Source organism: Heloderma suspectum, chromosome 2, assembly GCF_057233095.1.
Source record: "Heloderma suspectum isolate Gila_16-S chromosome 2, 16-S_ref, whole genome shotgun sequence".
In the NCBI taxonomy this organism is placed as follows: Eukaryota; Metazoa; Chordata; class Lepidosauria; order Squamata; family Helodermatidae; genus Heloderma; species Heloderma suspectum.
The window spans coordinates 381,719,462-381,782,402 of NC_139459.1; the positions used below are offsets into that span (position 1 = coordinate 381,719,462).

The 62,941-nt window shown below is 46.2% G+C and overlaps 1 protein-coding gene and 1 long non-coding RNA gene across 3 annotated transcripts; one reads left to right on the forward strand and one right to left on the reverse strand.

The window, feature by feature from the left end:
* Positions 1 to 31,808: 31,808 nt before the first annotated feature.
* On the forward strand, positions 31,809 to 46,306 carry LOC146356369 (vomeronasal type-2 receptor 26-like). 2 transcript variants are annotated; one of them, XM_084832605.1, is made up of 4 exons: positions 31,809 to 32,010; positions 36,845 to 37,072; positions 42,522 to 42,648; positions 44,515 to 46,306. In XM_084832605.1, the coding sequence occupies exons 2-4, from the start codon at positions 36,887 to 36,889 to the stop codon at positions 45,420 to 45,422; spliced, it is 1,221 nt and encodes a 406-aa protein (XP_084688731.1). In that variant the 5' UTR covers positions 31,809 to 32,010; positions 36,845 to 36,886; the 3' UTR covers positions 45,423 to 46,306. The 2 variants fall into 2 exon arrangements, with proteins under 2 accessions (XP_084688731.1, XP_084688733.1); XM_084832607.1 differs by having other exon boundaries at positions 31,863 to 32,010; positions 36,845 to 36,949; positions 44,515 to 46,044.
* On the reverse strand, positions 43,248 to 58,534 carry LOC146356370 (uncharacterized). The gene is made up of 3 exons (XR_014787455.1): positions 58,407 to 58,534; positions 45,736 to 45,871; positions 43,248 to 45,638 (listed from the first exon to the last, which is right to left on the reverse strand). It is a non-coding gene; the product is annotated as an uncharacterized LOC146356370 (long non-coding RNA).
* Between the last annotated feature and the right edge of the window lie 4,407 nt (positions 58,535 to 62,941).

Genomic DNA, 62,941 nt, shown 5'->3' on the forward strand with positions numbered 1-62,941 from the left:
TTTTGCCCCGCTCCATGCTGCTCTTATGAGCATGGAGCATGGGTACGATCCACGCTGCCTACGAGGCAGCTGTGGCAGGGGTGGGGAGGCAGTTATCTGGGAACCGACCTCAAAGCACGGGATCTGAGGTCGGTTCCTGGTGTCACGTTTCCCTTGAGCCCCCTGTTTCCCGATGCACTCTCCCACACAAATAGAGAGGCTTCAGTCTCAGGCCTTTAATTCATTATCAACAGGTTCATTACAGATGCAAATCGTCAAAGACTCTCAGGCTACAAAGGAATGCCTTCAGGGGATTCAAATGGGAACTCCAACATCACCTGTACTTTGAAGTGAGACTTGCTGGCTAGACTAACTTAGGGAGGGATGTCCCACCTTTGCAGTGATGCTTCCCTTCGTCACCTTTCACGCATCGCTAACCGGGTCGGCTGTCCGAGCTCCGCCGCTGACTTTTCCCTCTTAGCTCTGCACCATGGTCTAGCATCTCTTAGGTCACAGCCCCCACTCTCCTCCTCCTCCTCCTCCTCCCGGCTTCTCACAGAGGGGACAAGGGGGTAGCTTCAGGCCCAGCCATCTGGTTGTTAGTAACCTGAGAAGCACGCCTACCCATATCTGAACTGGCTTGGGAAAATGCATCCCCAGTTCTAGTTGTTCCTCTTCTGAATCTGAGCTGCTAACTATCTCCCTGAGCTCAGAATCAATCCTTACACCCAGAAACCAACCTATCCTATGGCCATCTAGCTGCTGTCTAGCGGCCATAGGATGGCACCCTTAATTTCCAAAGTCCAAGCATTCAATTTCTATAAAGGAGCACCCACCCACAACTTTTTAAAGCAGCCAAGACCACCAAAGCTACTGCAGGTTTGTCAGCCACTTCTCAACCTTTCATGAACCTAAATATATATCTTCGATTTTGTTCTTTGAAGGCTGACAATTTCCCCTCTCAAGAAATCAGGCACAGTCTCTCCATCTTTGTTTTTAAGCGGCAAATGAATATTTATTTACCTTGCTATGAGGGTCTATTCACTGCCCCCAGCAAATATAAAAACCATAGTGTGAAGTTCAGCTCTTCTGAGATTTATATTGCCTGAAACTGGCTATAGATTTTTTAAAAGAGAGATCTTTTGTTTTCATTGAATGGAGGATTAAAGTGTGACACATCTATCTTCACTTTCATTTATTGTTTTGCAGAAAGGTAGCTATGAGATACTTTCACATCCTGTCCTTCCTGTTTGCCATTCAGGAGATCAATCAGAATCCCACGATCTTACCTAACATCACTTTGGGTTACAACATCTATGAGGCCCAGTATTATGGAAGAACGACTTCCTATGCCATGCTACACCTGCTTGCTGGTGGGGAAAGCAATCTTCCAAATTACAACTGTGGGAGAAAGATAAAGAAGAATTTCCTGGCTGTTCTTGAAGGGGTTGAATCTGACCTCTCCATCCACATTTCAACCATGTCACACATCTACAAAATCCCACAGGTATGAATTGGGGAGGGAAAGGAGGCCCTTGTGTGTATATATGTCATTTTTTCTATATATTTTCATATACCTCTTTATATACTAGACCACTGGAGAAACACATTTGGTTATTTCAGGTATTGAATGACATTGTACAATTTGATTTTACTCTCTTCTGTTGTGACTGTATAAGTGTAGCTTGTATATATCAAGTAACATTCTCAGACTTTCTGAATATTGTCTATCTTCATCCAGTTGGTTTATTGCTTCAGGGAGCAGGAATAACCCATATCTTGTAGTGTCCTCAAGTGTACTGCTCTCCTGTATTTTGAATAAGTGAAAAGTTAGTATTCACTCTTATGGGGAAAGGAAAAGGTCTGCCATTGGGATGCTGTTGTTTTGACACTCGGTAGAGTGGCATATGTGCCCTGGCCCACCATGGACAAAGACCCCAGTGCATATAATTTAACAAATCACACAAAGAATGGTGCACCACAGAGGACCCTTGAGATATTTTGACTCTTCATCTCAGCATATACCCCACACCTATCATAGTGACAGGCATTTTGTTAAGTATTTATAATTTTGAGTTAATAGATACTTGACCTTTCTCCTGAAAAGAAAACAGTGCAAAACACTAATCTCTTTCTTTCTAAACTAGGTCAGTTATGCTGTTGTTTCCCGTGGTCATAATGATAAAACTCAGTTCCCTTTCATCTACCGGATGGCCCCAAAGGAAGAAACCCAGTACCTGGGGATTGTCCAACTGCTCCTGTTTTTCAGATGGACCTGGATTGGTCTCTTTGCTCCAGACAATAACAGTGGAGACAGGTTCATGAGTGCCTTGACACCTCTGTTGACTAAGAGTCAAATTTGTGTTGCTTTCACAAAAAGAATGCAAACATATAGTTTGAGTGTACCATCTGATGTGTGGGGCCAAGTCAATGTAGCTGTATTCTATGCAGATGTTATCTATGGTTTTCTTCCAGTTATCTATGCACAAAGAACATTTGAAAAGAAAAAAACTCGAGGGAAAATCTGGATCACAACAACTTTTCCTGATATTGATGTCACCTTGACTTTTCCACATAATGACTTCCTGCTCATCCATGGTTCTTGGACCTTCAAAGTAAAGACACAAAAAAAGACAAAAAATGACTACTACTATCCATATAGCTCTGTTCTGGATCAATTTTGGGATGGAGCCTTTCATTGCTTCTGTTCAAAGCATGTGTTGTCCAAGATAAACTGGAAAAGTTGCACAGAGAAAGAGAAACTGGTAATGCAGCCCCAAGAAGAGATAGAGAGACCCCTGTCTCAAGACAGTTACAGTACGTACAACAGTGTCCAAGCCATTGCTCATGCCTTAGATGCTGCATATTCATCTAGATCCAAGCAGATGTTGATGGTGGGTAGAGGAGAGAGGCTGGAATATCAAAGGCTGCAGCCATGGCAGGTACAGTCACCTTGAAAGTTTCAAAATCCACTACCTCATCCACTGGAAAGCTCTTATAGATCTCAGACAGGTCTCCTTTAATCAAACTAGGAATACATCTCATATACTCATTTAGAGATATATTCCACTTTTAAGCAGCCTTTTCAAATGTGGTGAAAAACATTTGTGGATCCCCACCAACCTCATAAGGAGTGAAATCCTTAGGGGATAATTTAGGAGGTCTGGCTTCTTCCTCAGTTCTCCTTCTATCCTCCCTCAACATTCCCTCTTTCTCCAGTTTAAGCCTTTCCATCTCTACCTCCCGGCCCTTCTCTTTTTGTTGAATCTCTCTCTGTTTTTCTCTCTGTGTGTATGCCTCAACTCTGCTTCTTTTAGCTGCCCTCAGATTCTTTCCTTCAAATTCAAAGTATGGAGGCAACATTTCTATATGCTATGTCAAGAGGAGTTACCTCAGCCTCTCCAGCACCCCTGCCTCTGAGGTGATCATTAATATCATCTTTAACTCATCCTCATAAGGGAGATTCAAACTCTTACATTTATCTAAGCATCCTTTTCTCATGCTTAACAACTCCATTTTCTCCACAGAGTTTTCTTTCCCTAAACATTGTTACTACTTGGGTTTTCTCGAGATAGATTTAAGGATCACTATTTTGTTTCCTCAGTGCACTTTCCCCTTCCATGTCACATCCTGTGACTAAAAATTCTCAGTCACTTTATTATTCTGTGGTTTATGAGGAAATAAAGCCTCTTTATTTCAGATCCCACCACTACTTGTGACCACTTGTGATGTAATAAAACACACTTTTTCATATCCCAATTCTACCACCACTTCTGATGTTCCTGCCCAAGGCTCCACCTTTCCTCAGCCTGAACCAAACCCTGCAGTTATGCCTGCCTTCATTTTGGGTCAGCTGTACCCACTGTTGGGGGTCAAGATGAGTAAGAAGTAGGGATGTCAGAGAATTCTGCAACGGATCTTGGTGAGGCCGAATGCCAGTGCATTTGGCCCCCCGAAATCCGTCGCGGGATGAAGTCCCTGCCTCCCCCACCCCACGAAAGGTGTGTGAAATGGAGCACTTACCTGCTCCCGTCCATGCTGCTTTGCGAATGGCAGCTGTCCTGTGGCTGCTATTCACTTTGTCTTCATAGCTGTGATAGGCTACATAAATACTTACGTAGCCTATCACGACTAATGCAGGGATGCCATTTGCGTTTTCCCCCCTGCCGTGATAGGCTACGTAAGTATTTACATAGCCTATCATGGCGGGGGGGGGGAACCCAGCGTACGCAAATGGTGGCAGCTACCGCCAATTGTGTATGCTGGGGTTTTTCCCCCTGCCGTGATAGGCTACGCAAATATTTACGTAGCCTATCATGGCTCAATACAGGGACACAAATGGTGATGGCTATGACAGTCACCATTTACGTCCCTGCTGGGCTGCCCACTGGCCGGCTGTCCGGCTGTGGGCAGCCAGAGCCAGCCGGTGGCTCCGCGGCTTGGCCGTGGAGCAGAGCTGGCTAGGCAGGATTCCGGGGGGAGGGACGGAGCGCCTCCCCCCCACCATGGATGCCCCTGCGCAGAACCAGGTAAGGGATTCGTACATCCCTAGTAAGAGGCCTGTGGCAGGGAAAAGAGGACCAGACATTAGGTCCAAAGCCTCTACAACAAAGAAATCTACAACAAAGGCTCAAAGCAAAACCAAAGCTAAAGAAACTGTTACAGTACAATTGCCACTTATTGTCCAAACCTTATCCTGCAGGAGTCAGCTTTGAGCCTAAAAAGGGAGGCTGTCATCCATGTTCCTGGTGCAGGAGTCCCAGAGGACACATGAACTACTCTTGTGGTAGCAGTTAACACTCCAAACACAACAAAGTCATTGAAGGCTAACATGAAAGAGAAGTCAGCTAAAAACCAGAAACTGACAGCTGGAGAAGCTGGCATAAAAGAACCAAAAGAGAAAAAGCTTTGAGTGCAAAGTGGCCTAGAGAAGCTGACAAAAGCAAAGAAGAAATCCAAGTCTCTGAGCAGCATCAAAATGCCAAAGGAGAAAATTGACAAAGAAAAGAAATCCGAGAAGCAGACAACAAAGAACTACAACAAATTGTTGTAGCACTGGTTGCAGAAACTTCAAGAATATCGAGCCGAGGTCCAAGAGGTGGCGGGTTGAGAGAACGCAGTCAATGATGGACTGTCCAGGAGAGAGAGTTTTTATTCTGCAATGAAGTGAAGATCTTCAGTCAACCAAACTCAGTATTGTTCTTTTGAACTGAGTATTCAGAATGATACTTTTCTTTTCCTGACTTGGGGGAAAGGGGTGGAGTTTGATTTATTGGTTGTTGTTCTTGTTGTTGCTGTTACTGTGGGTTTTGTTATTGTTTTTTTACAGGTGAAATGGTGCATTCAGCTGATGGACAATTTTATTGAAAGAACTCCTTTACCACTTTTCCTGCTTAAACCTCCAAAATGAACTTTCGGGGGGCGGGGGAAGTGGTCAAGTTTTTTCCCTCTGGTTTGTAATGAGGGGGAGAGTTGTAGTATATGCCCATTACATTAATGTTTGTGTTTATATTGTTAAATTTAACCCAAGTAAGATAGGGTTAATAGTATGGAAATGAGTGAGTGAAAGGTGGGAGAGGCCTGAGTGTGTGTGAGGAATTTAGGGATGTACAAAAGGGACTTACCTTGTCCCGCAGCTTTTTTCATGGTGGGGGGAGGTGCTTCGCTTCTCCCCCCGAAGTTCATGCAAGGGGGGGGAGGCTTCCCGCCTTGCCTGGCCAAAATTCAGGCCGGGCGGGAGGCGCCCCATCCCTCGCCAGCGAAAGTCAGGCCGGGTAGAAGCGCCCTGTCTACCCGGCCGCGAAAAAAAAAAACTACCCCCGTGATAGGCTACGTAACAATTAACGTAGCCTATGATGGCTAGATTTGCAAAGTCAGCGTGATAAGCTACGTTAATCGTCACATAGCCTATCACGGATGACTTTGAAAAAAAAAAAAGCGCGTACGCAAATGGCGGCCTCCATAGGGAGCCGCCATTTGCGTTCCTTATTTGGTCCCTCTAGTCTACGTAAAGATTTACGTAGACTACGGAGAAAATAAGGACAACTCTATTTGTGTTGTCCTTATTTTCGCCGTAGTCTACGTAAATCTTTACGTAGACTACAGGGACCAAATAAGGAACGCGAATGGCATTTGCGTACACGCTTTTTTTTTTCAAAGTCACCCGTGATAGGCTACGTGACGATTAACGTAGCCTATCACTGCTGACTTTGCAAATCCAGCCGTGATAGGCCACATTAATCGTTACGTAGCCTATCACAGGGGTGTGTTGTTTTTTTTTTAACTTTCCTTGTAATGGCGGTGGCGGCAGCCGGTTGAAAGACCGGCTGCCACCCCCACCCCTGACGAAGACCCGACGAACCGCCGCTGGGACCCGCCGCCGGGAGGGACATTCGTGAAAGGTAAGTCCCATCTCGGGGGGGTGGCAGGGGGGTGGCGGAGAATTTCACCGCCGATTTCGGGGGGCCAAATGCGTTGGTGCTCGGCCCCCCGAAGTTTCGGGGAGAAATTCTCCCCCATCCCTAGTGAGGATTCTGAGGTCATATAAGGAATGAGCTGAGAGTTACTTACTCCGATAGGGGTCAGGGATTGAAGAAGCAACATCTACGTAGTGGGGTTTGTGTGTGGGATTTTAGGAGGACTAGAGTAGGTAGGGAAGTTAGGAACAAGCATTGCTTAAAAATAATAACTTCTAACTTTTCATGTTTTAAACATATCTTTATTTATTTTTAAAAATCCAAACTCCTACTTGTTGGCTGATTTTACGCTGCCTATTATATCTATTTCCTGGTTACTTCTTCTTAGGGATGGCAGAGAATTCTGCTACGGATCTCGGTGAGGCCGAATGCCAGTGCATTTGGCCCTCCAAAATCTGTGGCAGAATGGCCTGCCACACCCCAGCCCCCCCACGGATTCCCCATGGGACGAGACTTACCTGGGGCGGATCTTCCAGGCGGCGGCAGCTCCGGTGGCGGCTTCGGCGGTGGCGGCTTCGGCAGCGGCTGGTCTTCCGACTGGCTGCTGCCGCCGCCATTTGCAATTTTTTTTTTTTACACAGACGTGATATGCTATATAAGTTTTTAAATAGCCTAAAAGGTCTGGGTAAAAAAAAAAAAAAAAGGCATACGCAAATGGCGGTGGCTACAGCCGCCGCCATTTGCGTTCCTTATTTTGGGCAGTATCAGTCCACGTAAATAATTACGTAGACTAAGACAGCGAAAATAAGGGGAACGCAAATAGCGTCTGCTACGCTTTTTGTGTTCCCCTTATTTTCGCCATCTTAGTCTACATAAATATTTACGTAGATTAAGACTTCAAAAATAAGGAACGCAAATGGCAGCAGCCGTAGCCGCCGCCATTTGTGTACGCTGTTTGTTTTGTTTTTTACCCAGAGCCCTCTGCGGATGGAAATCTGGCTCTGGCCTGGCTGGGCCTGGCCAGCTGCTCCACAGAGCTGCCGCGGAGCACAGCCGGCTGCGGAGGATTCTCGGGGGGAGGAACGGAGTGCCTCCCCCCCACCATCAACATAATCCGCGAAAGGTAAGTGACTTTCGTACATCCCTACTTCTTCTGCAGTGGGTTGAGAGAACCAATTGAGCATACTGAGTTTCTCTGGAAGACAAAGAGAGTAAAGGGGCTGAAACTTGTGGAACAGTGAGTACATCTGTCCCAAAGTGAAAGCAGGTGTTCCTGCAGGGTTTGGTTCTCAGATTCTGAGGAGGAGGCTGGGGAAAGGTGGAACTTTTGGCAGGAATGTCACACATTTCTTTCAAGATATCAAATCTGAGTGTGTTGCAAATATATTGAGTCAAACAGTGTGACCTTTTGAGTCCACTTGTTGTTCAGTCGTTCAGTCGTGTCCGACTCTTCGTGACCCCATGGACCATAGCACGCCAGGTCTTCCTGTCCTGTGCTCTCTCCCGGCGTGTGCTCAAGTCCATATTCATTGCATCAGTGATGCTATTTAGCCATCTCGTCCTCTGCCGTCCCCTTCTCCTTTTGCCTTCAGTCTTTCCCAGCATCAGGGGCTTTTCCAGTGAGATTTCTCTTCGCATTAGGTGGCCAAAATATTTGAGCTTCAGTTTCAGTATCTGTCCTTCCAATGTGCACTCAGGGTTGATTTCCTTTAGGATGGACTGATTTGACCTCCTTGCAGTCCAGGGGACTCGTAAGAGTCTTCTCCAGCACCACAGTTCGAAAGCATCAATTCTTCGGCGCTCAGCCTTCCTTATAGTCCATCTCTCACAGCCATACATTACTACTGGGAAAACCGTAACTTTGATTAGATGGTCCTTTGTCGGCAAGGTGATGTCTCTGCTTCTTACTATGCTGTCTAGGTTTGCCATAGCTTTCCTCCCAAGGAGTAGGGATGGCGGAGAATTTCTCCCCGAAACTTCGGGGGGCCGAGCGCCAACGTGTTCGGCCCCCCGAACAAGTTTCGGGGAGAAATCCTCCGCCCCCCCGCCCCCCCCCCGGGATGGGACTTACCTTCCCTGAATGTCCCTCCCGGCGGCGGGTCCGGCTGGCGGTTCGTCCGGTGTTCGAGCGGGGCGGGAGTGGCAGCCGGTCTTTCGACCGGCTGCCGCCCCCGCCATTGCAATGAAAGAAAAAAAAAACACGTCCCCTGATAGGCTACGTGACGATTCACGTAGCCTATCACGGCAAGATTTGCAAAATCAGCCATGATAGGCTACGTGAATCGTCACGTAGCCTATCATGGTGTTTTTTAAAAATCTAGCCGTGATAGGCTACGTAAATCTTTATGTAGCCTATCACATTTGTTTGTTTTTGTTTTTTTTAACTTGGAAATGGCGGCGGCGGCAGCTGCTCGGAAGACCTGCCGCTGCCTCCGAACCGCTGCCGAACCACTGCCAGAGCCGCCGCCCCCAGGGACATTCGCACAAGTTAAGTCCCGTCCCGGGGGGGCGGGGGGGCAGATCATTTCTCCACCAATTTCGGGGGGCCGAATGTGCTGGCATTTGGCCTCCCCGAGATTCGTGGAAAAATTCTCTGACATCCCTAGTTTTTTTTAATGTTGAGTTTCAAACCAGCTTTTGCACTCTCCACTTTCACCCTCAACAAGAGGCTCTTTAAATCCTCTTCGCTTTCTGCCATTAGGGTGGTATCGTCTGCATATCTGAGGTTGTTGATAATTCCCCCGGCAATCTTAATTCTGACCTGTGATTCATCCAACCCGGCGTTTCTCATGATGTACTCTGCATATAAATTAAATAAGCAGGGCCACAGTATGCAGCCTTGTCATACTCCTTTACCAATTTGGAACCAATTGGTTGTTCCATGTCTGGTTCTTACTGTTGCTTCTTGACCCTTGTACAGGTTTCTCAGGAGACAGGTAAGGTGGTCTGATACTCCCATCTCTTTCAGAATTTGCCACAGTTTGTTGTGATCCACACAATTAAAGGCTTTAGCATAGTCAATGAAACAGAAATAGACGTTTTTTCTGGAATTCTCTTGCTTTCTCCATGATCCAGTGAATCTTGGCAATTTGATCTCTAGTTCTTTGAGTCCACTAGGTCCCACAAAATAAACAAATATATACTGGTCGAGTAGGCATCAGGGGAGCTCTAGTCCAAAACAGCTGGATGTCACCAGGTTGAGGAAGGCTGCCATAGAGTGCACATTCAGCTTATATATGCCAAAACTGAAGCAGATAGAGGAGATTCAATAAGGTGTCACAGGTGTGACTGGAAATGGCGGAGAATTTCTCCACGAATCTCCAGGAGGCTGAATGCCAACGCATTCGGCCCCCCGAAATTGGTGGAGAAACGGTCCACCACCACCCCGCCACCCCCCCTGGAATGGGACTTACCTTTTTCTAATGTCCCTGGCGCTGGCGGCTTCCGGCGGCAGTTCGGCGGCAGTTTGGCGGTGGCGGCAGCCGGTCTTCCGAACGGCTGCCCCCGCCACCTTTTCCCAGGTGAAAAAAAACAACAGCAACAAATGTGATAGGCTACATAAAGATTTACATAGCCTATCATGGCTAGATTTTCAAAAAACACTGTGATAGGCTACGTAAATCCTTACGTAGCCTATCACGGCTGACTTTGGAGGAAAAAGAAAAGCGCATACGCAAATGGCGGCGCCCATGGGCGCCGCCATTTGCATACATGCTTTTTTTTTCTTCCAAAGTCAGCCGTGATAGGCTATGTAAGGATTTACATAGCCTATCACGGCTCACTGCAGGGATGCAAACGTTGGTGGCTATGGCCGCCGCCATTTGCGTCCCGACAGGAGATGAGATTCGCGGCCGGAGGGACGGGGTGCCTCCCCCCCACCCAGAATTTCAGGAGGAGGGACGGAGCACCTCCCCCCCACCGCGAAGCAAGCTGCGGGACCAGGTAAGGGACTTTCGTCCATCCCTATGAAAACCAATGATGGTCAGCCACTTTTGAGTCCACATGGGATGTACATTGCCCCCAGTTGATAGAGGATTGAAACTTTAATGTAGAGAGGAGGACTAAGATATTGAATATGTTTTCCTGTTTTCTAAACAGTTGTTTTCTCTATCATTCTAGTTTCACTCTTTTTTAAGAGGACAGCTTTCTAATATTTCAACTGACAGACTGTATTTGGATGAGAATGGGGAGCTGGAACCTGACTTGGATATTGTGAATTGGAGACTGTTTCCCAACAGTTCTCATGGCAGAGTGAATATTGGGAGTGTGAAAACCCAGGGAAACACAGACATAAAGCTCACTATTAACCTGGAAGCCATTGTGTGGCCCACACATTTTCATGGGGTAGGGGAAATTCATTGTATCTAGGGATGTATGGATTATGTAAAATCTGTTCCATCTGTATTTCATGGATTGTCAGGGACTTTCCTTCCATCGACTGTCTATTACAGAATCTGATTTTTTTTTTTTTTTGGTTTTCCAGATTTGCACAAATTTGCATGTGTGAAAATGCACAGATTCCCCCCCCCCAATGCACATTTTCATTCTTTAGCCTATGGGGGAAATGTGGATTTGGGGCCATTTTAAAAGTTTTATTTTGCGTATTTTTCTATGATGAAATTTGTGCAAAATTTGGGGAAGTCAAAGAAACAGTCCACAAGTCTGCAGAATTCACAGGACAGGGGGAAAACTGGTCCACTGCAGAATCCATGGGTTGAATTCATGAAATCCAAACTCATCTGGTTCCACTGAAAATTTCTTCCTTTTTGAATCACATCACTATTTATATCACATAATTTACCTGTGACATTGGTTAAGCTCTAATAATATGTGGAATAATAGACATGAGACTTCTAGTGGAGTTCTATGCACACTGGCCATAAATTCATGGGATGAAATACTTAGCAGGAGGAGGAGGAGGAATAATGGGGATTATCTAATAATAGCTTTTAATAATATTTCTTATCTAATAAGAGAAAAAAAACGTAAAATAAGAAAAAAAACTGGTCTGAACAGGAATAGAAATTTTACTTAGGAACAAACTGTTGGTGAGGCCTTATCAGTTCCTGACTGATGTGGATAGGAAAAATTAAAGTGATCCTAAATGCAGAGGTAAGAAAGGCGATATAAGAAGTAAGACAATACCCAGTTGATGGAGCAGAACTGTTATAGAGCCATAGTCAAGGAAAGATTTCGTAAGGAGGTTCCCATCAGTTCTATAGAGCAATAGCAGGACAACATGGAAGCATTTTGGTTCAGGATGGCCTATGCAGTTTGCTATGATGACTGCCCTGAATCTTCCTACATGAGCAAGAGTTGGAGCATGATAACCCACCACCCATCTGATGCAGTTGTAGGAAGAGTGGGATGCATTGCCAATCCCAAACTGTTCATTTTAGAGTATTGTTTCTGGAGGAACAGGAATCTTTAACCTTTCTGCCCTTGAAAGTCGGGGATGGCATGGGATGGGCAGAAGGAGGAATCAACAATTCAGAGGATATAGATGAGTGCAGGCCATCTCTTCTGCTGACCCTTTCCTTATTGTAAGACTGACTGGACAAGACTGACTGGACAAGTGTGAAAGCTCATAATCGTGCCTACTGCTCACTCAGTCTCGTGTAGACATTTGATTGTATATGACAAACAACCTAGCTTAAAACATCATGTAATAACAGAACATAAAACAAGAGTCACGTTATGTTATCTCCTGCGCAGTCAACTGCAATAGCATTCAGAGTGACTTCATGAATATATCTTAAAGCTGTAGCGAAGAAATCTTCTTTATACTAGGGCTTGTCACTGCTTCGGCCCAAAGCCCAAGTTCCGAGTCGAAGCGGGCTGCTTCAGGCCACCCCCGAGTCAAGCCAGAAGGAGCACGAAGTGGCCCAAAGTGAACCAGGTTGCTCCGAAGCACTTTGGTGTGCTTTGGTGTGATCCAGAGGCCTAGCTACCACTCTGCCACCCAGCCCCCAGCTTCTTACCTGCGTCTCCTGGACGTGTGCCAGTAACTGTCTTGTTGTTAAGGGGGGAGGATTTTTAAAATGGCGACTCCTTGTATTTCCAGAAATATAGGGAGTCACCATTTTCAAAATGGCTCCCTCCCTTCTCTGGAACAATTAGACAGCTGACGGTGAGGGTCCAGAGGGCCTAGGAGCTGGTGGAGGTGATGGCGGTGGTGGCTCCCCCTGCAGCAATGGCAGCAGCCCTCCCTCATCGTGAGCTGCCACTGCTGGCCTGACTCAAGCCTTCATGGGCTCTTTACAACCAAGGAACCTGGGAAGGCTTGAGCAGAGTCAGGAGTTGTTCTCCAACTGGGCGCCCTCCCCTCCTTGCAAGGAAGGGAGAGGGCAACTCCTGCCCCCGTGTCTGTCCAATCTGCATGGTCTCCTTGCATGCAAGGAAGAAGGCTGTGCAAGCTTGACAGGTGGCCAGTGCCTCCCGCCAATTGCCTCATCTTCCCTCCTTGCAAAGAGGGCAGAACAGGCAGTTATGGACCTTCCCTAGTGGCTCCCCCAGCAGCACTGGCAGTAGCTCCCATGAAGGCACGAGGATCAGTGGAAATAAGCAACAAGGACCCAGGTAAGGACTTGGGGGCTGGGTAGGGATGTCAGAGAATTCCGCCATGGACTCCAGTGAGGCCGGATTCTTTAGAATCTGCCCCCCTCCAGAATCCTTGGCAGAATGCCCCCCCGGCCACCCCATGGAATTCCACTGGGACAGAGCTAACCTGGTGGCAGATGCAGCGGCGGCAGTGGCAGTTCCAGTGGCGGCGGTTCTGGCAGTGGATGCGGCGGATGTGGCTCCAGCTGGTCTCCCGGCCGCTGCCGGGCTGCTGTGGCCGCAAATGGCAGCCATCATAGCGGCTGCCATTTGCATCCTTGCAGTCAGCCATGATAGGCTATGTAAGTATTTGCGTACCCTGTCACGGCAAAGAGCAGGGGCATAAATGGGGTAGCGGCCGCCATTTGTGTCCCAGCTCTTTGCCGTGACAGGCTATGTAAATACTTTACGTAAATACTTGACTGCAAGGAAGCAAATGGCAGCCGCTATGATGGCTGCCATTTGCGGCCGCAGCAGCCCAGCAGTGGCCGGGAGACCAGCCGGACCCGTGGCCACATCCGCCGCCAGATGCTTCCTTGGAACAAGAGCCTGGTGTCAGTTGGCATCACTAGGACTAGAGATCGCATGGGGTCCTTTCCAAACACTGTTATTCATTTCCACACACACAAATACTTCTAACACTTTTCCCTCAATGCCCCTCTTTACTGCTAGATTGTGCCTCATTCCAGGTGTGTCAGGAGCTGTCACCCTGGATATGCCAAGGAGATCCAGAAAGGAAAGCCACCTTGCTGCTATGTTTGTACTCCATGTGCAGAAGGGACCGTCTCCACTCAGGAAGGTGTGTGACCTCATAGGAAAGGGTTTTCTCTTGGGAAACAGGCAAAATATTTGAGTCTGCCCAATTGTCTCCCCATCCCTGTCTTGATTCTCTCTTCTGTTCCTTAAAAACGTTTAGCAAAACTCTTCATGAATGCATAAGATGACTTCAAGAAGGATTCCTCCTTGGGATATGAAACAATAGGAGTCACTTGGAATTAGCCATTTGCTACCACATAGTTTATATACCTCACACAGTTTTTGTGAAGATAAAAATAGGGTAACCACATAGAGACCTGGTTTGCATGATCACTGCAACCAACGAAGGCTTATTTAAGCCACAAGAAGTCACAGCACACATGGGTGCCAGGTTGCCTATTCAAGCCCCGACTGTCACTTGTTGCATCATCCAAACCTTGACAGCATAGCTTGTTGTAGGGTGCTGAGTGCTCCAGCAAGCCATGCTGCCCAGGTTCAGATGAGATGGCAAACCATGGCAACTACTGCTGGTGGATGAATGTTCAGAATGGCCACCAACACACACAATTGAGTATTGGCTGTCTTGCTCTGAGTGGCAGCAACTCTGTAATGTCTCAGTGACCTTTCCTGATGAGGCCATGGATTGAACCTTCTCATCTCAAAGCACATCCTCTACCAGGAAGCTTTTGTTTCTCTCCCTGCCCTACTAAACATTGTTGTCCCCTGACCACTTTCACATCCCCATATTTTCTCTGAATGGAATAGAACACAGATTGTTCTGGATGTACAATTAGTATTTGTCATGCTAAAGTCACTCTCCTTTTCAGATTCAGACCACTGCAACAAGTGTCCAGATGATCAGCAGCAAAACAAGACCCAAGATCAATGTGTCCCCAAGACAGTAATTGTTCTTTCTTATGAGGAACCTTTGGGGATCATCCTGGCTTCTTTTACACTATTCTTGTCCTTAACCACAGGCTTTGTATTAGGAATCTTCATTAAATACCTAAAAACACCTATAGTCAAGGCCAACAACTGGAACCTCTCCTACATTCTCCTCCTCTCCCTCCTGCTTTCCTTTGCATCATCGTTCCTATTCATTGGCCCTCCAAGCAAAGCAACTTGCCTTCTCCAGCAAACAGCATTCAGCATCATCTTCTCTGTTGCCATCTCTTCTGTGTTAGCCAAAACAATCACCGTGATGCTGGCCTTCCTGGCCATAAAGCCAGAGAACAAGGTGAAGAGATGGATGGGGAAGAGTCTTGCAAACTCCATCATAATTTCTTCTTCCAGTGTCCAAGTTGTCATCTGCACCATCTGGCTGGTCATCTCTCCACCATTCCCTGAGTCTGACATGCACTCCCAGCCTGGACAGATTATCATGCAATGCCACGAAGGGTCATTTGCCATGTTTTATAGTGCCCTTGGCTACATGGGCTTCCTGGCTGCTACCTGCCTGACAGTGGTTTTCCTAGCCAGGAGACTGCCTGGGGCCTTCAATGAAGCCAAGCTGATCACCTTCAGCATGCTGGTCTTTTGCAGTGTTTGGGTGTCCTTTGTGCCCATCTACGTGAGCACAAAGGGGAAATACATGGTAGCCATGCAGGTCTTCTCCATCTTAGCCTCCAGTGCTGGGTTGCTGGGCTGCATCTTTCTTCCCAAGTGCTACATCATTGTATTGAGGCCTGATCTGAATACAAAGGAGCATCTCATGAGGAAAACTAAAGATGGCATCTTATCAGTGTGAGAGCTTAAGATGAATTCTACCTCCACCACAATCTGGATAAGAATCACATGCTCTGATGGAGGCAAAAGAATTATGGATCAGATCCAACACCAGTTTCTTTCCCATGGGTTACAGGTAGATCCAGAAATAGAAGGAGGACTTCAGTGCAAGGAGGAGGAGCCCTGGAATTTTATTTTTTTTTACTTTTTCCTCATGGTGTCTCATGGCTATAGAAATTGGTTTCTTGCTTTGTTAGATGGGAACAGATTGAGGCACGATTGTGACTGGTGGGTACTGGTTAAAAAATAAAATAAAAGCTATGGATCAGGACATTTGTGGGTAACTTGTGACTTTCCAAATATTTTGGCTTTCAACTCCCATCATCCATCACGAAAGGTGATACTGGCAATGCTGGTGGAAGTTGTTGGCCAAAACATCTGAAGAACCATAAGTTGTCCACATCTGGATGGGCAGGTTCTGCAAGGCATCAAGAGTGGTAATGAAACAAGGACACAGGTTATTTTTAATATTGTTTTATAGTGGGTCTTTTTTTAATTAATGGATTGTTGTGTTACTTATACGCAACCTTGGGAGCAGTTTATCCTGAAATTCTGCATGCAAATAACTGTAATAAATCAAAAACTTTCTCAAAAATCAACAATCCTTTAGTTTAATTCTATTCCTGAAAAAACACATAGAACTTATATTACTTGCTCTTTCAAACATAAATACCAGGCACAACCTCAACTTTCTTACCTTCATTGCATTATGTGGTAAGCCATTGAAGTATGTTTTGTGTATAAGAATGTAAGAATACAAGAAAAGCATGTTAAATCAGACTTCAGGGTCCATCTGGTCCAGCATTCTTTTCATACCATGGCCAACCAGCTCTTGAGCAGGAACCCACAAACAGGACACAAGTGCAACTGTATCCTCCAGCCAATGTTCCCTAGCAACTGGTCTACATAGGCATACTGCCTCTGATATTAGAGGTAGCACATAGTCATCAGAACTAGTAGCCATTGAAGATTTGTGGAGAGTAACTGAAATGTGGTTAAGTAAACAATAAAAATGTGTACGACACACTAGAATTTTGTTTCTCCTCCTACTAGATTGTCAAGAGAAACACAGCCTCCCTGTTAGTTTGTTCCTGTTTAACTTCAAAACCTACACCAATTGGGTTCTAGACACCCTGGTGTGTAACCAAGCTAAATCCAAACAGGCAAATTTCACCACAGACTAAAAAGTAGGGATGTCAGAGAATTCCGCCACGGATCTCGGTGAGGCTGAATGCTAGTGCATTCAGCCCCCAGAAATCCATGGCAGAACGAAGCCCCGCCCCCGCCCCATGAAAGGCACATGAAACAGAGCACTTACCTGCTGCTGTCCATGCTGACTTGCAAATGGCGGCCACGCTGCGGCCGCCATTTGCTTCCTCATCATAGCTGTGATAGGCTACATAAATAATTACGTAGCCTATCACGGATAACTCAGGGACGCCATTTGCGTCCCTGTGGAGGCTGTGATAGGCTGGCTACATAAGTACTTATGTAGTCTATCATGGCAAGCTAAAAAAACCAACAGCGTACGCAAATGGCAGCAGCTACGGCGGCCGCCATTTGCGTTCCCTTTTTTCGCTGTTTAGCCTACATAAATATTTACGTTAGCTATTACGGCGAAAAAAAAAGGGGAATGCAAATAGCGTAGTGGGCGCTCTTGCATTCCTTCCCCCCCTCCATAATAGCTTATGTAAATATTTACGTAGGCTAAAACAGCGAAAAAAAAGGAACGCAAATGGCGGCCGCCGTAGCAGCCACCATTTGCGTACGCTGTTTTTTTTTTCCCGGAAGGTTGCCCAGTGGCCGGATGTCCGGCTGCAGGCAGCCCCTGCTGGCAGCTCTGTGGAATCTCTGTGGAGCGGAGCCGGCTGGATTAGGATTTTGGGGGGAGGTGCGGAGCACCTCCCCCCACCGCAAATCACCCCATCGAAAAGGTACGTGACTTTTGTACATCCCTACTAAAAAGTAAATTGAAATCAATTAAATGCTTTATGGAAGAAAATTACAAAAATTAAGAAACATAGTATGGTGGTAAGCAGGACCGAATTAACACCCCCAAGAATCAAAGAACACCATAGACTGATATACACACCATGCCCTCACTTCGAAGACGTACATATTTCAGCTGTGAATATGGGCCTTCTTCTGGGGTTAGTTTTAATATATATAAATGTCTGCAGAGATCTCTGAAAAAGATCTCCCAAGTGGAATCATGAACAGTAATGTGTTACTAGTTCTTGGAATAAAACCACATATCTTTTCTCAGCATCCTGAGACTTCATCTCTTTATTCCATTGGATCCTTCTGGATGTTCTCCAGTTTTGTTTTATCCTCTCTTAGAATAAACATTGTTTTTTAAAAAAAATCCTCAAAGAGGAAGAGTTCTGTATAATTCAGAAGCCCACATCTTGCATTGTGAATGCTGGCAGGGTCCAAAGAAGCCATTATTTTACTGAGCACACTTACTTGATTCATACAACATGGATTCATGACATGTGGAGCATGGCATGACTTGGGAGATGTGACTATGACTATGGGAGGGGGGGGCTTGGAAATTATGCTTGACAATTTACCACTACATCACAAGGCTAGCCCCCTATGTGTGATGTGTATGTTTCAATGTCTTTAAGAAACCTTTAAGAAGCTGTTTGTTTCACTTTCCTTTCTGGAGGCCAGGGCAGGGCCCCTTTTCTGTTCTCTATGTGTAGGCTCTGGAGCCAGGTAGACTGGTATGTCATTCCTCAAGAGTTGGTCTTCTCCCGTGTATTTATCAATAAAGAATGCTGTTGTGGAAGCTTCAAAGTCAGAAGTGTATTACTTCAATAGCAAAGCTGCGGGGTGGATGCAAGTTGAGCAAGTAAACTCACCCCCACAATAATCACCCCCAAGGGACATTACAATATCCATCCTAAAGAAGTGTGGGGGTGGCAGAATGAAGAATGTGCACACAAGATGAATGTGGAGAAATTCAGTGCCATGTGGTTTGGAGGGAACCACTAAAATGGAGCACCTTGGGGGAGCAGCTAGAGGCTAATGACTAGGCAGCATTGAACTTCTCAGTTGCAGGAAGGTCCATGCAGAACAGGAGCCCTGCACCTGACTCAATCGTTGACACTGTACAGCATGCGCAATGTTAGAGATGGATAAAGAGAGTTGGTGGCTCTGGAGAGATGTCAACAGAGGGTGTGGAGGAGGACTGCAAGAAGCTCAGCCCCAAAGGAACAAACACAATCCTGGAGAGAAAGAGAAGAAGTTGCTAAGGACTGTAGAAGGGCTAAACATCAGTCAATGTTGCCCCTGCGAAAAAGGCTGGTTAGATTCTAGTTTCTTTTCTCCCCTTGTGGCCTCCCTACCTCAGTGTGTGCATTCCTTGAGGACTAAGAAATTGGTTTGTTCAAATGTAGTCACCTTATGTTGTGTAAATGTGCCCTTTCTGGCCACCAATTATGCAACATTGCCTACCCAGAAGCACCCATGCCACCATTGTTGGCACACAATCTCGGCTCTCTAGGAGGATGGGCAGCCCAAGGGAATTATCGGGTGCTCACCGGGTTATAACGAAGCTTGTACAGGGGCGGGTGGGGGAGCAGCTGGGCAAACACCCAAAACATCAAGTGAGGGTGAGTCCGTCCATCCATCTGATACAAAACATTGTTTTTGGTTATTGTGCACTTTTTGTCTTCACAGTGTATTGCAAAAACATGTAGCATGTTGCAGTTCAGCTCAGGAATGAAGAATGCCTCATTTGCTATATTTGCAACGTTTTTTATCAGGCAGTTGGCATTGGAATACTCCACGGCCTTTGCCTTGGATCTACATAGTGTGCCCATTCACTGTTTAGACTTTTCCATAATGGCTTTCACTATGTTCATCAAAACATGTACTGGAAAATGTACTGTTCCCAGTGCAGCCAGTATCTGTGATCCAGTTCTTCGATTCTGGCTCATTGTTTCTGGCCAAGAGGCTCTTGTGATTCAAAAGGAAATGATTCCCTCTTGTTCCACCAACTTGAAAAAACTTGCTTTTCCTGCTTCGTCAGTTCCCATTTAAGAATTTGGGAGCTACTATTGGTGAGGGGTGGGAATCCTTGTTTCTAGATGAAGGGCAGTCATTTGCAAAATGTCATTTGCCAGCACAGTTAAAACAACGCTGTGACTGGGTCTGGGGTGGGGCTTTCTCCCTCTTCTTCCCACTCACTAGATAATTTGATCCAGATGCCTGGGGATTAGCATAGGGCTTCTGTTGTGTGCATTCCTCTCTCAACCAGGGAATGGCATCTTAAAAAGTTAACCCAGCTCTCCCATCCAGGGCAGAGATAAAACTTCTCAAACCCTCTCCTAGAGATTCCATCAAAAATCCCAGTTTCTGATGATCGGTAAATGCTATTCCAGTCAGTTTTCGTTTATCAAAAAATGTGATAAAATCTGGTATGTGTCTCTCACAAGTTCTCCTGGATTCAAGCCTCAGTTGACATATTTCTCTGATGCAGATGGACTGAGTGTTAGAGGGAGGGGGAGAAGCAGGACACAGGAAGCCACTGTAGGCTAGAGAGTTAGAGCTGAACATCAGGAAAACCTTCCTGACTGTTAGAGCAATAGGACAATGGAACCAATGACCGAGGGAGGTGGTGGGCTCTCCCACACTGGATGCATTCAAGACGAAGCTGGACAGCTATGCGCATGCATTAGCTGAATGCAAAACTGTCCCCTTCGTGTAACGTGCAAATGAGCTTGCAATCACCCCTCCCGGTATCAAAGCAGTGTGTGTGTGAGAGTGGTGTGTGTCTAGATGTGAATAAGTACATGCACATGCACACACATGTGCAGCCCCCACCATCACAGTGGACACCCTCAGGGGTGAAAGTTTTGTGCACCTTTGATACAGGGGAAGACAGTCAGCTAGGTGTCCTGGTCCCAAGTTATATAGGGCTTTGTATGTCAAAGACCCTCAAGTCCAATCCCCTACTCAATGCAGGAAACCACGTCAGAGCATCCCTGACGGATGGCTGACCTGCCTCATATTGAAAGCCTCCAGTGTGGGAGAGCACACCACCCCCCTGGGTCATTGGTTCCATTGTCCTATTGCTCTAGCAGTCAGGAAGGTTTTCCTGATGTTCAGCCAGAATCTGGCTTCCTGTCACTTGAGCCCATTATTCCATGTCCTGCACTCTGGGATGATTGAGAAGAGATGCTGGCCTTCCTCTCTGTGACAACCTCTCAAGTACTTGAACAGCGCTGTCATATCTCCCCTCAGTCTTCTCTTCTCAAGGCTAAACATGCCCAGTTCTTTCAGCCTCTACCCAGAGGGCTTTGTTTCCTGTCCCCTGATCATCTTTGTTGCCTTCCTCTGAACTCTCTCCAGTTTGCCTGCATCCTTCTTCAAGTGTGGTCCACAGAACTAGACAGAGAACCCAAGATGAGGCCTAATCAGTGCTGAGTGGAGGAAAACTAGTACAATATTCAGTGCAATACTCAGTGCCATACTCAGGCTCCACGTTTGAGAGGGCATCTCTCATCTGATGTGACCCCTCATCTAGGGATTTGTGAACCCACCCCCATCCAGGTTCTCTGAGCACCTGCTTGCTAGTCCCTGGACTGCTCTTGAGCCTCCCTCCCCCCATGCTTGGTGAGCAGCCTGCACTCACCCCAGCAGTCTCCTAGAGCTCTGTGGTCTCCATTTTTTGAAAAATAAAATGGAGATCAGAAAATGCACATTTTTGCAAAGAATGCATTTTGCGCATACACAAATATGAACATTTGAAAAAATGCAAATAAAATACGAGGCCTCCAAAGTGAATGCAGGCTGCTCACCACTTGTGGGCAGGGGGGGCAGGGCTCAGGAGTGCAGGCAGGTGGGGGTTCTGCCAGATTCCCAGATGGAATCAGGCACCCGTGCCATCTGTACCCTCAACTGTCAATGGGTTCTGGAAGCATTGTCTGGCTGTGGTGGCCATGCTCTGAGGAGTCCTGCCTGTCTACCTTATGATTTCCCACAGTAAATCAGGGGAGCAGTGTTGAACCTTATGCCTTTGTGCCAAAACCAGTCCACTGTGGTCCCAATCTGACAGTCTGAGGAATCTCAGACACCTGATGTTTGGACATTTCCCCCTCATTATAAAAGGGCAAAATGTTTCCCATACGTGACTGGCACTATGAGCTTTAGGTTAAAGTATGCTGGCATTGGGGGTATTTTTGCTCCCGCCCTTTTGCCCTCCTCCTTTTTTCTTCAGCACTGCTCACCACTGGAACATGGGCCCTGAGCACTTCTCTGAAACTCAATTTGGCCCTTGGGTGGAAAGAGGATTGACTTCCCCTGGACTAGGGTAATTTCATGAAAGGGACCTGGTGGCCAATTGAAAGGATGGCCAGATCAGAGATGGCAATGACAAAAAAACAGATTTAGGGCGGGTTCAGGGAGAAAATCAGCAGTGGGGCTCACAGGGCTCTGGGGGTCTGCAGCTGCCCATGGGTGCCTGGTGCTGATGTCAACCCAGGGGTTTAGACATTTAGCTAGAAATGTCTAAAAATGAAAGATAATGAACCTCTTTCACAGACAAGATTATTCACAGTTTTGATGAGCTCACTGTCCCTACTAATGCGGGGAGAGAATTGAGTTGTATTGGTGGTCACCATTTGCTCTTTGATCACTGGCAATCCTGCTTTATCCAGGAACAGAAGTGCAATTGGCAGGGTCAAGAAAGGGCTGGGCATCTATCTTAAGTTTGTGCACATTTGTACACCTCAGGGATGGGGAAGGTGTGGCCCTCCAGATGTTGCTGGACTGCACTTCCCATTATTCCACATCATTGGCTACGCTGGCTATGGCTGATGGGAAGTGCAGTCCAATAATATCTGGAGGGCCCCTGTTCTTTGTATACATCCTAAAATATGTCTTGATCCTGCTTCTTTTGTTGATGTTTCTCTAACAAAGTTCTGGCCAAGCACAATTTGCTGACCTATGCCAGAAAAGGAAGTCTCATTTGTGAGTTCTCACAAACATGTTTTTCTCCAGCTCTGCATCTGAGCCTCGGGCCATGAAGAAAGTCCATGAAGTCGCAGAAGTGAGGCTTCCCCCTGTGATTATCAAAAATGTAGTGATTTATTCTGATCCTTGCTAAACCTCAAGAGATGTATGTTTTCTGGAGATTGCCTTTGGGACCAATAAACTCAACCTCAGAATCAAAGGCAACCTGAGGTAATATCTCGCATGGTGCCTGAAACGTTGAGTGCATAAAATAGTGCCTGTGCTACCAATAGCTTGGGTTGGGATGGGAGTGTCTGTGGTGCATGTGAACAGAATTGCCCCTTGGCTGAGAAGTCTTTGCATGTGTACAGACCCTGCAGCCTTGGTGTTCTTAGTCTTTCCTCGCTTCTTCTGAGGACCTGGCTGTGGAGGTGAGAGGAGCAGTCACAAGGGAGGTGTACAAAGAGGCAGGCCCAGAATGATTTCACTGCTCCTGCTCTTCCCTCATGCAGCCTGTGAGATGCAGGAGGCAAAATGCTCCTTGGACGTGATACAAGATCAAAAAGGGACATCGAATTTTTACCGACCAGGAGACTACCTTATTGGCGGAGTCGTATCCTCCCAATATTTTAAATGCCACGAACCATATGTCTTCTCCAAGTCCCCTTCAGCCAGGAAGGATAGGTAAGTAGTAATGACTTCCTGGCTCCAAAACTGCAGTCCAAGTGTCCCCATATTTCCTGGTACTCCAGGTCATCCCTCGTCATTCACTCTCCGTACTTTGGTCTATGGATGGCAGAGAATTCCGCCACAGATCTCGGTGAGGCTGAATGCCAGTGCATTCGGCCCCCCAAAATCTGTGGCAGAATGGCCTGCCATCCCCCGCCCCCCTGCGGATCCCCCCCGGGATGAGACTTACCTGGGGCAGATCTTCCGGGTGGCAGAGGCTCCGGTGGAGGCTGCGGCGGCGGCGGCAGCTGCGGCGGCTGGTTTTCCGACCGGCTGCCGCCGCCACCATTTGCAGTCTTGTGCTTTCTTTTTTTTTTTAACAAGACGTGATAGGCTACGTAAAGACTTGCGTAGCCTATCATGTCTGGCTTTTAAAAAAAACATGTATGCAAATGGTGGCAGCTATGGCCGCTGCCATTCGCGTTTCTTATTTTTGGCCATCTTGTTGTTGTTCAGTCGTTCAGTCGTGTCCGACTCTTCGTGACCCCATGGACCATAGCACGCCAGGCCTTCCTGTCCTGCGCTCTCTCCCGGAGCGTGCTCAAGTTCATATTCATTGCATCCGTGATGCTATCTAGCCATCTCATCCTCTGCCATCCCCTTCTCCTTTGGCCTTCAGTCTTTCCCAGCATCAGGGTCTTTTCCAGAGAGTTTTCTCTTCGCATTAGGTGGCCAAAATATTGGAGCTTCAGCTTCAGTATCTGTCCTTCCAATGAGCACTCAGGGTTGATTTCCTTTAGGATGGACTGATTTGACCTCCTTGCAGTCCAGGGGACTCGTAAGAGTCTTCTCCAGCACCACAGTTCGAAAGCATCAATTCTTCGGCGCTCAGCCTTCCTTATAGTCCAGCTCTCACAGCCATACATTACTACTGGGAAAACCATAGCTTTGATTAGACGGACCTTTGTCGGCAAGGTGATGTCTCTGCTTCTTACTATGCTGTCTAGGTTTGCCATAGCTTTCCTCCCAAGGAGCAAGCGTCTTTTAATTTCAGGGCTACAGTCACCATCTGCGGTGATCTTGGAGCCCAAGAAAGTAAAATCTGTCACTGCTTCCATTTCTTCCCCTTCTATATGCCAGGAAGTGATGGGGCCAGATGCCATGATCTTCGTTTTTTTAATGTTGAGTTTCAAACCAGCTTTTGCACTCTCCTCTTTCACCCTCAACAAGAGGCTCTTGAGATCCTCTTCGCTTTCTGCCATTAGGGTGGTATCGTCTGCATATCGGAGGTTGTTGATAATTCTCCCGGCAATCTTAATTCCGACCTCTGATTCATCCAACCCGGCATTTCTCATGATGTACTCTGCATATAAGTTAAATAAGCAGGGTGACAATATGCAGCCTTGTCGTACTCCTTTCCCAATTTTGAACCAATCGGTTGTTCCATGTCTGGTTCTTACTGTTGCTTCTTGACCCTCGTACAGGTTTCTCAGCAGACAGGTAAGGTGGTCTGGTACTCCCATCACTTTAAGAATTTGCCACAGTTTGTTGTGATCCACACAATCAAAGGCTTTAGCGTAGTCAATGAAGCAGAAATAGACATTTTTCTGGAATTCTCTTGCTTTCTCCATGATGCAGCGAATGTTGGCGATTTGATCTCTAGTTCCTCTGCCTCTTCGAAACCCAGCTTGTACTTCCGGTAGTTCTCGGTTTGCATACTGCTGAAGCCTAGCTTGTAGGATTTTGAGCATCACCTTGCTGGCATGTGAAATGAGCGCAATTGTGCGGTAGTTTGAACACTCTTTGGCGTTGCCCTTCTTTGGAATTGGAATGTAAACTGACCTTTTCCAGTCTTGTGGCCACTGTTGAGTGTTCCAGATTTGTTGGCATATTGAATGCAGCACTTTAACAGCATCATCTTTTAGGATTTTAAATAGCTCGGCTGGAATACTGTCATCTCCGCTAGCTTTGTTGTTACTAATGCTTCCTAAGGCCCACTTGACTTCACTCTCTAGGATGTCCGGCTCAAGTTCAGTGACCGCACTATCATGGCTATCAGGGACATTCAGATCTTTCCTGTATAGTTCTTCTGTGTATTCTTGCCACCTCTTCTTAATCTCATCTGCTTCTGTTAGGTCCCTGCCTTCTTTGTCCTTTATCATGCCCGTCTTTGCACAAAACGTTCCCTTGAGATCTCCAATTTTCTTGAAGAGATCTCTAGTCTTTCCCATTCTGTTGTTTTCCTCGATTTCTTTGCATTGTTCATTTAAGAAGGCCTTCTTGTCTCTCCTTGCTATTCTCTGGAACTCTGCATTCAGTTGGGTATATCTTCCCCTTTCTCCCTTGCTTTTCGCTTCCCTTCTTTCCTCAGCTACTTGTAAAGCCTCATCAGACAGCCACTTTGCTTTCTTGCATTTCCTTTTCTTTGGGATGGATTTCGTTGCTGCCTCCTGAACAATGTTACGGACCTCCGTCCATAGTTCCTCAGGCACTCTGTCTATCAGGTCTAATCCCTGAAATCTATTCCTCACCTCCACTGTATATTCATCAGGGATATGATTTAGGTCATACCTGAACGGTTTAGTGGTTTTCCCGACGTTCTTCAATTTAAGCCGAAATTTTGCAAGAAGCAGCTCATGATCTGAGCCACAGTCAGCTCCAGGTCTTGTTTTTGCTGACTGTATGGAGCTTCTCCATCTTTGGCTGCAAAGGACATAATCAATCTGATTTCGATATTGACCATCTGGTGACGTCCATGTGTAGAGTCGCCTCTTATGCTGTTGGAAAAGAGTGTTTGCTATGATCAGCGTGTTCTCTTGGCAAAACTCTATTAGCTTTTGTCCTGCTTCATTTTGTACACCAAGGCCATGCCTGCCTGTTATCCCGGTGATTTCTTGACTTCCTACTTTAGCATTCCAATCCCCTATGATGAAGAGGACATCTTTTTTTGGTGTTAGTTCTAGAAGGTGTTGTAGGTCTTCATAGAACCGATCAACCTCAGCTTCTTTGGCATCAGTGGTTGGGGCATAGACTTGAATTACTGTGATGTTGAATGGTTTGCCTTGGATTCGTACTGAGATCATTCTATCATTTTTAAGATTGTACCCCAGTACTGCTTTTCCCACCCTTTTGTTGACTATGAGTGCTACTCCATTTCTTCTAAGGGATTCTTGCCCACAATAGTAGATATGATGGTCACCTGAATTAAATTCGCCCATGCCTGTCCATTTTAGTTCGCTGATTCCCAAGATGTCGATGTTCAATCTTGCCATCTCATGTTTGACCACCTCCAGCTTACCTTGATTCATTGATCTGACATTCCAGGTTCCTAAACAATATTGTTCTTTGCAGCATCGGATTTTCTTTTCACCACCAGACACATCCACAGCTGAGTGTCCTTTCGGGTTTGGCCCAGCCGCTTCACTCTTTCTGGCGCTACTTGGAAATACCCTCTGCTCTTCCCCAGTAGCATATTGGACACCTTCTGACCTGAGGGGCTCATCTTCCGGCATCATCTCTTTTAGCCTTGTGATACGTTCCATGGGGTTTTCTTGGCAAGAATACTGGAGTGGGTTGCCATTTCCTTCTCCAGTGGACCACATTTTGTCAGAACTCTCTGCCATGACCTGTCCGTCTTGGGTGGCCCTGCACGGCATAGCTTATGGCTTCACTGAGTTACGCAAGCCCCTTCGCCACAACAAGGCAGTGATCCAAGGCAGTGATAAATATTTACGTAGACTAAGATGGTGAAAATAAGGGGAATGAAAATAGTGTAGCGGACGATGAAATAATTTCATTGATGTGCCACATCATCAGTGAAGACACCGTGCAGTGTGAAAAATGGTTCTCACTGACAACTTAGACTCCACGGACCCACAGCTTTCCTGGGTCATTCAGGCCCAAATCCAGATGGGGAAGATGGAGTGCCTGGGGCAAGCAAAGATGCCTCATGTTGTCCTGCTCCTGTATGTAGCTTCTGAGTCTCCCTGTATTGCTAGAGGAATCCTCTTGTGAGTTGACCTGTGCCAGTTTGTTCCATACATTAATAGCTGCATGGGTGAGTTAAACAGGGAAAGGGAGCCCTCTTCTAGCTGTAAGGAGAGATGCTTCATGAATCATGAAGCAATACAGGACCAAGACAACACAGGGCATCTTTGGTGGCCAAGGAACAGTTGTGGGTGCAAGGAGGGTAAGTTGTAAGCAAGCACAATTGGTGACCTTGCACAACATTAAGACCACTCAGAGGGCAGGTCAGTTAAGGCATCAGCCTTACCTTCCCATTTCCTGGATTTGCAGAGAATGAGCCAACATGAGACACCCATAACTCTCATCTTAAAATGGCAGTTTTTATTTTTAATTGTTGCTTAACAAGTGTCAATTTTTAGAAGGGGAAAAATTTTGGAGCTTGTAGTGGTGGACAATTCATAGGGGCACTACATTGTTCTTCAGAGGCTGTCAACTTCCCCTCTTTAAGTATGGGGCATTATCTCTCCATCTTTGTTGTTAAGCAGCAAACAGATATTCATGTACTGCACCCTGAAATGTACAAACCATTATGTGAGGATGGGCACTTCTGATATTGAAATGGTCTGAAAGGGGCTTTAGATTACAAAAGAAAGGAAGTGACATTTGATTTTCATTTGCATTGACTGGAGGATGGCAGCGTGACACATGCATTTCCATGGTTATTGATTGTTTTGCAGTTTGCTCTTTGCAAGGTACTGGCACATCTTGTCCTTCTTGCTTGCCGTTCAGGGGATCAATCAGAATCCCAGCCTCCTACCCAACATCACCCTGGGCTACAGCATCTATGAGAGCCATTTTCATGGAAGAACGGCTTCCTATGCCATGCTACACCTGCTTGCTGGTGGGGAAGGTAATACCCCGAATTACAACTGCGGGAGAAAAAATAACCTGCTGGCTGTTCTTGAAGGGGTTGAACCTGACCTCTCTGTCCTTATTTCCGCCATGTCAGGCATCTACAAAATCCCGCAGGTATGAAGTGGGAGGGGACAGGAGGGCAACTGCATGGAAATGGGAGCTGAGTGCTGCTTTGGCTCAGTTCTCACTCTGAACTGCCTCTTCCCACTGGGGAAGTTGACCACTGGGGTGTGTTGAAGGCAAGTAGTAGTGGAGATGGAGGTTTGAAATGGGAGCTGGGGCATCAACATGGAGGCTAGAAGAAAGACCATAATCAGGGGTTGCATTAAGGGTAGACATGGTCAGGTTGTTGACAAGGGACCATAGGCTCAGAAGGGCCCATCCTCCAACAATATCCATCCCTGTTGTTGTTCAGTCGTTCAGTCCTGTCTGACACTTTGTGACCCCATGGACCACAGCATGCCAGGCCTTCCTGTCCTGTGCTCTCTCCCAGAGTGTGCTCAAGTCCATATTCATTGCATCAGTGATGCTATCTAGCCATCTCATCCTCTGCCGTCCCCTTCTCCTTTTGCCTTCAATCTTTCCCAGCAATATCCATCCCTACTTCTCCTCATTTGGTGGTGTTTGCATTGAAGCTGAGCCAACACAGCACTTCCCTGAGTCATGTAGCAGCGATCTACCATGTTTGATTACCCATTTGTCAATCTCTTCCAGGATTCTTTAGGGATGTTAGAGAATTCTGCCACTGACTCCAATGAGGCCAGATTCTTTAGAATTCAGCCCCCTGGAGTCCGTGGTAGAATGGAGCACTCCCCCCCGCCTGGTCTGTCCGCTGCCCCGGTCTGCGGTCACGAATGGCTGCCCTGGTCTGCGGCCGTCGTTTGCCTCCCTACTTTAGCTGTGATAGGCTACGTAAGTATTTACGTAGCCTATCATGAAAAGAGCAGGGATGCAAATGGCATAGCGGCCAGTATTTGCATCCCTGCTCTTTGACATGATAGGCTATGTAAATATATACATAGCCTATAACAGCTAACCGATGGATGCAAATGGTGGCTGCTACACCAGACGCCATTTGCGGCTGCAGCCTGGCAGTGGACAGAAGTCCGGCTGTGGACAGGCCCGGCTGGTGGCTCTGCAGACTCACTGTGGAGTGGAACCAGCTGGGGAGGATTCTGGGAGGAGGGACGGATCACCTCCCCCCCCCCAGCAGATGCCCCCACCCGGAACAGGGTAAGTAATCCGCCCATCCCTAGGATAATTCCTGATCGGCCATGGTGCATAATTGTCAAAAACTATCATCACAGCAGAAGTTACATTAGAACACAGGGAACTTGTTTCCATCACCCCGTGACAGTAGAGCTGAACGTAAAACAGGGTTGGGCAGCATATGACCCATGAGCCACATGAGGTACATTCACAATTCTGCTTCCATTTTTGTATCTTTTGCAGCAGGGTTGAGGTCCCCACAGCTCTGTAAGCAGCTGTTTGGAGGGATGTGGGGAGTCCAATGCTACTGGGAAACAAGATTTGACTCTCAGTGTACATTGTTTCAGAGCAGAAGCACTGGGATTTGGGCTGCATGGGCAATTCTGGTGGCAATGGTGGGTTGTGGCCCAGTTGGGTCTCCAGGGGATAGTGTGTTCTGCCCTGAGCAAATCAAGTTGTCCACTTCTGAGCTAAAAGCACAGCCCCACTGGTTTTTCCATTCATGTGTCCCTTTCATGGCTGTCATCCCTGAATAAGGTTGTGATGCGTCCTGAAAAAAGTATCTGGAACAGAATGGGGAAAGGCTACATCAACCCTTTATGGTGGGCTCAAGGTAGCTTCACCCACCTCTAGTAGTGTCTTCCAGTGTACTGCTCTACTCTACTCAGAATAAGTGAAAGATTAGCATTCACTCCTATGGGGAAGAGAAAAGCAGTGTGTTTGGGATGCTGTGGTTTTGACACTGGGTAAGGTGGCTTGGGTGTCCTGGCCCTCCACTAACAAGGATCCCCAAAGAATGGCAGCACCACAAAGGATCTTCGGGATATTCGAGCACTCCAACTTCACATTTACCCCACGCTCATCATAGGGACAGGCATTTTGCGATACATTAATAATTTTATGTTAACACAGGTCTGATCTTTATCCTGGACAGAAAAAAATGCAGTCTCTTCCTTTCCTCATTAGATAAGTTTCGGCTTTGCTGCTCATTTTCTTAATGATAAAACTCAGTTCCCTTTTGTCTACCGGATGGCCCCCAAGGAAGAAACCCAGTACCTGGGGATTGTCCAGCTGCTCCTGCTTTTCAGATGGACCTGGATCGGTCTCTTTGCTGCAGACAATGACAACGGAGAGAGATTCATGAGTGTCTTGACACCCCTGATGATCAGCCGTGGAATCTGTGTTGCCTTCTCAAAAATAGTACCACGGAAAATCATACACTACAGTGAACTATCTGTCATGTGGGGACAAGTCAATGTAGTGGTTTTCTATCCAGACTCTCACTATGGCTGTGCTCCAATTATCATAATACAAAATTCTCCTGAAATGAAAGTAATAGGGGCAAAAGTCTGGATCACAACAACTTTTCAGGACATAAACTTGAACTTGTCTTATACAAATAAAAACTTCCAATTCCTCCATGGTTCTTGGTCCTTCATACTGAAGACCCGAAAAAGGACAAAACAAGAGTACTACGAACCTGTTTCCTTTCCTCTGCAACTGTTTCAGCAAGAAGCCTTTCATTGTTTGTATTCAAAGCATGTGTTGTCCATGAAAAGTTGGACAAGATGCACAGAGAAAGAGAAACCGGAGTCACTGCCCCAGGAGGACATTGAGAGAGTCCTGACTCAGGACAGCTATATCACTTACAGCAGTGTCCAAGCTGTGGCCCATGCGTTACATGCTGCATATTCATCACGACTGAAGAGGATGTTGATGGTGAGTGGAGGAGACAGGCTGGAATCTCCAAGTCTGCAGCCCTGGCAGGTATTCCATTTTGGGTTTGCAACATCATCACACATGGTGGAAGACTCACAGTGGAGACAATCTAATGTGTGTTAGAGCACATGATCACGACTACTGCATTGTAGTGCAGACAGCAAACAGCCACCTCTGTGTAGGGTTGGTGGAGAATTTCTCCCCGAAACTTCGGGGGGCCGAGCGCCAATGTGTTCGGCCCCCCGAACCAGTTTCGGGGAGAAATTCTCCGTCCCCCGCCCCCCCCGGGACGGGACTTACCTTTGGCGAATGTCCCTCCCGGCGGCAGGTCCGGCCGGCGGTTCGGCGGGTCTTCGTCCAGGGCGGGAGCGGCAGCTGGTCTTTTGACCGGCTGCCGCCGCCGCCATTCCAATAAAAGAAAAAAAATACGCCCCTGTGATAGGCTACGTGACGATTAACGTAGCCTATCACGGCTAGATTTGCAAAGTCAGCCGTGATAGGCTACGTAAATCGTCACGTAGCCTATCACGGGTGACTTAAAAAAAAAAAAAAGCGCGTACAGATAATGGCGGCCCCCATAGGGAGCCGCCATTCCCATTCCTTATTTGGTCACTGTAGTCTATGTAAAGATTACGTAGAGTACAGCGACCAAATAAGGAATGCGAATGGCGGCTCCCTATGGGGGCCGCCATTTGCATACGTGCTTTTTTTTTTTTAAAGTCACCCGTGATAGGCTACGTGACGATTTACGTAGCCTATCACGGCTGAGTTTGCAGATCTAGCCATGATAGGCTACGTTAATCGTCACGTAGCCTATCATGGGGACATGTTTTTTTTTTTTAACTTTTTAGTTCGCGGCCGGGCGAGGCGAGGCGCCTCCTCCCCAGCCTGAATTTCGGCCGGGCAAGGCGGGAAGCCTCCCCCCCGGCCTGAATTTCGGCCGGGCGAGGCGGGAAGCCTCCCCCCCCGGCCTGAACTTCGCGGGGGGAGCAGCGAAGCGCCTCCCCCTCACCGCGAAAAGCTTCGAGGACAGGTAAGGGACTTTCATGCACCCCTACCTCTGTGGCATCCAACCTAAAATTGCTGTCTGGAGGAGTTTTTCCAAGTAGTCCAGGGATTGATTGATTACATTTATATCCTGCCTTTTTTCCTCCTTAAGGAACCCAAGGAGGCGTACGTTATCCTCCTCCTCTCCATTTTATCCTCACAACAACAACCTTGTGAGGTAGGTTGGGCTGAGAGTCCCAACTGACCCAAAGTCACCCAGTCAGCTTCATAGCTGAGTGGGGACTAGAACCCAGATCTCCTGACTCCCTGTCCAATACTCTAGCCACTACACCATGCTGGCACCAAGTTATTAACATGATCTCCTGCAAATAGACCCCTAGGCTCCTTGAGAACCTGTGGTGAACTTTTTGTAAAGTACTTCAAGGATAAAATTGTTTGTCTTCCCCTTGAACATGATGCTGTTGTTTTAGCAGATCAATCTAAGCTGCCTTATGCCTCGGCATGCCTCTTTTTGAGGGGTCAATTCCAGTTGCTGTGGTCTGATGAAGTGGACAAAGTGCTTGCAGCGATAAACCCAACCATGTGCCCTCTTGACCCTTGCCCTTAGTAGCTAAAGAACACTAGCCAGGGCAATGGTGTCACTGGGTGGGTCCAGAGTGTGTTAAATATAAGGAGATGGTGGTGACTGCTGATCTTCTTTAGAAATGTGCCCAGGATACTATTATTATTATTATTTTTTTTGATAACTATTAACCTTTTGCTAATGTACCCTTTTTGGTAGAGGTTCTCGAGGAGGTGGAGATGGGCCAATTGTAGACAGTCTTGGAGGATCCCAAAATCTAGACCCATTTCAAATGGTTTTCCAGCCTGGTCATGAGACTGAATTAGCCTTGGTCACCCTGATGGATGACCGTTATCAAGAGATTGAAATGGAGGATGTGACACTGTCAATTCTATGTAATCTCTCATTAGGTTTTGATACCATTGACCCTGGTATCCTTTGGACTCCACTCCATTTGTGAGGTGTTGGTGGCTCCAAACTCCAACTTGTGGGGCTGGTGTCAGATAGTAATATTACATTATTGTTCTTCACCCTCTTTGCTCTTAAGCTCTGATGCCCCACTACAATATTGTCCCCACTGTTGACACTTTTTTGAAGCCTTCAGCAATGACTAGAATGAGAAATGGGCTGGATGAAGACAAATCAAGACCCTGTGCTGGAGTGGTTACCTGTTCTAGATGGTGGGGGAGGGAACAGCAAAGTGGGTATGTAAAAAGGAATTCATGGAAGATTAGTTGTAGTGAAAGTTAGTTGATGTGCAGAAAGTAGCAAGAACTTCAGGGGAAAGTGACAATGTAATGCTTGAGTTCTTGATTTTAAGAAAAACTCAAGTTGAGGTTAGTGTAATGTGTACCTTGGACTACAGGAAAGTTGATTTTAATAAATGGAGAGTGATGATAAGTGGGATTCCATGGGAGGAAAGCTGAAAAGGAAGGGGAGTTCAAGAGGGATGGGGGTTCCTAAAGAAGGAAATATTAAAGGTCCAAACAGAAACAATCCCAATGAGGGAAGAAATGGAAGATAACAAAGGGAGCCAATGTGACTACACAAAAACCTTAGTGATGATCTGAAAATTTCAAAATGACACATATGGAAGGTGGAACAAGCCACTAAGGAAGTGTACAGGCATGGATACTGTTGTTTTTTGATAACTATTAACCATTTGCTAATGCACCCTTTTTGGTTGAGGTTCTCGAGGGGGTGGAGATGGACCAGTTGTAGACAGTCTTGGAGGATCCCAAAATCTAGACCCATTTCAAATGGTTTTCCAGCCTGGTCATGAGACTGAATTAGCCTTGGTCACCCTGATGGATGGGCTTTATCACGAAAGACACAGGGAGGGTGTGACACTGTCTATTCTATGTAATCACTCATTAGGTTTTATCTAGATCCATTTCAATCGGGCTTCAGGCCTGGTTTTGGAACGGAAACTGCCTTAGTCGCCCTGTGGGATGACCTCTGCCGGGAGAGGGACAGGGGGAGTGCGACCCTGTTGATTCTCCTGGACCTCTCAGCGGCTTTTGATACCATCGACCATGGTATCCTTCTGGATAGGTTGTCTGGGTTAGGAGTTGGAGGCACTGCACTACAGTGGTTCCGCTCCTACTTGGATGGCCGATTCCAGAAGGTGGTGCTGGGGGATTATTGCTCTGTGCCATGGCAATTATGCCATGGGGTTCCACAGGGCTCTATTTTATCCCCCATGCTGTTTAACATCTACATGAAACCGCTGGGGGAGGTTATCCGGATCAATATGCAGATGACATCCAGCTCTACCTCTCTTTCTCATCAAAACCAGGTGAGGCAGTGGCTGTTCTGAATCAGGGCCTGGGCACAGTAATGGACTGGATGAGGGCTAATAAACTGAAACTCAATCCAGACAAGATGGAGGTACTGTTAGTGGGTGGTTCGTCTGCCCGGCTAGGTGATATTCAACCTGTTCTGGAGGGGGTTGCACTCCCCCTAAAGGATCAGATTCATAGTTTGGGGGTGCTCTTGGATCCAGAACTGTCACTTGAGGCACAGGTGAACTCAGTGGCATGGAGCACTTTTTATCACCTTAGGCTGGTATACCAACTACACCCTTATCTGGACAGAGATAGCCTTGCTACAGTTATCCATGCTCTGATAACTTCTCGTCTGGATTACTGCAATGCGTTATACATGGGGCTGCCTTTGAAAACAGTCCGGAAACTTCAGCTGGTCCAAAATAGGGCAGCAAGATTGTTATCAGGGACTGGCCTGCGAGCTCATATTACGCCAGTACTTTTCCAGCTGCACTGGCTGCCTGTGCATTTCCGGGCCCGATTCAAAGTGCTGGTGTTAACATTCAAAGCCCTTAACGGCTTGGGGCCAGGTTACCTGAAGGATCGCCTCCTCCCATATGTGCCTGCCCGGACCTTAAGATCATCGTCAGCAGCCCTTCTCCGTGAGCCCCTGCCAAAGGAAGTGAGGCGGGTGGCTACTAGGAGGAGGGCTTTTTCTGCTGTGGCACCCCGGCTGTGGAATGAGCTCCCTAGTGAGGTTCGCCTGGGGCCTACATTGTATTCCTTTCGGCGCCAGGTGATGACCTTTTTATTTTCCCAGGCATTTTAGCATTTTAGCTTTCTAAATTTTTATCTTTGCTGTTTTAAGTCTGTATTTTAAACTCTTGCACTGCTGCTAGGTTTTATTGTGGTTGTATTGTTATATTGTGGTTTTAATGTTCTATATATTTTAAATTGTTTTATTGTGTGTTGTTTGGTTTTAATTTTTGTGAACCGCCCAGAGAGCTTTGGCTATTGGGCAGTATAGAAATGAAATGAAATAACTAACTAACTAACTAACTAACTAACTAAATAATAGGTTTTGATACCATTGACCCAGGTATCCTACAGGCAGATAGCCTGGAATTGCAGAGAAAGTGTCAGGAAGGCTAAAGCTCAGAATGAGCTGAGGTAGGCAAGGAATGCTATGAAGAATGAAAGGGCTTCTTCAGATACTTTAAAAGTAAAAGGAGGATAAAGGCAGACCAGCTGCACAACAAAGATGGCAAAATGCTGGCAGGTGACAAAGAAAAGGCATAACTGTTCAACTGCTATGTTGGCTCAGTCTTCTCCCAAAAGAGGGTCTGTGCCCACCTGGCATAGGAGACCAACAGGCTGAAGGGGTAGGAGTGCAGCTTGAGGTGGGCAGAGAGATGGTCAGGGAATATGTCCTGATGATGCATCACCACATCCTGATGAATTGTATACTAGGGTGCTGAAGGAGCTAGCAGGTGGGCTCTTGGAACCTCCATCTGTTCTCTTTGAGAAATCCTGGAGAATGGGTGAAGTACTGGAAGAGGGTAAATGTTTTCCCTATCTTCATAAAAGACAGAAAGGAAGATTCAGGGAATTATAGACCACCCATGCCGACACCTGGGAAGACTCTAGAGTAGATTGCAAAGTACTCGATCTGTAGGCACCTTGACATAAATGCAGTGATCAGTAGAAACCAGCATGAATTTGTCAAAAACAAATTCCTGCCAGAACAACCTTATTTCATTTTTAATTGGTAACTTCTAAAGTAGAGTATGGAAATGGTGTGGACATAACGGGCTCCTTCACGTTAAAAAATAGAGCTTTTATTTTGCTATTAAGATTGTTCAGTCACAGACGATTGTTGGTCCTTTTCACGACATCATTAACCTCCAGGGCACATCCAGAGGTATTTCCTTGTTATTTCATCCCAAAACGATCCAGAAATAATGAACCATCTTTTTAACTCCGAATGTGACACGATTAAAACAGCCACTAGATGGCACTGTTTCATTGAGTTCTATGGAACCTTGAAAATTAAAAGCTTCCCCTCTCAGCAATCATGGGGTTGCTGCCTGGGAGCTCATGATAATTTCAGAAAGGCTCCAGAACAGGAGGACTGCGGGGCATTTCTGAAGTGTAAATGCAGCCAATGTATGTTGACTTCCCTAAGGCATTGACAAAGTACCCCATGATATTCTGATTAGAGGAAGAGGTGATGTCAAGGGTGCAGACAGAGCTTTATGCATACTGATGGTGACTCTGGTTATCCCCAAAACGCTGAAGCAGAAAGAGCAAACTGAAAAAGTTAACTCCATCGTAATTGTAAAAACACCACCACCAACCACCACCACCACCAACAATTAAAAAGCACCAATAACAGTCAGCCATTCTGAGTCTAGATGGGATTTGCACTGGCCTCAGTTCATGGAGGATTCAAGCTCAAAGTGAGAAGGACTTGAAATATTGAACATGCCTTCCCGTTTTCCAAATTCTCATTGTTTTTTCTGTCCTTCTAGCTTCACACGTCCTTAACAGAAGTGCAACTTTCTAATATTTCCATGGATGGACTGTATTGGGATGAGGATGGGCAGCTGGAAGCTAACTTTGATATCGTGAACTGGGTACTGTTTGCCAACCATTCTCGTGGAAGGGTGAAGATTGGGACTGTAAAGAGAAAGGCATCCCCAGACATAAAGCTCACGATTAACCCAGAAGCCATTGTGTGGCCCAGGAAATTCAATGGGGTAGGAGAAATGATTTGTGTCATATTATAGGCTTGTGATATCTCTTAAGCTCTAGTGATACATCGAATCATGCAAATGAGACCTCTAGTGCAATCTATGCATGCATCTTAGCCCATTGAGTATAGTGGTACTTGTTGAATAAACACCTGCAGGATTTCATGGTAAGAGAAACCTCCCCATAGCAGTCCAGGCTGGGGAGTGTTTATTTATTTTATTTATTTAGGCTTCAGTCCTATGGTGATACACATCAATCTCCAAACTCCTCGCCTCCATGCTCCCACCATCCTGCATTTTCAGCTAGACCTGCAATTTTGTGTGTCTACCTGGGGTCTTCAGAGCAGGAAGGGAGGTGAGGCCACATGCTGCATAAGAAGCCTCGTGAAGCCGCTTCCACTGTCTCCTCTGCTCTGCGCTACTGAGCCCACAGCCTTTTTGCCCTCTCCATGCGCCATTTGTGACACACGGACAAGTAGCCAGCGCAGACAGATCTGAGCAGACTATGAGGGGGTGGGAGAGGGGGAAGGGAGGGGAGTGTGGTTTCCAGCTCCAACCTCAGTTCCCAGAAACCCAAACATCCTACAGCCCTCTAGACAGTGTCTAGCAGTGATAGGATTGCTCCCTTAATTTGTTAATTTCTTGCCTGTGTATAGTATGAAATAGCCAAAGCTCTCTGGCCAGTTCACAACATTTAAAACCATAAAGAACAGACAATAAAATACAGTTCATAAAATGCAACATAAAAGTTTAAAACTACAATATACAACTGAAAATCACCAACAGAATGTAGCTGCAGGACAACAGTATAAAATACAATGCCGGATGAAAACAAACTGAAAAAGTAAAACACCTGGGAGAATAAAAAGAGCTTCATCTGGCACCAAAATGAGCACAATGTAGGTGCCAGGAGAACCTCTCTGGGAAGCTCCTTCCACAACTAGAGGGCCACAGCAGAACAGGCCCTCTTCCTGGTGGCAGCCCACCTCACTTCCTTTGGAAGGCTAGCTCCTCCAAGCCACCCAGTGTTACAATAATTGTTCTAGCTTCTGAACAGATATTAGGCAAGGGGGAGGCAACTTGTGGCCCTCCAAATGTTCTGTACTACAGCTCCCATCCGGTCTTACTATTGGCTATGCTGGGGATTCCTGATGGAGGGCCACCTGTTTCTCACCCCTGCATTAGGCTGCCCAGTCAGCTGAACACCTATTCCAATCCAAAGGTTCATGTAAATCAGTTTTCATCTTTCTTAACAATGGCTTCAACAGCCAACAACAAATAAATGAAGAGGATTGAATAATTAGATGCAGAAGGAGGAATAATGGAAGGCTGAATAAGACTGAAGTAAAAGAGATTATGAGGTTCATCACACGAGGCTGAAATCCCACATCCTTACCAGGGCTTTTTGCTCCAGATTCTTTTCAGAATTAAGATTGGCTCTTTTACATGGGTGGACACGTGCTTTGAATCGAGGACTTCCTTTCTCGGGAATGTTGATGCGGTTCTATATATTTCATTTTACAGCCGTCTGATGGTGCTGTGATTACAGCACAATGCTGTAATTACCTACAGCCAATAGAGTGAATTAATGTCCCTTATTGCAGTATCTCTGGTCTTTTAAAAAGTGGGATAATGGTCAAAAAGTGTGGTCAACACCTCAGAGTTGATGACATCAGGGCCACAAATCTCCATGAGTGACCAATCTTAATCATGCGATATAAGCCCCATGTGGAGGACCTCTATGTCAATGAGGTGAAATGGCAATGCATTGCCAGGCCTTCCAGGCTCCAACTCAAGATGGCCAAGAACAAGGCCAGAGGGAACCTTTTTCTTCTACTAAGAAAAACTGGTTTCCAAGCAGTAATATACTGACATCTTTTATTGCTGCTTTTCACAGATGGTGTTAAAGGTTGCAGTTTTATTGTATGTATTTATTTAATTATTTAATTATTGCAGTCATTTATTTATTCAATACCCCACCATTCTACCAAAAATCATGGCACTCAATGCAGCTTAATATTGACTAAGGCCATATCCACATGGGGCTTTTGTCCTGCTCTTGAGATCGGTTATTCATGGAAGTTTGCAGGTCCTTTACATGACGTCATCAACCTCCAGGGTATCTCCCATGCTAAATCACCTTCATCCCATTTTTTAAAAGACAAGTGTAATGAGCTATCAAATTACAGTGTGTTGAGTTTCCTCCTGCAAAGAGGAAATTCCAAAATAAGAGGAGGCAGACCACAGTGCCACCTAGTGACTGTATAATGAAACATATAGAACACGCAGATCAGGGGAGAAAGGCAGGAAGGGAAGCACATGCAAAGGGAGCTCATCATGATCCTGCATTTAAAACAGAAGCAGAAAGCCCCGGTAATGTTGTGGGGGTTTAGCCTGGGGTAGAAATGTTCTAAAACAATACATTAAAATGCAGTAAAACCATAACAATTACAGGGAAAAATATTATTGTAAACAGCTCCCAACCCACCAGCCCCTTTACAAGTGTGAACCCGTCTTAAATAAGGCTGCCTTTGCCAGCTGGTGGAAAGACACCAGAGAAGGAACAAAACTAGTTTCCCTTGGGAGGGAGTTCCATAGCCTGGGAGCAGCCGCTGAAAAAAAAATCCCTCTCTTGGATTGACACCAAACGCAACTCTGAAGGGGCTGTTTCAAGAGGAGGGCCAGAAGATCTTAGGAATCAGGCAGGCTCATATGGGAGAAGGCGGTTTTTTGGGTAGCCTGGTCCCAAGTTGTACTAGGTCATTATAGGTCTTTCTAAGTTATAACTAGCACTTTGTAATAGCTCTTTATAGGTCTTTATAGGTCACATCTAGCCCTTTGATTTCTGCCCGGAGAAAGACTGGTAGCCAGTGAAGCTGTTGTTACTAGGGGGTGGGGTGTTCTCTGTAACCAGCCCTGGTCAACTATCTGGCCACATCATTCTAGATCAGCTATGGTTTCTGAACAATTTTCAATCACAGCCCCAAGTAACGCATGTTATATTAGTCTAAGCAGGATGAAACTAAGGCATGTGTGACTGTAGCCAGGTCAGAGGTCTCTAGGAATGGGCACAGTTGGCTCTCTAGCCTCAGCTGTGCAAACACACTCCTGGCTACTGCCGAGACCTGGACATCCCAGTTCAGGACCGAGTCCAAGAGTACACCGAAACTGTGAGCCTGAGTCATCAGGGGGAGTGTCATGTCATCCAGCACAGGTTGAATCCCTACTCCTGGATTGGCCTATTGACTAACCAGGAGCACCTGTGTCTAGGCTGGATTAAGCTACAATTAGTTTGCCCTCATCCAGTCCATTACCAGCATCGGGCACCAGTTTAGAACCTGAACAGCTTCCTTGGATTGAGACGGGAAGAAGAGCTAGAGTTGGGAGTCATCAGCATACTGGTGAGATGGAAACCAAAAATTCTGGACAATCTTCCCAGTGGTTTCTTGTATATGTTCAATAGTATGGGGGATAAGATGGAAGCCTGAGGGACACCACAGGCTAATGGCCACAGTGTCAAACAAGAATCCCCCAGTACCACCTTCTGAGATTGCTCCTCCAAGAACTACTAGAGTCAATGTAAAACGGTGCCTCCCAGTCCCATTTCAGATGGATACCTCACAAGATACCATGGCTGGTGGTACTGAAAGCTGCCAAAAGGTCCAGTAGAAGGAACAGGGACACACCTCCCCTGTCAAGTTTCCAGTGTAGATTATCCACCAAGCTGACCAGAACAGTCTCTGTCCCATAACCTGGCCTGCAGCCAAATTAAAATCCATCTCTTCCAGAAATCATTGGAGCTGAGAAGTTACCACATGCTCCAGCACCGTGCCCAAGACTGGAATATTGGAGACCAGCCAGAAATGATCCAATACAGTGGGGAGGGGTTTTTAAAACAAAGATGGACCACATTTTGCCATGAAGAGGCTTACCCACCCTTACCCACTCAGTCAGCCCAGACATACACACCCGGCTGCTTTTATAAGCTAGGAAGGGCAAGGATCCAGCACACAAGAGGACAGTCCCCCCTCTCCAGGGATCCTGTCCACATCCTCGAGATGTACAAGCTGAAAAGTACCCATAAGTGAACAAGCAGGAGACCAAGTTACTTCTACCCAATCTCTATCAACTATGGCATCCAAGTCAGAACAGATGCACTCAATTGTATCTGCAAAGCACAATGCAAATTGGTCACAGCGGGCTATCGAGTGATCCAGCTCTTCTTCTTGCAGGCTGGAGTGGAACAGGCCTCTGGCCACCCACAAAAGCTCTGCTGAGTGATTCTGAGCTGACGCAATGGTGACAGAGAAGTGTAATTTCTTCACCTCTTTCATTGCCACAGAGTAGGGTATCCAATCAGCTGTAGCCAGTGTTCAACTGGACTCGTTCTGAGTTTTCCACCAGCATCACTCTAGACGATGTCCCACTCATTTCATCTCCTGATGCACCCTGGAAAACCAGGGAGCTAATTTAGCTCAACTCCATAGGAGAGGACACTCAGGAGTGATCGTGTCAACCGCCAGGGCCATTTCTCCATTCAAGAGATCAACTGAGACATTAACAGAATTCCCTGCCAAAGCGACAGGAAAATCCCCAAGAGCAATCATCCATCCAGATCCTTCAGTCACCTGGGGAAGACCATCTTAATCAGCCCCCACCACAGAAGAGTCTCCAAGTCCCAATGTGTTAACTAGGCCTGCGCATGGATCCGCCAATCTGACTCAAAGATGGCTTTGGCTCAGGCTGATTCAGGGAGGGTGGGTGGGGGGACTCACTTCAGCAGGATATACGTGTTGAAACAAACTAGGGATGTACGAATCCCTTACCTCGTTCCATGTGGGGTCATTCGTGGGGGGGGAGGCGCTCTGTTCCTCCCCCCAAAATTCTCCCCAGCTGGCTCCACTCCGTCGTGACTCCATGGAGCTGCCGGCCGGGGCTGCCCGCAGCCGGACATCCAGCCGCTGGGCTGCGCAGGGACGCAAATGGCGGCCACCATAGCCACTGCCATTTGCGTCCCTGTCTTTTGCCATGATAGGCTACATAAATGCTTACGTAGCCTATCACGGCCACTCGATGGAATGTCATGCAGCTGCCATTCATGGAGCACCGGACAGCCGACACAAGGTAGGCTGCGTTCCTGGCCCATTTCGCGGGGTGGCAGGGGTGTTGCTTCATTCCGCCACAGATTCCGGGGGGCTGAATTCACTGGAATTCGGCCTCCCTGGGATCTGTGGTGGAATTCTCTGACATCCCTAAAATAAACACACACACCAACATGGTTTCCTTGTTGTGCCATTATGCAACCAAACTGCTTCCCTGAAAAAAGGCCCTGGTGTCACTTGAAGCTGCTGTGACTAGAAATCCCATTGGGTCCTTTCCAAACATTATGACTCATTTCCATAGTCCCACAAACTCTTAACACTTCTTCTTCCATGCTCCTTCTCTTTATTGCTAGACGGTGCCTCGTTCCAGGTGCACTGAGAGCTGTCACCCTGGATATGCCAAGGAGGTCCAGGAAGGAGAGCCCCCTTGCTGCTATGCTTGTGCTCCATGTGAGGAAGGCACAGTCTCAACGCAGGAAGGTGGGTGACCTCAGAGGAAAGGGAAACAGCACAAATATTTAACTCTGCTCAAACTCTACATGTGGAATCGGAGGCTTTCTTCTTGTTCCCCCAAGCCTCTGCAGTTATGGGGGTGGTGACCAGAGGGGGGAGTTGTTCATAGTTGAGACCTGCCTTGAGCAGGGGGTTGGACTCGATGGTCTTATCACTCCTCTCCAACCCTACTATTTGATGACTCTATGAGGGCCTTTTTGGTTGCAGCACCCTACGAATGTGATGCTCTCCCCAGGAGGCTCACCTGCTGCCATCTATTGTCATTCCAGTGCCAGGTGGAAATGTCTTTTTTCAAGTACATATTTTGCAAATCCCAACACAACTTAGGGAATTTCCAAACATGTTCAGAGAAAATGTACTCCTGTTTGCATTCAGGATTGTGAGTGGAGCATTTCTGCATGCTTTACAAACTAAAATGAAATTCTCAGATATCTCTGCCTGGGGCTGGTGGGAGTCCAAATCATCTGAAGGGCACCAAGTAGGGGAAGGGCTAGAGAACAGCAGTGGAGTCTGTGGGGAGTATGTTTAGCAGCAGGAGCATAAAAGGGAATGCCTGGTCAGGATTTAGGCTTCTACAGGAGTATGGACTACTCACTTTAATTGCCGCATTCTTTTCAGCCACTTCGTACATCAACATACTACATAATACAGCATTTGCATGGCTTGACATTTGAACTGTAGGAAAGATATTTTGGAATTGTATTTTTTTTCCCCTGGAGCCACACATTTTGTGTGTGGTTGTACATTTTGTGTATGTTAAAAAAATGTAGCCATGCTGGTCCATGAAGGGAATATATGTGAAATCCACAGTTGTGCAATACTTTCCCTAGCACCAGCCAAAATTCCACAAGAAAAAATGAAGTCTAAAGACTTAGAACTGGAGATCTGCAGTTTGAATGAATGAGTCTGTGGCAGAGATAGAACCAGAGGAAAATTTTCTACCTCCTAAAGAGAGACTTTGCACCTAAAATTTCTCTCTGGCTTTGCTAATATAAGATATGTCATGTTTCTCTGCACTTCTGCTTTATGCTGCCTCAAGAGCCTGTGTTTCACCAAAGACAAGAGGCATCATTAGTTACAGCTGGACCAAGTGTCCTCAGACATGGAGATCAGCGACTGCATATCCTTCTGAAATGCACATGCATCTCATGCATCTCATACCTGCAGCACATCCACTGACTAATTCTTTCAGACTATAGATCAGCCTTTTGAGAGCTCTGTCACTTGTCAGAGAGGCTTGACTTGGATTCCAGCATTGAGTATGGGGTTGGACTTGATGGTCTTATAGGCCCCTTCCAAGACTACTATTCTAGGATTTCTCAGTATGTAGCCCTGGTGTCCAGAAAATAGATAGTATCCAATGTTAGTCCAACTTACAGTAGATCAATTGAAATGAATGGGACTTAAAGTAGTCATGACTAACATAAGTCCCACTCATTTCAATGGGTCTACTCAACCTAGCCATTTCATCACATACACTGAGTTTGGACATCAAGATAACACATAATGGGTTAAATAAGCCACCATTTACCCCATGGTGGGATATCATGTCATCTGTCAGAACATTTTTAACCAATGATGGCTTATTTGGCCAAAATAACCCAGTCTGATAACCCATGGTCTGCAGGAGGGTTTATTTAACCCACTGTGGGTTATCATGTTGTCTGGCAGTCACAGTGGTTTTTTTGATTGCCTACAGAGTTGTGTGTGTGCAAGAGCTGCCAAAACCAACGCTGCTCTGCTTTTCGCTAGCTTTAACACTTAGGAACACATTAAAGTGAATGAATGTAATACAACACAGAGCGAAGCTGACGTCACTCTCCTTCTTTTCAGATGCAGACCATTGCACCAAATGTCCAGAAGATCAGCATCCAAACAAGGACCGAGATCAATGTGTCCCCAAGATTATCACCTTTCTCTCCTATGAAGAACCTTTGGGGATCATGCTGCCCTCCTTTGCCCTATTCTTGTCCCTCACCACAGCTTTTGTATTAGGAATCTTCATTAAATATCTTGAAACTCCGATAGTCAAGGCCCACAATAGAGACCTCTCCTACATTCTCCTTGGTACCCTCTTCCTTTCTTTTTCATCATCCTTTCTGTTCATTGGCCAGCCAAGGAAAGTGACTTGCCTTCTCCGACAAACAGCCTTCAGCATCATCTTCTCTGTTGGCGTCTCTTCTCTATTGGCCAAAACCATCACTGTGGTGCTGGCCTTCCTGGCCACAAAGCCAGGGAATAAGGTGAAGAGATGGCTGGGGAAGAGTCTGTCAAACTCCATTGTAATTTCTTGTTCCAGTGTTCAAGTTGTCATCTGCACCATCTGGCTAGGGTTCTCTCCACCATTCCCTGAGTCTGACATGCACTCCCAGCCTGGACAGATCACCCTGCAATGCAATGAAGGGTCAGTTGCCATGTTCTATCTTGCCCTTGGCTACATGGGCTTCCTGGCTGCCATCTGCTTCACGGTGGCTTTCCTAGCCAGGAAACTGCCTGGGGCCTTCAATGAAGCCAAGCTGATCACCTTCAGCATGCTGGTCTTTTGCAGCGTTTGGGTGTCCTTTGTGCCCACCTACCTGAGCACCAAGGGCAAATACATGGTGGCTGTGCAGGTCTTCTCTATCTTGGCCTCTAGTTCTGGGCTACTTGGCTGTATCTTTCTTCCAAAGTGCTACATTATTGTACTGAGGCCTGATCTGAACACAAAGGAGCATCTCATGAGGAAAACTAAAGATGTGTGAGAGATGAAGACAAATTCCACCGCCACCATGATCTGGATAAGAATCACATGCTCTGATGGAGGCAAAAGAATGATGGATCAGATCCAGCACCAGTTTCTTTCCCATGGATAGATCCAGAAATAGAGGGAGGACTTCAGTGCAAGGAGCTGGAAACCTGGAACTTTTTTTACACCTTCTCCTCATGTTGTCACATGGCTATAGGATTGGGTCTCTCACCTTTGTTAGATGGGAACAGATAGGAGCACTATTGTGACTAGTGGGTACTGTTTAAAAAATTAAATAAAAGCTATGGATCAGGACATATGTTGGTAACCTGTGAATTTCCAAATATTTTGGCTTTCAACTCCTGTCATCCATCATCAACGCTGATGCTGGCCATGCTGGTGGATGTTCTTGGCCAAAACATCTGAAGAAGAACCATAAACCGTCCACCCCTGGATATGCAGGTTCTGCAAGGCATCAAGGGTGGTTAGGAAACATGGACACAGGTTATTTTTTTAATATTGCTTTATATTGGGATTTTTTAAATTAATTGACTGTTATGTTACTTATACACAACCTTGGGAGCAGTTTATCCTGAAATTCTGGATGCAAATAAGTGTAATAAATCAAAAACTTTCTCAAAAATCAACACTCCATCTAGAGTCCATCTAGTCCAGCATTCTTTTCACACTGTGGCCAACCAGCTGTTGGCCAGGAACCCCCAAGCAGGACACAAGTGCAACAGCACCCCCGCAGCCACCCATGTTCCTCAGCAACTGGTGTACATAGGCATACTGCCTCTGATCCTGGAGGTAGCACATGGCCATCAGGACTAGTAGCCATTGAAGATCTGTGAAGATTAACTTAAATGTAATTAAGTAAACAATAAAAACTTGTACGACACACTGTTTCTCCTCCTACTAAATCGTCAACATAAACTAGGGATGGCAGAGAATTCCACCCCGGATTTCAGTGAGGCCAAATGCACTGGCATTTGGCCCCCCAAAACCTGTGGCAGAACGGCCTCCCACCCCCCGCCACCCCGCAGAATCCCCCCAGAACGAAACTTACATGGGGCTCCAGCGGCAGCGGCGGCAGCTGGTCTTTTGGCAGGCAGCTGCGGCCGCCATTTGTGTTGTGCCAAGCTGCCGTGATAGGCTACATAAGTATTTACATGCTTGCATACTACGGCAGCCACCATTTGTGTCCGCAGCAGCCAGCCGCAGCCGGAACTCTGGCTGTGGACGGCCCTGGCCAGTGGCTCTGTGGAGCCGCCATGGAGCAGAGCCGACCAGGGAGGATTCCAGGGGGAAGAACGGAATGCCTCCCCTCCACCGCGAATCACACCTGCAAAAAGTTAAGTGACTTTCATACATCCCTAACATAAACACAATCTCCCTGTTAGTTTGTTCCTGTTTAACTTCAAAACCTACACCAATTGGGTTCTAGACACTCTGGTGTGTAACCAAGCTAAATCCAAACAGATGAATTTCACCACAGACTAAAAAGTAAATTGAAATCCATTAAATTCTTTATGGAAGAAACTTACAAAAATTAAGAAATGTAGCATGGTGGTAAGCAGGACCGAATTAACCCCCCCAAGAATAAAAGAACACCATAGATTGATATATTGACACGATGCTCTCACTTTGAAGACCTACATATTTCAGCTGTGAATATGGGCCTTCTTCGGGGGTTAGTTTTAATATATATAAATGTCTGCAGAGATCTCTGAAAAAGATCTCTAAGATGAATCATGAACAGTAATGTGTATAGCTAGTTCTTGAAGTAAAACCACATACCTTTTCTCAGCATCCTGAGACTTCATCTCTTTATTCCAGTGGATCCTTCTGGACGTTCTCCAGTTTTGTTTTATGTTCACTTAGAATAAACATTATTTTTTTTAAAAAAAAAAATCCTCACAGAGGAAGAGTTCTATCTAATTCAGAAGCCCACATCTTGCATTGTGAATACTGGCAGAGTCCAATTAAGCCATTATTTTACTGAGTACACAGTAATTTGATTCATAAAACATGGATTCATGACATGGATTCATGACATATGGAGCATGGCATGACTGGGGAGATGTGACTATGACTATGGGAGGGGGGGCTTGGAAATTATGCTTGACAATTTACCACTACATCACAAGGCTAGCCCCCTATGTGTGATGTCTATGTGTAGACGTCTTTAAGAAGCCTTTAAGAAGCTGTTAGTTTCACTTTCCTTTCTGGAGGCCTGGGAAGGGCCCCTTTTCTGTTCTCTGTGTGTAGGCTTTGGAGCCAGGTAGACTAGTATGTCATTCCTCAAGAGTTGGTCTTCTCTTGTGTATTATTCAATAAAGAATGCTGTTGTGGAAGCTTCAGAGTCAGAAGTGTACTACTTAGAGAGCAAAGCTCCGGGGTGGACCACAAGTTGAGCAGGTAAACTCACCCCCACACTAATCACCCCCAAGGGACATTACACTATCCATCCTAAAGAAGTGTGGGGGTGGTGACCTCTGGTCAGAGCCAATGTCGCCCTTGCAGCATTCCGTGGAGCCCCCATGGGATGCTATCTCAAACAGCTTTTAAAAGGTTGAAAAACTTTTCATCTTCCCCTGGAATGAAAAAAAGAGGCAAGAGCAGCATCTGGATGAAGTCTTGGAAGAGTAGCCCACTCTGCAAAGCAGCAGGGGGGCTGGGCTCTGAGACTAGCCTGCCAGAGCTTAATCATCACTCAACGTTGCTTTGAAATTCCTATCTAATTTGTAGAAATCAGGGCTGACATGCTCCAATATAGTTTATAGATTAAGAAATACCAACAATATTTGAGGACCTGCAACATTTGTTTGAAGAGAAGGATGGCTACTTCAAGGAGGAAAAAAGGAGCAGGATCTCCACCTACCCACCCTCACTTCCCATGGCAAAGGCTCCGTGAAGCAAAAATATGGAGGAGTTACTTTGTCTGATAAAAACTTTGTCTTTGCAGTTTGCTGAAAAGGCTAAGAGGCTGGATACAATTCAAAATTCCGTCACCGCCCTGCAAGGGGCTGTGGACTTAATTAATACTTCTTGGTAAAAAAAATGGAGGTGAAGGTTAACGAGCTGCAAGATAGGGTGGCAGCGAACAAAACTGCATCAAATTGTTTTTTACAACAATTTCTCTGACAGAATCTCCCAACTTGAAGCTCTCACATGCAGGGCAAATGTCCGTATTACTGGTATTAAAGATCTACCTACAGATATAAATTTGTCTACTTTTGTAGATCAGCTTCTGCATGAGATACTCCCTGTGTCATCTGATTATTTACTTGATATTGAGCAGGCATTCCCTGTGCCAAATGCCAAAGGGACTGGTTATATGATTATAGACCAATTTGCAAGAATTGCCACATAACATTATATCCTGCATCTGGCAAGAGGCGGTGGAAGTCTTGTTTGGGGATCAAAACAAGAAAAAGTCATGTTATTTCTGGATTACACCAACGGAATTGCTGATAAAAGACGGCAATTTACCAAGGCGAAAAACCTGGCAAAACAAATGAACTTACAATATCATTTAAAATATCCTGCTACATTTTGCATTTTTTCTGAAGGTCAGATGAAGCTGTTTCTAAATCACAAAATGGTGGAGGCATGGCTAATCGGAAAAGCACACGAGACTTCTGTTCTAGCCCCATAAACTGGAATTTTTAAATATGTTTTGTTAACTGGCTATGTTTAGTCTGTAAGAGCCAGGCTAGGCCAGAGATAATTGCTCATATATAGTCGTCTTTTTTCTTTCATTTTTTTCCTTTTTTCCTTTTCCTTTAAATCCTTTCTCTTTAAATGGATATGATATACTGTACTTAAATTTACTGTTTGAGGGTGCATAGAAATGTACACACTAATATTTGTTGTTCAGTCATTCAGTCATGTCCGACTCTTCGAGACCCCATGGACCATAGCATGCCAGGCCTTCCTGTCCTGCGCTTTCTCCCAGAGTGTGCTCAAGTCCATATTCATTGCATCGGTGATGCTATCTAGCCATCTCATCCTCTGCCGTCCCCTTCTCCTTTTGCCTTCAATCTTTCCCAGCATCAGGGTCTTTTCCAGAGAGTTTTCTCTTCTCATGAGGTGGCCAAAATATTTGAGATTCAGCATCCGTATCTGTCCTTCCAATGAGCACTCAGGGTTGATTTCCTTTATGATTGACTGATTTGACCTCCTTGCATCCCATGGGACTCAAAAGAGTCTTCTCTAGCACCACAATTCGAAAGCATCAATTCTTCGGCACTCAGCCTTCCTTATAGTCCAGCTCTCACAGCCATACGTTACTACTGGGAAAACCATAGCTTTGATTAGACGGACCTCTGTCGGCAAGGTGATGTCTCTGCTTCTTACTATGCTGTCTAGGTTTGCCATAGCTTTCCTCCCAAGGAGCAAGCGTCTTTTAATTTCATGGCTACAGTCACCGTCTGTGGTGATCTTGGAGCCCAAGAACATAAAATCTGTCACTGCTTCCATTTCTTCCCCTTCCATATGCCAGGAAGTGATGGGGCCAGATGCCATGATCTCAGTTTTTTTAATGTTGAGTTTCAAACCAGCTTTTGCACTCTTCACTTTCAGCCTCAACAAGAGGCTCTGTAGATCCTCTTCGCTTTCTGCCATTAGGGTGGTGTCATCTGCATATCGGAGGTTGTTGATAATTCTCCCAGCAATCTTAATTCCAACCTGTGATTCATCCAACCTGGCTTTTCTCATGATGTACTCTGCATATAAATTAAATAAGCAGGGCTACAATATACAGCCTTGTTGTACTCCTTTCCCAATTTTGAACCAATCGGTTGTTCCATGTCTGGTTCTTACTGTTGCTTCTTGACCCTGGTACAGGTTTCTCAGGAGACAGGTAAGGTGGTCTGGTACTCCCATGTCTTTAAGGATTTGCCACAGTTGGTTGTGAACCACACAATCAAAGGCTTTAGCGTAGCCAATGAAGCAGAAATAGACATTTTTCTGGAATTCTCTTGCTTTGTCCATGATGCAGCGAACGTTGGCGATTTGATCTCTAGTTCCTCTGCCTCTTCGAAACCCCGCTTGTACTTCCGGTAGTTCACATACTGCTGAAGCCTAGCTTGTAGTATTTTGAGCATCTCCTTGCTGGCATGTGAAATGAGCGCAATTGTGTGGTAGTTTGAACGCTCTTCGGCACTGCCATTCTTTGGAATTGGAATGTAAACTGACCTTTTCCAGTCTTGTGGCCATTGTTGAGTGTTCCAAATTTGTTGGCATATTGAGTGCAGCACTTTAACAGCATCATCTTTTAGGATTTCAAATAGCTCAGCTGGAATACTGTCATCTCCGCTAGCTTGGTTGTTAGTAATGCTTCCTACGGCCCACTTGACTTCACTCTCTAGGATGTCCAGCTCAAGTTCAGTGACCGCACTATCATGGCTATCAGGGACATTCAGATCTTTCCTGCATAGTTCTTCTGTGTATTCTTTCCACCTCCTCTTAATCTCATCTGCTTCTGTTAGGTTCCTGTCTTCTTTGTCCTTTATCATGCCCATCTTTTCACGAAATGTTCCCTTGAGATCTCCAATTTTTTTGAAGAGATCTCTAGTCTTTCCCATTCTGTTGTTTTCCTCAATTTCTTTGCATTGTTCATTTAAGAAGGCCTTCTTGTCTCTCCTTGCTATTCTCTGGAACTCTGGATTCAGTTGGAAATATCTTCCCCTTTCTCCCTTGCTTTTCGCTTCCCTTCTTTCCTCAGCTACTTGTAAAGCCTCATCAGACAGCCACTTGGCTTTCTTGCATTTCTTTTTCTTTGGGATGGATTTAGTTGCTGCCTCCTGAACAATGTTATGGACCTCCGTCCATAGTTCCTCAGACGCTCATATATCTATTATGGCTATTGGGTGGTATAGAAATAAAATAAATAAAATAAAATAAAATAAATATCTAGTATAAAATACATTAGTGATTGTAGTAAGGTTGATCTTAGGCTTTATTATTATACAACAATATAAAATGTATTAGTGATTTGTTATGATTATTTATCCTTTCTAATTTCCTTCCTTTTTATTATTACCACTATCATTATTATGAGACTGGCTAGTAATATTTTAAGCTGGTTAACTTGTTAGGCTCTACTATTACATGTTAACTGAAGGGCAATATATGGTTATTAGAAATGACTTGTATGCTTGCTCCCTTGTTTTAAGACTGATGATATGATATTGAAATGTAAGGTTGATTATCTATGCTGTACTGAATTTTTATATTGCCAATGTTATAGGTATAACTTTTAAGTAGAATGGCATATGAAGTTTGTGTGCAATGGAATTTAAATTTAATCTTTTTAAGTTACTTCTTAATATTTTTTATTCTTTCTTGCTTTCTTCTTCCTTCTCCTTCTGTTTTCTTTTCTTTTTTTCCCTCTTTTTCGTTATTGCTGTGTCCTCTTAAGAATACTGTATTGTTGGGAAACTGTAGATACAGATTAGGTTGTTGGTACTGTTTATTTCATTTATAAAGGTAAAAATAGAATAAAAAGTATTTAATGGAGCACCTTGGGGGAGCGGCTAGAGGCCAATGGCTAGGCAGAATTTCACTCCTCAGCTGCAGGAAGGTTTGTGCAGAACAGGAGCCCTGCACCTGACTCAATCCTCGACACTATACAGCATGCACAATGTTAGAGGTGCATGAAAAGAGTTGGTGGCTCCGGACAGATGTCAACAGAGGGTGTGGAGGAGGACTGCAAGAAGCTCAGCCCAACAGGAACAAACACAGTCCAGGAGAGAAAGAGAAGAAGTTGCTAAGGACTGTAGAAGGGCTAAACATCAGTCAGTGTTGCCCCTGCGAAAAAGGCTGGTTAGATTCTAGTTTCTTTTCTCCCCTTGTGGCCTCCCTACCTCAGTGTGTGCATTTCTTGAGGACTAAGAAGTTGGTTTGTTCAAATGAAGTCACCTTAATAAAGGATGGGCCACCTATCCTCTCAGACAGCCACCATTGTGGGTCGGGCACTTCCAGTAGGTAATGTTGCATGATTGGTGGTCATAAAGGGCCCATTTATGCAACATCACAGGTGTGAATGTTGTGTAAATGGGCCCTTTATGGCCACCAATTATGCAACGTTACCTACCCAGAAGCACCCATGCCACCATTGTTGGTGCACAATCTTGGCTCGCTAGGAGGATGGGTGGCCCCAGGGAATTGTCATGTGCTCACAGGTTTATAATGTTTGTGTAGGGGCAGGTGGGGGCAGCAGCTGGGCAAACACCCAAAACATCAGGTGAGGGTGAGTCCGTCCATCCATCTGATACAAAACATTGTTTTTGGTTATTGTGCACTTTTTGTCTTCACAGTGTATTGCAAAAACATGTAGCATGTTGCAGTTCAGCTCAGGAATGAAGAATGCCTCATTTGCTATATTTGCAACGTTTTTATCAGGCAGTTGGCATTGGAATACTCCACGGCCTTTGCCTTGGATCTACATAGTGTGCCCATTCACTGTTTAGACTTTTCCATAATGGCTTTCACTATGTTCATCAAAACATGTACTGGAAAATGTACTGTTCCCAGTGCAGCCAGTACTGTGATCCAGTTCTTCGATTCTGGCTCATTGTTTCTGGCCAAGAGGCTCTTGTGATTCAAAAGGAAATGATTCCCTCTTGTTCCACCAACTTGAAAAAACTTGCTTTTCCTGCTTCGTCAGTTCCCATTTAAGAATTTGGGAGCTACTATTGGTGAGGGGTGGGAATCCTTGTTTCTAGATGAAGGGAAGTCATGTGCAAAATGTCTTTTGCCAGCACAGTTAAAATAACGCTGCGACTGGGTCTGGGTGGGGCTGTCTCCCTCTTCTTCCCACTCGCTAGATGATTTGATCCAGATGCCCGAGGATTAGCATAGGGCTTCTGTTGTGTGCATTCCTCTCTCAAGCAGGGAATGGCGTCTTTAAAAGTTAACCCAGCTCTCCCATCCGGGGCACAGATAAAACTTCCCAAACCCTCTCCTAGAGATTCCATCAAAAAGTCCCAGTTTCTGATGATCGGTAAATGCTATTCCACTCAGTTTTCGTTTATCAAAAAATGTGATGAAATCTGGTATGTGTCTCTCACAAGTTCTCCTGGTTTCAAGCCTCAGTTGACATATTTATCTGATCCAGGTGGACTGAGTGTTAGAGGGAGGGGGAGAAGCAGGACACAGGAAGCCACTGTAGGCTAGAGAGTTGCTAAGGCGAGCTATGCCCATGCGTTAGCTGAATGTAAAACTGTCCCCTTCGTGTAACATGCAAATGAGTTTGCAATTTCCCAACAATCACCCCTCCCGGTACCAAAGCAGTGTGTGTGTGTGTGTGTGTGTGAGAGAGAGAGAGAGAGAGACAGACAGACAGACAGAGACAGAGAGAGAGAGAGAGACAGAGAGAGTGGTGTTTGTCTACATGTGAAAAGTACATGAACACGCACACACATGTGCAGCCTGCACCATCACAGTGGAAACCCTCAGGGGTGACGGTTTCATGCACCTTTGATACAGGTGAAGGTGGTCAGCTAGGTGTCCTGGTCCCAAGTTATGTAGGGCTTTGTATGTCAACACCTGAGCCTGGAACATGGATCAGGAGCTGAGAGGCTACATCCTGCCTTTCTTTCAAACTAGAGAAAAGATCACAAGGTGACTGACAGGAAAGCAAACATCATACAGAAGAATCATAGAACCTTCCAACAGTAAGGTTGGAAGGGGCCTACAAGACCATCAAGTCCAACCCCCTGCTCAATGCAGGAATCCAAGTCAAAGCATCCCTGACAGCTGCCTGTCCAGGTTAATCTTGATTGCCTCCAGTGTGGGAGAGCCCACCACCTCCCGAGGTAATCGGTTCCACTGTCATATTGCTATAACAGTCTGGAAGTTTTTCCTGATGTTCAGCTGGAATCTGGCTTCCTGTCACTTGAGCCCATTATTCCGTGCCCTGCACTCTTGAGCCCTGCTCATCGAGCCCCTGGCCCCGCTCGCCCCCTGCCCGCAAGGAGCAAGCAGCCTGCACTCACCCCAGCGTTCTTCTCGAGCTCTGTGTTTGCCATTTTTTGAAAAATAAAATGGAGATCACAAAATGTGCATATTTGCACATGCGCAAAAATGTGAATTTTTGCAAAAAATGCATTTTGCGCATACAGAAATATGCACATTTGCAAAAATGTGAATAAAGTATGAGGCCACCAGGTGAATGCAGGCTGCTCGCCGCTTGTGGGCAGGGGGAGAGTGGGGCCAGGGGCTCGGCAAGCGGGGCTCAGGAGTGCAGGCAGGTAGGGCTTTTGCCGGACCCGCTGACCTGCGCCATCCCTACCCTTATCTGTCAATGGGTTCTGGCCGCATTACCTAACTGTGGTGGCCATGCTCTGAGCAGTCCAGGATTTCCCACAGTAACTCAGAGGAGGAATCTTTAACCTTATCTCTTTGCACCAAAACCAGACCACTGTGGTCCCAGTCTGAGACTCTGAGGAATCTCTGAGGAATCTCAGACACCTGATCTTTGCACATTTCCCTCTCATTCTAAAAGGGCACAATGCTTCCCATACGTGACTGGCACTATCAGCTTTAGGTTAAAGTATGCTGGCATTGGGGGTATTTTTGCTCCTGCCCTTTTGCCCTCCTCCTTTTTTCTTCAGCACTACTCACCACTGGAACATGGGGCCTGAGCACTTCTCTGAAACTGAATTTGGTCCTGGGTTGTAAGGGGTTTGACATCCTCTGGCCTATGGTAGTTCTGTAAAGGGGACCTGGTGGCCAATTGAAAGGATGGCCAGATCAGACATGGCAAGGACAAAGAAACAAATTTTCGGTGCGTTCAGGGCAAACATCATCAGTGGGGATCACACGGTGCTGGGGGTCTAGCACTGCCCATGGATGCCTGGCTTGGATGTCAGCCCTGACTGGGGCTGCTCTGATAGCTAGAAATGTCTAAAATGAAAGATAATGAACCTCTTTCACAGAAAAGATTATTCACAGTTTTGATGAGCTCACTTGCCCTACTAATGCGGGGGGAGAATTGAGTTGTATTGGTGGTCACCATTTGCTCTTTGATCATGGGCAATCCTGCATTATCCAGGAACAGAATTTCAATTGGCAGGGTCAAGAAAGGGCTGGACATCTATCCTAACTTGTGTGCACATCTCTACACCTCAGGGATGGGGAAGGTGTGGCCCTTCAGATGTTGCTGGACTGCAATTCCCATTATTCTGCATCATTGGTTATCCTGGCTATGGCTGATGGGATGTGCAGTCCAATAATATCTGGAGGGCCCCTGTTCTTTGTATACATCCTAAAATATGTCTTGATCTGGCTTCTTTTGTTGGTGTTTCTCTAACAAAGTCCTGGCCAAGCACACCTGGCCCCTTTGCTGACCTACACCAGAAAAGGAAGTCTCATTTGTGAGTTCTCACAAACATGTTTTTCCCCAGCTCTGCATCTGTGCCTCGGGCCATGAAGAAAGTCCATGTTGTCGCAGAAGTGAGGCTTCCCCTTGTGATTATCAAGCGTAGTGATTGATTCTGATCCTTGGCAAACCTCAAGAGATGTATGTTTTCTAGAGATTGCCTTTGGGACCAATAAACTGAACCTCAGAATCAAGGGCAACCTGAGGTACTTTCTTGCATGGTGCCTGAAATGTTGGGTGCATAAAATAGTGTCTGTGCTACCAAGAGCATGGGTTGGGATGGGAGTGTCTGTGGTGCAGGTGAACAGAATTGCCCTTTGGCTGAGAAGTCTTTGCATGTGTAAAGACCCTGCAGCCTTGGTGTTCTTAGTCTTTCCTCGCTTCTTCTGAGGACCTGGCTGTGGAGGTGAGAGGAGCAGTCACAAGGGAGGTGTACAAAGAGGCAGGCCCAGAAGGATTTCACTGCTCCTGCTCTTCCCTCATGCAGCCTGTGAGATGCAGGAGGCAAAATGCTCCTTGGACTTGGTAAAAGATCAAAAAGGGGCATCGAATTTTTACCGACCAGGAGACTACCTTATTGGCGGAGTCATATCCTCCCAATATTTTAAATGCCACGAACCATACGTCTTCTCCAAGTCCCCTTCAACCAGGAAGGATAGGTAAGTAGTAATGACTTCCTGGCTCCAAAACTGCAGTCCAAGTGTCCCCATATTTCCTGGTACTCCAGGTCATCCCTCGTCATTCACTCTCCCTACTTTGGTCTCCCTGTGCTTCTTGAAGGAGAACTGGGATAATTACAGCTTCTTGCATAGTTTCAACCAAAAAACAAACATCCGCTTTGCTTTTGAACAAGGGATAAGACCCAGGCTGGGGCTAGGGTAGCTCTTTCTTGGGGGTGGTCTATATGCAAATTATAGCCCTTGGTTCCCCCTTCCCTCTCCAGCATAACCTCCTCTTATATGCTGAAAACATAGCAGCTTTATTAGCTTCCATGTGTTCCTTCTGGATTGCTAAGAAACGTTTCTGAGGCTCTTCTCTGGGTGGAACTGCCTGCAATGGTACACCTGGTGGTTAGTAGGGAAAGGCCCTTCTCTGTAGTGACCCCTGTAGTAACTTCTCAGGGGTACCGAACTGGAGGCTTAACAGTATACAGTGAAATACTGGGTGAAGACCTTCCTTGGACAGCAGGCATTTCATCTTTCATTAGTAGCTCTTACTGTTATTTTTACTGATGTCTCTTCAACATTTTAAATATTGTTAATAATTTAATGTTTTCATTGTTGTATTTTGGTAGTTATTTTACTGTTGTGTGTTCTGTTTGTTAGGAGAATGCCCCAAAGGAACACGCCAATTGGGTGCTATATAAGTGAGACAGACAGAGTTGGATGTATCTCAGTTGCAACTATTCTATAGCAGGTAGAACGAAATCCATGGTGCAGCAGCAGAACATTTGGGAACAGGGGAGGAGAGGGGAGGGTGACAATTCAGGCAGTGTTCCTTGGTGTGAGAACGGGTTGTTGGATACAAGTGTTTTCCCATGCTATTTTGGAGGGCATGTGAGTTTTAGCTTCTCCAGTCCTACTCTGATGACTTCCTGGAAGCTATATCAAGAGGAAAACATTCCAGTGTCATTGCAAGGAAGTTGACGAAACATCTATGTCTAGGTTATTATTAATGGCCCTTAGATTGCCACTAAATCACATGAAGTGAAAGAGCCATGTACTCAAACCCAAAGCTTTTTTTATTATTTCATATTTTGTACCTAACTTTTTGGTCCATAGAGCACCCAGAGCAGCAAATCTAAAAGCAAATATCTTGCAGAAAAGCAGGGAATATCAATGATGAAAGACTTCGTGTTTTAAGACCAGAGTTAAGGCTGTCTCATGTTTGGCTCAAGCACCACAAAGCCAGGAAATGGGAAGCAAAGGCTGATGCCTTCATTGATGTGCCACATGGTCAGTGAAGATGTGAAGTGTCAACAATGGTTCTCACTGACAACTTAGCCTCCACAGACCCACAGCTTTCCTGGGTCATTCAGGCCCAAATCCAGATGGGGAAGATGGAGTGCCTGGGGCAAGCAAAGATGCCTCATGTTGTCCTGCTCCTGTATGTAGCATCTGAGTCTCCCTGTATTGCTAGAGGAATCCTCTTGTGAGTTGACCTGTGCCAGTTTGTTCCATACATTAATAGCTGCATGGGTGAGTTAAACAGGGAAAGGGAGCCCTCTTCTAGCTGTAAGGAGAGATGCTTCATGAGGCAACACAGGACCAAGACAACACAGGGCATCTTTGGTGGCCAAGGAATGGTTGTGGGTGCAAGGAGGGTAAGTTGTAAGCAAGCACAGTTTGTGACTTTGCACAATGTTAAGACTCCTCAGAGGGCATGTCAGTTAAGGCATCAGCCTTACCTTCCCATTTCCTGGATTTGCAGAGAATGAGCCAACATGAGACACCCATAACTGTGGTCTTAAAATGGCAGTTTTTTTTTTATTATTGTTGCTTAACAAGTGCCAATCCTCCAACAATATCTATACCTACTTCTCATCATTTGATGGTGTTTGCAATTGCATCGAACCTGAGCCAAGACTAGGGGTGGACGAAAGTCACTTACCTTTTCTCACAGCTTGTTCGCGGTGGGGGGGAGCGCTTCGCTGCTCCCCCCGCGAAGTTCAGGCCGGGGGGGGAGGCTTCCCTCCTCGCCCGGCCGAAATTCAGGCCGGGGAGGAGGAGCCTCGCCTCACCCGGCCACGAACGCGGAAGTAAAAAAAAAAAAAAAAAGCCCCCTGATAGGCTACGTGACGATTCACGTAGCTTATCACGGCTAGATCTGCAAAGTCAGCCGTGATAGGCTACGTCAATCGTCACGTAGCCTATCATGGGTGACTTTAAAAAAAAAAAAGTGCGTACGCGAATGGCGGCCCCCATAGGGAGCCGCCATTCGCGTTCCTTATTTAGTTGCTGTAGTCTACGTAAATGTTTATGTAGACTACGGCGAAAATAAGGGCAACGCAAATAGCGTTGCCCTTATTTTCGCCATAGTCTACGTAAACATTTACGTAGACTACAGCCACCAAATAAGGAACGGGAATGGCGGCTCCCTATGGGGGCCGCCATTATCCGTACACACTTTTTTTCTTTTTTATTTTAAGTCACCCGTGATAGGCTACGTGACGATTCACGTAGCCTATCACGGCTGACTTTGCAAATCTAGCCGTGATAGGCTACGTGAATCGTCACGTAGCCTATCAGGGGACGTTTTTTTTTTTTTCTTTTATTGCAATGGCGGGGGCGGCAGCCGGTCGAAAGACCGGCTGCCGCTCCTGCCCTGCTCGAACACCCGACGAACCGCCAGCCGGACCCGCCGCCGGGAGGGACATTCAGGGAAGGTAAGTCCCGTCCCGGAGGGGGTGCGGGGTGCGGGGGTGTGTGGAGGATTTCTCCCCGAAACTTGTTCGGGGGGCCGAACACGTTGGCGCTCGGCCCCCCGAAGTTTCGGGGAGAAATTCTCCGCCATCCCTAGAAGAGAGCACTTCCCTTCAACATGCAGCAGTGATCTACCATGTTCGATTACCTGCTTGTCAATCTTCCAGGATTCTTCCTGATTGGCCATGGTGCATAATTGTCAAAAACTATCACCACAGCAGAAGTTACATTAGAACACAGGGAACTTGTTCCCGTCACCCTGTGACAGTAGAGTTGAACGTAAAACAGGGTTGGGCAGGATATGACCCATGAGCCACATGAGGTACGTCCACAATTCTTCTCCCATTTTTGTATCTTTTGCTGCAGGGTTGAGGTCCCTACAGCTCAGTAAGCAGCTGTTTGGTGGGGCATCCAATGCTTCTGGGAAACAAGATTTGACTCCCAGCGTACATTGTTTCACAGCAGAAGCACTGGGATTTGGGCTGCATGGGCAATTCTGGTGGCAATGGTGGGTTGTGGCCCAGTTGGGTCTCCAGGGGACAGTGTGTTCTGCCTTGAGCAAATCAAGTTGTCCACTTCTGAGCTAAAAGCACAGCCCCACTGGTTTTTCCATTCATGTGTCCCTTTCATGGCTGTCATCCCTGAATAAGGTTGTGATGCGTCCTGAAAAAAGTATCTGGAACAGAATGGGGAAAGGCTACATCAACCCTTTATGGTGGGCTCAAGGTAGCTTCACCCACCTTTAGTGGTGTTCTCCAGTGTGCTGCTCTACTCCGTACTCTGAATAAGTGAAAGATTAGCATTCACTCCTATGGGGAAGAGAAAAGCAGTGTGTTTGGGATGCTGTGGTTTTGACACTGGGTAAGGTGGCTTGGGTGTCCTGGCCCTCCTCTGACAAGGACACCCAAAGAATGGCAACACCACAAAGGATCCTTGGGCTATTCGGGCACTCCAACTTCACATTTACCCCACACATATCGTAGTGACAGGAATTTTGTTATATATTAATCATTTTAGGTTAATACAGATCTGATCTTTATACTGAACAGAAAACAATGCAAAACACCAGTCTCTTCCTTTCCTCAATAGGTAAGTTTCAGCTTTGCTGCTCATTTTCTTAATGATAAAACTCAGTTCCCTTTTGTCTACCGGATGGCCCCCAAGGAAGAAACCCAGTACCTGGGGATTGTCCAGCTGCTCCTGCTTTTCAGATGGACCTGGATCGGTCTCTTTGCTGCAGACAATGACAATGGAGAGCGATTCATGAGTGTCTTGACACCCCTGATGATCAGCCGTGGAATCTGTGTTGCCTTCTCAAAAATAGTACCACGGAAAATCATACACTACAGTGAACTATCTGTCATGTGGGGACAAGTCAATGTAGTGGTTTTCTATCCGGACTCTCACTTTGGCTGTGCTCCAATTATCATGATACAAAATACTCCTGGAATGAAAGTACATGGGGCAAAAGTCTGGGTCACCACAATGTTTCAGGACATAAACATGAACTTGTCTTATTTAAATGAAAACTTCCAATTCCTCCATGGCTCTTGGTCCTTCATAATGAAGACCCGAAAAAGGACAAAACATGAGTACAATGAACCAGTTTCTGTTCCTCTGCAACTGTTTCAGCAAGAAGCCTTTCATTGTTTGTATTCGAAGCATGTGTTGTCCATGAAAAGTTGGACAAGATGCACAGAGAAAGGAAAACTGGAGTCACTGACCCAGGAGGACACTGAGAGAGTCCTGACTCAGGACAGCTATATCACTTACAGCAGTGTCCAAGCCGTGGCCCATACCTTACATGCTGCATATTCATCACGACTGAAGAGGATGTTGATGGTGAGTGGAGGAGACAGGCTGGAATCTCCAAGTCTGCAGCACTGGCAGGTATTCCATTTTGGGTTTGCAGCAGCATCACAAATGGTGGAAGACTCAGGGTAAAGAAATGCATTACAGCACATGACCATGACTACTGCATTGCAGTGCAGACAGCAAAGAGATGCTTCTATGGCATCCATTCTAAAGTTGCTGCCTGGAGGAGTTTTTCCAAGTGGTCCACGGATTTATTTATTCATGTATTACAATTATATCCTACCCTTTTTCTCCTTAAGGAACCCAAGGCAGCGTACGTAATCCTCCTCCTCCCCATTTTATCTTCACAACAAGAACCCTGTGTGGTAGGTTGGGCTGAGAGTCCCAACTGGCCCAGAATCACCCAGTCCGCTTCATTGCTGAGTAGGGACTAGAACCTGGATCTCCCAACTCCCAACTCCCAGCCCAACACTCTTGCCACTACACCATGCCGGAGGTGAGTTATTAACATGCACTCCTGCAAATAGACCCCTGGGCCCCTTGTGAACCTGTAGTTAGGGATGTACGAAAGGCACTTACCTTTTGTGGATTATGTTGATGGTGTAGGGGAGGCGCTCCGTCCCACCCCCCGGAATCCTGGATGAGGGGGAGGTGCTCCGTTCCTCCCCCCCTGGAATCCTGGCCAGCCGGCTGTGCTCCGCAGGGATTCTGCGGAGCCGCCGGCCAGCTCCGCCAGCAGCCGGACATCTGGGCACTGTCTAGCAGGGACGCAAATGGCGGTGGCCATAGCCGCCACCATTTGCATCCCTGCAGTCAGCCATGATAGGCTACATAAATGTTTATGTAGCCTATCACGGCTGACTTAAAAACAACAACAACAATGCGTGTACACAAATGGCAATGGCCACGTCCGCCGCCGTTTGCGTTCCTTATTTTGGCACGTGTGAAATGCTGTGCACATAATGGGCTCATTCACATGGAGCTTTTATCCTGCTATTCAGATTTCTCACTCTCAGAAATTTGTTGGTCCTTTTCATGACATCATTAACCTCCAGGGCACATCCAGAGGTATTTCCCTGTTATTTCATCCCAAAACGATCCAGAAATAATGAACCATCTTTTTACCTCGGAATGTAACAGGATTAAAACAGCCACTAGATGGTGCTGTTTAATTGAGTTCTCTGGAACCTTGAAATTTAAAAGCTTCCCCTCTCTGCAATCACATGGTCACTGTCTGGGAGCTGTGATAATAGTGGAAAGGCTCTAGAACAGGAGGACTGTGGGGGTTTTCTGGAGGGTAAAGGCAGCCAATATAAGTTGACTTCCCCAAGGTATTGACAAAGTACCCCATGATATTCTGATTAGCAAACTAGAGGAAGAGGTGATGTCAAGGGTGCAGACTGAGCTTCATGTGTATTGATGGCGACTCTGGTTATTCCCAAAATGCTGAAGCAGAAACAAGAAACTCAAAATGTTAACTCTGTTGTAATTGTAAAAACACACTGCCAACAACAACCACAACCACAACTAAAAAGCACCAATGACAGTCAGCCACTCTGAGTCCAGATGGGATGTGCACTGGCCTCAGTTCATGGAGGATTCGAGCTCAAAGTGAGAAGGACTTGAAATATTGAACATGCCTTCCCGTTTTCCAAATTCTCATTGTTTTTTCTGTCCTTCTAGCTTCACACTTCCTTAACAGAAGTGCATCTTTCTAATATTTCCATGGATGGACTGTATTGGGATGAGGATGGGCAGCTGGAAGCTAACTTTGATATCGTGAACTGGGTACTGTTTGCCAACCGTTCTCGTGGAAGTGTGAAGATTGGGAGTGTAAAGAGAAAGGCGTCCCCAGACATAAAGCTCACTATTGACCCAGAAGCCATTGTGTGGCCCAGGAAATTCAAT

Excerpts from the sequence above, each read along its gene's own strand:
- LOC146356369 (XM_084832605.1), top strand. The coding sequence starts at position 36,887 with ATGGATGGACTGTATTGGGATGAGGATGGGCAGCTGGAAGCTAACTTT. Across the intron at positions 37,073-42,521 it reads GGCCCAGGAAATTCAATGGG|ACGGTGCCTCGTTCCAGGTG; the intron begins GTAGGAGAAATG and ends CTTTATTGCTAG. Across the intron at positions 42,649-44,514 it reads CACAGTCTCAACGCAGGAAG|ATGCAGACCATTGCACCAAA; the intron begins GTGGGTGACCTC and ends CCTTCTTTTCAG.